The sequence below is a fragment of the Antechinus flavipes genome, chromosome 2, assembly GCF_016432865.1.
Source record: "Antechinus flavipes isolate AdamAnt ecotype Samford, QLD, Australia chromosome 2, AdamAnt_v2, whole genome shotgun sequence".
NCBI classification, from domain to species: Eukaryota; Metazoa; Chordata; class Mammalia; order Dasyuromorphia; family Dasyuridae; genus Antechinus; species Antechinus flavipes.
In genome coordinates this window covers 62,251,325-62,323,413 of record NC_067399.1, presented here as the reverse complement: position 1 = coordinate 62,323,413, position 72,089 = coordinate 62,251,325, and the positions used below count along the sequence as shown (strand labels likewise).

Sequence of the window (72,089 nt, the reverse complement as noted above, 5' to 3'; positions counted from 1 at the left end):
ATACTTTTATTTCGGTTCCCCCTCTCTGGCATCTATCTGGTGACCCATCCCCCACAGAGGGAATCTTGCTCTCGATCAGTAGTCATACAGAAACAGATTTAAAGTATCATCACCCCTAGGCATGCTTCATTCATTCATTCATTGATAACAGATCTAAAAAAAACCTTAAGGTCCAACCCAATAAATGAATCTCTACTGGTGAAATCTTAAATATCCGACAGGTTCCTGGGATATTGCGGGGGGAGGGTATTTTGGGGTTGGATGGAGGAGAAAATCTGCCTGGAGTTTCTCAAGTCATACCCCAACGGCAGCTGTTTATCACCACCCCCTTCCCTCCACCTGACAATGTGCCCCCCTCCTGGCGCCCCCAAACTAGGAAAGACACGCGCAGGCAGCCTCTTTGAGAAGCAGCTGAAAGTCCTCCTCCCCTTCTCGGGTCCCGTCCCATCATCTCCCCATCTCAGCCCTTGGCCCGGTAAGGTGGGAGGAGAGAGGAGGTGGGGCAGGATGCACGCGGGAGGCGGGTCCCCGAGGATCTCCACCCGCGGCCAAACTGCCGGAGGCTTTAAGCAGGGGCTCGGCGTCGGCTCCGCGCAGAGCGAGTGCGGGAGCCCGAGCTGTAACCGAGACAGGTGCGCAGCGGGAACGGCGGCGGCAGCGCTATGACCGGCCACCACGGCTGGGGCTACGGCCAGGAGGACGGTAGGAGGACAGACACGATACCCCCCCCCCCGCCCCGAAACGTAGGCCCCTGGACCCTTGGATGCTCCCCTCCGAAAGCCAGCGTGGAGCCCGGGCTCCGGCTTCCAGGCAGGACCCGGGACCTCCCACCTTCCGCGGGGATTGGAGCCCGGCTCAATTCCGAACGGAGACCCAGGAATCTCCGCCCCCGCTTGCCAAGCTCCTGCCCCAACGCCTCTTTCACCTTCTAGATAGCCGCTGGCTCCCTCCCCCAGACCAACTCCTTCCTACTCTGGTCTGGAGCCCCATGCCCTCCCTCTCAGCCTGGACCACCCAGACCTGCCATCTCCGATCTGCAACCCGCTGGCAGAGGGGAAACTGGTTCCCTTCGCCTCCATCCCTCTCCTTCCCCCCATCCAAATACGCTTCCTCAGCCCTGCTTTTTTGGCCCGGAGCCAGAATTCCTCGTTATCTCCTCAGTATGACCTTGCACAAGTCATTTTCCTTCTGAGATCCTAATTCCCTTGTTTTTAAAGTGAGGAGGTTGGGCTGGATAATCTCATAGCTCTAAATCACATTTTTGTGCTTGCATGATTCCAAACCCTATTTCCCAAGATGATCAGGACACAGTAAGTGGTGCAAAGTCTGAGCTACATCTTCCTCCTCTTCCTGCACCCAGCCTCAGTCCTACAGAGCACATTTCTTCCTTTCTTCCTCCCCGCCCCCCCAATTAATGCCTACCAGGACAGAATGGAGGTGGGGGGGGGCGTCTCCAGTCTGCAGAAGCCTTAACCTGAGGGAGTAAAAACTCATTGAAACACATGTTGACCTGGCAGCCTTCTGGAAAGGAGTTATGGGAGAGGAGGGGATCACACTTATTCTCGAAGGCAGGCCCCCAGTGTTCCAGAGAGTATACATCTGACTGGGTCCTTTTTTGGGAAGAGAAAAGATATTTTAGGGGTTCAGTAAGTAATTGGGGAAGAAAAAGCGGACAAAAAAAGAAGATGGAGAATGTGAGCCAGAGAGTAGGGATGGGTCATTTTTAACTAGAAAGGAACTTGTGGTGCCGGGATCATCAGTGGAAAGTATGTCAAGACTTCCACTTTAACTGGGCTTTTTGGGGATGTGGGTAGAGATGTGGTGATGGCCTTAAGTCTACTTGTGTCTGTAAAGAAAAATTGGTGGAAAACTTGTAGAGAAAAAGAAAGTTACGTGGAAAGGGTTAAAAAGACAGACACAAGGATGAGAGACGGACAAAAAAGAATTATAGTGAAAAGGATGAGAGAGAAACAGACAGACACAAGGAGCTAGACAAAAAGAAATACAGTGAGAAGGATAAGAGAGAGAGATGGACAAAAAAAGATAGGAGAAAGGATGAGGATGGGGGGAGATGAACAAAAAAGAACTATAGTGAAAAGGATGAAAGAGAGACAGACAGACATAAGGGGATGGATAAAAAAAATACAGTGAAAAGGATGAGAGAGGGAGGGAGGGAGAGACAAAGAATGACAGCAGTAAACATAGAGATGCAATGAAATAGAGATCAGCAATAGTAAAATCAAAAGGGAATGGGTACAGAGAGTTCATACCTAAGAACATGTTGAGTTCACCTGAGTGTGGGTATGTTCCCTCGCACTCAGGGAGGGGGTGTTGTGGCTGACATCGTTTCCCTGCCCATTCCCTCAGAGCAGCGCACACAGGCACTCATCCGAAGTCACCAGCCCCCACCACAGCGCAGGGGGTGGTCCCTAGCTCTGGAGTTGCCCCTTCAGGATGGGGAGCCTCATCGGAGGAGCTGCTTTCCTAGGAAAGGATTTACAGCAGGCCCCAAAAAAAGGGGATTTAAAAATAAACAGAGAGGCAGGAGCTGTGAGAATCTGAGTCATACACATCTGATCTGAAGCCTAGCACTTACCACAGCTTCCCAAGGAAAACTTAGTAAGTTAAAAGGGGCAAGGGGGGAGAACCCCACCAGCCACGGGTAAAATAGTCATGGAAGGATGGAATGGCTGGCAGACCCTCAGAGTCAGGGAGCCAGGAGGAAGAGAAGTGCCACTTCCTGTACAGGTGGGTTTGTGCCGGGGATGCTGGAGGGGTCTTGTTGGGGAGCCCTCTGTGTGAATTACATGTGTGGTTGGGTACAAATGCCTGGAGATGGGCATGAGGTAGGAAGGTGTGGATTTCTGGGAGTACATCCACCTACCTGGATGATCCGTGGTGCGAAAGTTTGCATTTGTCTTAGCATATGTCTGGTAGGTGTGTGTGTGTGTGTGTGTGTGTGTGTGTGTGTGTGTGTGTGTGCTGCAAGGCTTTAGGATGCTTAGCTATATGTTGCATCATAAGTTCCTTGTAAGAGGTGCTTGTAGCTTAAAGAGCTCTGGATTCTGTAGAGCTGATAGGAAGCTTAGCTCCAGCCTTTGTAAAATGGGAGATGTTGGGCAGAGCAAATGAAGCAGTGTTCTCCTTGTTACCAATACGCCTTATGTAAATGTGACTTTTTTGTGAATTTATGTGTACGAACAAGTGTACAGTGATAGTTGCTTGCCGAGTGACTGTGTTCTTGGGTGTTTATCAATGCTGAATATGAGAGTGTGCATCCAGGTGTTGTGGGTATACCTTCACTTGTATTTGAAGATCAAGGCATGTGCAGTCACTTTCTCAGGAGTGAAAATCAACCCAAGAGGAGGTGAGGATTTATTGGTGGAAGACAGGCAAACTTTCTGCCCTTCCTTATTTTAGATGGTGGGCCTCTAAACCCTGCTCAGATTATAGCAGACTTAGGGTATTGATGGGGAGATCATCCTGGACTGGACTTTTATCTCATTGAAGGAATCCCTCATGAGTACCAGATTTCCTATGACCTTGAAGGAATAGACATATTTCAGGTTCACTGTATGAGCACTTATTAAATGATTACCGTAGGTAAGATATCCTAGAGAAATCAAACCTACTGCTTAACCAAAACCTCATTATAATCAAAGCTTCCATTCTCTTAAAACTATTACTAGAGTTAATGTCTAAAAGTCCAGAAATCCAGGTTTAAATCCTGACTTTTATTAGGCTTATACCTGTATGATTGGGGATGAGTCACTTAACTTTGAACCAGTTTCTTCATCATAAAGGGATACCCATAGTTCCTCCATCTAGAATCCCATGGTTCTAATAAATGCCCAAGTGACCTCATCTTGGATCTTCCTTCTACCTTGAGAGGGACGAGATAAACCTAAAAGCTGGAGCAGGATAGAGAAAGAGAATCAAATGTCTTCAGAGGTCATATAGTGGGAAACTATAGAATCACAGAATACTGAACTGGATAAACTGGGGAGCTAGCTAATCCAGCCTCCTTATGATTGCTAAGCCATTTGGTATGGAGAATCCTTTCTTCTCCTGAAGATTTATAGGGAAAATAACTCTAGTTTCCCTCTGACATTCATTCTATTAGTTTGGTTAGTTAAGAAATTGTTGTGTGTATCCCTTTAATTCCCAAATAGCTGTAATGTAACTGTAAATTCTGGAGTTTTACATTTATCAAAACTATATATGTATTGTGTGTGACACACAGACACACACATGAAAATTGTATGTATATGTGTGAATGTATACATACACACACGTTTTTAAAGGGTCAGATATATAAAAAGTATTCACTCATTTAAAAATTGGGACAAGTAGATAGAACACCAGCCCTGAAGTCAGGAGGACCTGAGTTCAAATCTGGTCTTAACACTTCCTAGCTGTGTAACCCTGGGCAAGTCACTTAACCCCGAGTGCCTCAGCAAAAATAAATAAATAAATAAAAAACTTGGGACGGCATAATGAGAGAGAAAAGAATATTGGAGTTGGAGGACGTGGGTTCAAATTTTTTTTATAATTTAGTCAAGTCACTTTATTTCTCTCAGCCTCAGTTTCCTCATCTGTAAAATGAGGATCTTGGGATAGATCTGTTTTCTAAAGATCCTAGGAATCAGGTTTTGAGTGAGATCTAGTCTCTGAGTATCTTTACTTCTGATATCTTATCACTTAGATGTTTCTAAATAAGGATCACAGTATGTTAGAAACTTTAGAGGTGATCTCATCCAGCCTTTTCATTTGATAGAAGAAACTGTTAATGATAACAAAAACTAACATTTATATAGTACTTACTGTGCACCCAGCATTGCACTATATTCTTTACCATTATTAACTCATGTGATCTTCACAAAAAACACAGGGAGATGGATGCTGTTGTTATTTCCATTTTATAATTGAGGTAAACATGCCAAATGACTAAATATCTAAGTGAGATTTGAACTCTGGACTTCTGACTTTAGACATAGCATTCTATCTGTTGTGACAAACTGCTTCAACCAGGGAAGCTCAAAGTCATATTGTGTTAACAATAGAGTCAGGCTACAAGCCAGGCCTGCTGAATCCTAGTCTGGCAATGCTCACTAACTTCATGGATTATTAAAAGGGATATGGATATTTTCAGCTGTCCTGAATGGAGGAGTTGATTTCAGGGAGAACAACCTTGGTTCTATCCAAATTGTTCCACAATGCCCTTCTCAGCATTCAGCATTCATTCCACAAAACTTTAGTAAGTAAACAAAAAAGGTTGTAATAGGTACTGGGAGAAGTAGAAAGGTAAAGAATTTGTTTTAGCCCTTAAGAATTCCCAGCTTGGTACATGGATACATAATATATATGAGAGAATAGGAGTCTAAAAGAGAAGTTCAGAATTACTCTGAAGTCAGAGAAAGGAAAAGTAACTTCTCTAGATGAGAATTTTGGAAAACTTCCTGGAGGTAATCACATTTGAGCTGGCTCTTCAAGGATAGGTAGGGCATTAGTTGGTAGAGATGGAAGGAGAAGATATGGGGAACTCTGAGAGCAGATGTGGAGGTCTGATGCTTTTATTTGCTGCTATCCTGCTTGCACAGGTCCCTCTGAATGGCACAAGTTATACCCCATCGCCCAAGGGGACCGCCAGTCTCCCATCAACATTGTCTCCAGTCAAGCTGTCTATGACCCTACTTTAAAGCCCCTGGTCCTGGCCTATGAGTCCTGCATGTCGCTAAGCATCTCCAACAATGGACATTCTGTCATGGTGGAGTTTGATGATGAGGATGACAGGACAGGTGAGTAAACAGGATGGCACATGTGGGTCTCTCAATGTATAGGAGACTGTAGGGGAGGAGTTGGGAGTCAGAAACTCATCCTTCCCTCATCTCTTTCTTCCTCTATTTTTCATCTACACAGCTAGAGTGGCTCAGAAAAAAGAGTCAGGAAGTCTTGTGTTCAAATCCCACTCCAGACATTTACTAGCTGTGTGACATTAACCTCTCTGCCTCAGTTTCCTCATCTGTAAAACGTAGACAATGATAGCATCTACCTCTGTTGTGAGGATCAAATGAGAAAATAATTGTAAAGTGTTTAGCACAGTACTTGGCACATAATACATAAATGTGCTCTCTCTTTTGGAAAGGGACAGGTCAGATCCTGTTCTGTAGTTCAATTTGACTATCAAGTATCATGAGAAAACTCCTGAGGTTCTAGGAGTAGATGACCTGGGTTTTGGTCCCTGGTCTTGGCTGTGTGTGCACTAACAAGGCTCTCAACTATTTTATCCAAGCCAAGACTGAAACAGATAGTTTTAGATTTGAATGGGTCTTAAGACTAATTCTTTTTTTTTTTTAATAATAGCTTTTTATTTTCAAAATATATGCAAAGTTAGTTTTCAACATGCAAAACCTTGCAAAAAAAATCCAAATTTTTCTCCCTTCTTGTCCCCCTCTCCCTCCTGTAGACAGCAAATAATCCAATATATGTTAAACATGTGCAATTGAAGACTAATTCTTTCAGTTCTGTCCTTCCTATCTCTAAGCTTCCTCTGACCTCATTAGTACCTTTGAGCTGAGATTAGAGTTAATAGTGTGCAATGAAGATAAAGATAGTTATTTTGGGGTCTGTTGGCTAAAGAAACACAGACTCTTAGAACTGGAAGAATCTCACCCATTTTACAGATGAGGAAACGGAGAGAGCAGAAATGAATTTACTTAAGTCATCTGAATCCAAATAAAGTCCAGTATTCTATTATTCTATCCTTCCTCAAAGGATTTCTTCTTTAGAAGAAAATATATGAGAGGAAAATTTCACAGGAAGTTGAAAGATATAGAGGTAGGAAATATAACAGTAGATATAATTATATTATATAGTGCCTACTGTGTGCCAGGCATTGTGTTAAGTGCTCCATAGTTATTATCATATTTGATAATAACTCTGAGAGAAAGATGCCATGATTATTATTATTTTGTACATTTACATTTTACAATTGAGGAAACTGAGGCAATCAGGATTAAGTGACTTGCCCAGGATCACACAGCTAGTAAATATCTGAGGATGGATTTTAATTCCATCCTTACTGATTCTAGGCCCAGTGCTCTATTCCCTGTACCATTGTCAAATATTCCCAGTTCCCTTGGCTCACCCAAGGGATGATCTCATCACATCCACTCTTCCTTATACTGTCCTTGAAGCCCAAGCCATCTTTGCCCTCCTACCCTGACTTCTGACTGTGGAGATTGCCCTAGGAAAAGCTGCAGGAGGACCCTGTCATGGAATCATGACCCTTGGTGTTAGGCAGCTCGATTGGACCTATCGGATATGTTAGTATTTTTCCACTCTCACATACCCTGTTTGGAGTTTGGACACTTTAGAAGTGGATCATTGTCCACAACTGTGCTTGTAAATGTTTAACAGTCAGAGCTCTTAAAAAACAGTGCACGCTTTCAAGTTTAGTATACATTATTAATGTTCCCTCCATCAAGTTCTTAAGTCAAAAACAATCAACAAAATGCATCAAGCCCTCATTTGTTGCATCTGCCATTTCTGAGGTACTTCCATAGAAAATTTAACAATCAGCTCTCATGACTGGTTTGAATTGGCTCTGGTACAACTCCATGAATGCCCAACAAATAACCAACCTTCATATATATATATATATTCTGCTACAGTTCATACAACATATCAGAGAATCAGGAACTTGATTTTTAGGGTTCTTTGATAGTATCCTGCTGTAGTTCATATAACATACTAGAGAACCAGGAGCTTGATTTTTAGGGTTCTTTGATAGTTCCAGGAGGTTGATTTTTAGTTCTTTGATAGTATTCTTCTACAGTTCATACAACATACCAGAGAACCAGGAGCTTGATTTTTAGGATTCTTTGATAGTTCCGTGAGGTTAAATTCTATTTACTAGAATAGGTTAGAAGGCTGGCTACTTCTTTTTTCAAGTTGGAGCCTCAGATTTCATCCTCATCAGGAAACTATCTATGAGGAAACTCCCGTTAGCCCTGCAGACCAGGACCAGCTCTGATAATTTTAGTCTTATTTTAGAGAGCTGCTAGCTACCCATTAGCATCTTGCCAAGGTGCCCATTCCCATTTCTCCTGCTGATTCTACAAACGTTCTCTGGAATGAAGCCCTATAACAATCCCTACAGCTCAATTTTTATGGCAGTTTAAAACATGTTTCCCAGGCTGGGCCTAGAGCCCAAGTCGCCTCCTTGTCAGATGCTCCTTCCTGCGGGTCAGTCCATTTCAGCCATTGTAAATCAAAAGACCCTTGAGCTGAAAGCAATCCTAGAGCTCCCTATATTCCAAGGGCTCTTCACCTGGGGATCGGTGAGCTTATTTTATTTTATTTTTAAAACATTTTTGCTAACTGTATTTCAATATCATTTTCCCTTTGTATTCCTGTGTATTTTTCTTAATGCATTTATAAGGGGCCTATATATAGGCTTTCCTAGGTCTCCATAGGCTGCCAAAGTCGTCCATGGCACAAAGTAGGTTAAAAAGCCCTGATCTAGGCCAACCCCCTCATTTTTCTAGATCAGAGGCTGAGATAGGCCAAATGGCTTCCTCATGATCACAATAAATGGCTTGGCTGGGATTCAAAATGAGATTTTCTGGCCCCAAATCTAATGTTCTTTCTCTTCTATCACCCTGGCTCCCTACTAAGGTAGTAGGGCAAACATTTAAACCTGGTACTGCCTTGATGCCTTAGCAAAGACAGGATGGTGGTTGTTTTCCCTTCGCTCTCCAAGAGGCCCATGACGTCAGGGAGGCGATTTTGGGACATGCAAGTGAATTGGATTTAAGTGAGGGAGGGCTGGGCAAGGGCACTTTCCTCACTTTCCCCTCCAGAGCCACCTGGATCCAGCGGCCAGATAGAGATCAGGAGGACTGGAGATAGCTCTGGATGCAGAGATAAGGGAGTGGATAGAGGGAAAGGGAGCCTGGAAACTCGGGTTTGTTACCTTCCAAGAATCTAGCTGCAGGTATTTCTCCCATCTTAATCTTCCAAGCTGTCTATTCAACAGGAGCCACCAGTTCAGCTGCCTGACCTGAGGCCAACTTGACACTCAATCCAGTAATTAAAATTCTAACAGGTTCTAGTAACTTTCAGATAGTGTAAGACTCCCCTCAGCTAATAGCCTGAAGCTCCTGATCCCTTTCAGGGAGAAATTGGAGCCTGTTACTGGAGCTCACCTTGAAAGGGCTGGGTGCCTGGGGATGAGCCCTGAGCCCTAATTTGTGATTAAAAAGTGGCAAAACTAGAAAAAAGAGGCAACTTTGGGAGCTGGCTCTTCCTAGGATTTTCTGGGCAGGGCTCGAGAATTTAATCAAGCAAGCAGACTGATTTAAAGTGAGCATAAAATAAAAAGGGGTAGAAGTAAGAGGAGATTGGGGGTGCCACAAATTAGACTTCATTGTTCGAGGGCAAAACATAGACCTCACTCCATCTAACCTTGGGATTCACATTCCTTCTTTGTTACCTGTATGAATGAGGGCCAATCATTTCTGGACCCCAGTTTTTTCAACCCAAAAGAGGAGGTAGCCCTCCGTTATCCCCAAAGCAGGTTCTTAAGCTCATTTGTGCCATGGATGCAGAATGGTGAGGGCTGTGGACCCTTTCTCAGAATATCTGTTGTCTACATATATGATTGAAGAATAGTGTAAATTTCACTTAGCAGTTATAGAAAATAGAGATTTTTTTTTTCATCCAAGTTCACTTACCCTGTAAAATTTACCCACAGACCTTCTTTTGGGAATGGGGGGAGGGTGTCTGAAGATGCTAATTGAAGAACTCTTGTTTTAAAATTGTTGTTTTTCCTAGTTCTAAATCCTATGGTTTTATGACTTCCTAGTTTTGCCAAGGGTTATCCTTGGCCCCATCCATTGCAGTTGGAAGGAGACCAGGCTGGACAATGGACCCTTACCCTAGTTCAGAACATTGTAGGGGACAAGTGTCAGTGGAACTTGTCCTTATTTGTTCCCTACTAAGGAAATTAGACACACAAAAAATTCAGCCTGTCCTTGGGATGGAGTGAGGACTTGGTTGCTAATGCCCATTTTCCTTCAAATTCTGTGCTCTCCCTGGCCAGCTCTTGGGAGCATCTGGGGGCTGGCACAGGTCCCCTTACTTTGTGATCTGTTTTTAAAAGCAGTCACCTTCATGTTGCCCAACTGAGAGTGGGCATTTTTCAGCTCTTGCTGAGACTGGTTTCATGGTGGGGGCCTGCAGACAAAAATGGAGGCAGGAGAGGCTGCCCTGACTGTTGCTGATCTGAGTCGGAACTGGAAGCTGATATAGTGTCAGGATCCTTGACTCTGCACAAAACCGAAACCCTAAACACAATTACAGTAACCCTCAGAGCAGTTTATTTTGTCTGAAGAAGATTCAAAAGAATCACAATAACATAGCAAAGAGATAAGGTCAATATTTAGCAACACAACCAAAAGGATGTTTTTGTGAAAACGGTGAAATAGCCCAAGCACAACATGATTGTAATAGTTCATGTCCCTCTGACACTTTAATTTGTTTATAACAGCCTTGATAGATGGCTAATGATATGGCAATACCCAGATACAACCTGGAATGCATGTCTGTGTGGACACAGGTATACACACCCACACACACACACACACACCCCATAGCAGGATGCTATGTAATCCTGGACAAATCACTTAACCAATCGCTATCTGCCTCAGTTTCCTCATCTGGAAAATGGGGATAATAATATCACTTATCTGTCCCCTCTGATTGTTGTGAGGTTCAAATGAGGCAATATATTTAAAGTGCTAAATGTATGCCAGCTATTATAGCAGGACAAAGACAATAGAACAATAATATAACACAACCTAGCAACAAGACAATGCAGCAGTGCCTCTGTACATTAATTGGTCTGTGAGCAGAGCCAAAGTCTCTTGCTCCAAATATAGCTCCACTGTCTCATAGACAGGAATTTCCTTTGCTATCTCCAATTTCCCTTGCCCTTGCCATCGCTACTTCTGCCCTTGCCATCCCTTCTTCCCCACAGTTCTGGGCTCTCCCTAGAATAAAAAGATCCAAAGGTCCTAACAGACTCTTGAAAATGAGCATTGTGAGGACTGACACAACTATTCTCCCATCCTCCTTCTTGCTTGTGTCAGGGTTGGAAGGAAAGGAGGCTGGAAAGTAGAACAGTTATGGGAGAGGGTAGGAAGGAGTGGGATGATGGGATATTGTCTCAGATGAAGAAAAAGGGTAGAGAACTTGAAACCTAAAGTTGCTGAAAGTTCTAGCCTAGTGAGCCCCTCTGCTAATGAGCTTCAGGCTAGAACCTCCAGGATATACATCCTAGTTCTTTCTAGAGCCTGCACTAGTTAACCTTCCTCCTGGTTGTCTGGCTCATTTGGAGGAATGTCACCAGGGGGTTGAGGGGGAGGATCTAACAGAGGACAGAGCCCCCTTCTTCACCTTGGGATTTCCGACTTTGGCTCACCTCCAAAGCCAGCTAAAATTAGGGCAGTGTGTATTTTCCAAATGAAAAATTTCTCCCTGTTCCTTTCCTCCTTGTGATTTATCTTTGGGTCTGGCATAGGCTGCTGCTGGCCATGGTACCATCTCCCAGGGAGACTTTTGAGAGGAGACAGCATGTGGTGGAGAAAGGGAAATTTTATTTGTCCATTAGAAGATGTTAAGTTCTTCTGAATCACTTCTAAGCTTGGCCAAGTTTTTTTTCCCACCTCTCTGATCCTTATTTTCCTTTTTTTTTTTTTTTTTTTTTTTTTTTTTTTTTATAAAATAAAAGGTTTAGACTAGATTGTCCCCTATTTCTCTGATAGGGCTAAATCCATCTTGGGCTCTGTAGTGTATTGGTTTGTTTCTGAATCTGAAGGCAAATCACTTGGCCACTGAAGCCTCAGTTTCCCCAATTTTGGGAGCTAACTGAAAGGAGCCCCTTAAGCTAATCAATCACTTAACTAATCTGCTGTGGGGGAGGACAGATTTGGATACCTCCTGAGTGCTGGACTTTCACTAATCCCTTGGGAGCTAATTCCAAACCATTTACTAGTTCCTCTTCTAGTTAGGCTATACTTCAAACACTATATAAATGCTAATTATTATCTTTATCTGGCAAAATTCCTTCTAGTGCTAGATAAGAATCTGTGTATGAAAGGACCTTCTGAATTGGGACTTTCCTTGGGAAAAATGAGAGTTCTTGTTATCCCTCTGTCTCTCTCCATAGTGGTTCATGGGGGACCCCTGGATGGGCCCTACCGGCTGAAGCAGTTCCATTTTCACTGGGGGAAAAAACACAGCTTAGGTTCAGAACATACAGTGGATGGGAAGTCCTTCTCCAGTGAGGTAAGATCCCAGGGCTCTGCCCTCTTTATAGGGGGAACAAAGAACCCCTTTCTCTCCCACCATGTGCTGTCATTAAGGGGCCCAAAGAAGCTTTCTTCATCCTCTGCCTTCCATTTTACACTTTCAGTAATTTCACCTTTAGTAATGTAAATCCTTGGGTTCCAATTCTGCCACTAACTATGTGACTTGAGACCAGTCACTTTATTTCCCTGAATCTTGTTTTATACACTTGTGAAATGGAGACAATAATTCCTCTGTCTCGCAAGGATGCTTTGTACCATCAAAATTCTTTAGGAAAATGAGTTATTCTCTGGGCCTTCTCTTCTCCATTTACAAAGTGGAGATAATAATTCTTAAACTACCTGCCTCTCAAAGGAAATAGTGAGTGGATAGAGTGCCTGATCTTGAATTTAGAAGACCTGAATAAAAAATGCAGCCTCAGATTCTTATTAGCTATAAGGACTAGCTGACCTTGTTTGCCTCAGTTTTCTCATCGGTAAGATGAACTGAAGAAGGAAATGGCAAACTACTTTGTGAAAAAAATCTAAATGGGATCAAGAAAAGTTGGACATAACTGAAATGTCTGAACAACAGTCTAAAACTACTGTGAAGGATACTGCTTGGGCATGCTACAGAGGTAGCATTTGATTGTTATTTTTAGTAACAAAACCTGATTTCCTACAAAGTCAACGACCATCTGTGAGATCAACACCTTCAAGGATATGCTTTTGCTCCCTCAGATTGGAAGAGCTTATGGTTAAAATTTCAGTGTGAGCATTTATACCTCAAAAATCAGCACATGCAACATGACAGGATTTGATTTATTGTTGATTTCTGATTGTAAAGAGAGCAACGGGAGAAAATAATGCAAATTAAGCCTAAAACTAGATATGATGTGTAATATTTTTGGGGAACTGATTGTTAAACATTTACCAGCACACTTCTGCTTTAAGTGCAATTATTTTTTACCATATCGTGTTATTTTTCTAACTGAGAGCAAGTTGTAATAAAATAGAAGAAGAAGCTATTAGTCCAGAGTAAGGATATTCCAGGGGAAGGAAAGATTTGGATGGGTAGAAAGAAGAATAGGTAGAGAATGTCAACAAAGACAAATCCTGAAAACAGCTATCCCGGGTCAAATATCAAGGGGATCTGAATACTTGTAACTCACATTTTCTCTAATACCTTAAAGTTCATAAAACACATGACAGCTCCATGAGGCAAGGATTTATTATTCCCATTTTATAGATGAGGACATGGAGGCTAGAAAGATGAAATGACTTGACTGAATGACAAATATAGAGATCTATTTAGAAGAATTGCAAATTTTAACCTCTATCAGATTGCTTACTATCTTGGAGAGGGATAAGCAGGGAGACAGGGATAAAAATTTGGATCACAAGGTTTTGTAAAGATGAATGCTGAAAACTATCTTTGCATGTATTTGGAAAAATAAAATACCGTAAAAAGAATAAAGAAAGAACTTGGCCAAGGGCATATAACCAATAGGTGTTAGAGCCAGTATTCAAAGGCAGATCTGACTGCCAAATCTAGCCTTCTTTCTATTATATAGAATTGATTGGATTCAAGGAGCACCCCAGACAATTCTTAACCCCCAGCCATCCACTTTAAGTGCTAACTGAAATGCCTGGCTTAATATCTCTTGGTAGAAGGGCCAGAATAGGATGAGAAGGTAGGCCACAAATAAGCCTCCATAAGCCACTAAGTAGATGGACCGTGAACAGAGAAGCCACTGGATGTGACCAGAGTTAGCTTTGGTTTGGCTGTCCCTTTCCACAGCTCCATTTGGTCCACTGGAATGGAAAAAAATACAAGACTTTTGCAGAAGCAGCTGCAGCCCCAGATGGTCTGGCCGTGGTCGGCATCTTCCTGGAGGTGAGTGGATGTGCTGGAGGGAAGGAGGGAAGAGCTTGAAATGACTTCTAGGTTATAGAACTTTCCCCCAACCCCCAACCTGCTCCCTCTTCTCTCTTTGACTTGCCTGAACTTAGTGAAGATCTCAAGGATAAGCAGAGAACAATAATATTGTCCCTTATTTCTATAGCACGTTATGCTTCATGGGTTAGGGAGCTGATACCTGGAACTTTCTTCTGCGCCGGACATCATAGTGAAGACAGATCACTGGTTGAACAGTCAGAAAATCTAAACCTAAACCCCCCCATTCTCCAAATCTTGACCCCCCCCTCCTGTAATTTCTTTTTTTTTTTAATTTTAATTTTATTTTATTTAATAATAACTTTGTATTGACAGAATCCATGCCAGGGTAATTTTTTACACCCCCTCCTGTAATTTCCCAGAGACCTCGGGACAGCTGATCATTCCACAATATTGCTGTTGCTTTGTACATAGTACATTTCATTTTGCTTGAGTTCATGGAGGAGTTTCCCATAGAACAGTAATATAACATTGTAGTCACATACTACATTTTATTGTTATTCCCCAATTAATGCCCTTCCCCTTAGTTTCCATTTTTTGCCCTGAGAAGAGGACTGCTATAAATAATTTTGTACATATAAGTCCTTTTCTTTTTTTAAAAATTCTCTTTTGGGATTCATGCTTAGTAGCGGTGTTGTTAGGTCAAAGGACATGCATGATTTTAAAGCCCTTTGGACATAGCTCAGGACATAGCCAGTTTTCTCATCTCTAAGATGGCAATAGGATTGTAGCACTTGGATCTCTGTAGAGGAATCAGAGTCCAAACCCTTTATTTTATTGACTTTCAGTCAGGGGTGTGGTTAAGGGGGGGGAGAGTGACTTCCCCAAGTCACTTAAGAAGTCAGTAGGAGTGGTAGAATTTGAACTCAGCTCTTGATTTCAAAATCATAATGTTGTTTCCATTGTATATGGCCCTATGAATGATCATCTACCCAGATGCTGTACTGGGTTGAGGTTGGAAGAGATGTTCTTTAAATTTCCTTCCCATTCTAACATTTTAGGATTCAAGCTGTAGAAAAGGCTGAGGGGAGGGAGGAGGGTCAATTTCCCACCAAAAAGTCATTTAATGTCCCCTTTTCCTCCTCAGTAGGGTTGACTCAAACTTGTCCTTGTATCAGTAGATCCCAGGCACACTCAGGGATTAGGATAGAAGAGGACATGGATGGGTTGTGTCAACACCTTAAGGGCAAGAACTTTTGGAAAAGAGGCAGGTGTGTGTTATCCAGTGGGCTGTGTGTCTGAGATCAGAAATTAGTATGCCCAGAAGACATTCTTTTGTTATTTCTTTTTGTATTTTTTTCCAAGAAATATTGCTTGTTTTTGGTACATGCATAAGACAGATTGATGGAGTAGAATTTTCAAAGAGGCATTTTATTATACTAAATAAAATACTTTTTTTTTTTTTTTTTTTTTTTTTACAGTCAACACACAATATAAAAGCCTACCCTTGTAACAAAATACATCTAGTCAGGCAAATCAAATCCATACATTGGCCATGTCTGAAAAAATGAAGGATGATTTATCATCTATTTCTAGAAGACATTCTTAATACCATTTTATCCATTTTAAATTCCAGACTGGAGATGAGCACGCCAGCATGAACCGGTTGACTGATGCACTCTACATGGTCAGATTCAAAGTGAGTATTCTGTAGACTTTGGCTCTTTCTTCTGCATAAACATCCTTCCTCATTTCTGTTCTTTCTCCAAATCTGTGTTTCAGTTGCCAGTCTGCACCTGCTTTGATTATGAGTGTGTTTGGGTATATAACCCTTAGAGAAGAAAAGGATTGGGTGGGGAGCAAGAAGGGAGAAAAATAGCTACTTTCAACTGTCAGGGATTTGAAGGATTCAAGTAAAATGGATTAGATTGATTCTGATTGACCCCACAAGCTAAGGGGAACAGTGGATAGATCAGACCTGGAGTCAAGAAAACTGAGTTCAAATCCAGCCTCAGACATATAATCTTGAGAAAACTTCTGCCTGCTTCAGTTTCCTTTACTCTAACGTGGGGGTAGTAATAATATCACCTACCTCCCAAGGTTTTAGTAAGGGACTCACCTTGAGACATATAACTAGTAAGTATCTGAGGAAGAATTTGAATGCAGCTTTTCCTATGTCCAGGTAATTTGTTCAATTCACTGGACCACTTAAGTTAGATATTACATTTGTAGTCTCCAGATGTCTAAACTTTTACTTTACCACAGAAGTAAATTCCATGGTGTGATATAAGGGGATAAGAAAATCACAAATATCTCTGGTCTAACCTTAGATGGGGAATTTCTGTTTTCACCTTCCCCAAGTCCTAAACTCTGCTCCTGTAGGATTTTAAACCAGTCTCTGCTGACTCCTCTTTCCAGGGAACCAAAGCCCAGTTCAACAGCTTCAATCCCAAATGCCTCCTACCCAGGAACCTCCACTATTGGACTTACCCGGGGTCTCTGACCACACCACCCCTGAGTGAGAGTGTGACCTGGATAGTACTCAAGGAACCCATCACAATTTCAGAAAAACAGGTAAGACCTTTCTGAACCTGGGGGGACAGGAATGGGTGGGACAACCAAGGACAGGACAGGACCCTAAGGAGAGGTGAAAGTCAAGTGGAAAGGAAGAACTTTGAGGACAAGGACTATTTTATTTTTGTCTTTTATCCTCCAGATCTAGCACCATATCTTAGACATAGGTACTCAGATGTTTGTTGAAGTAAAGGGATAGTACCCCTCTTTTTTAGATGAGAAAAACCTATATTTAGGGAGTTTCAAGGCTGAAGTCACAGAGCTAGTCGAATCGATCAGTCTATCAACAACATTTATTAAGTACCTACTATGTGCTAACCAATGGAGATTAAAAAAAAGAGACAAACAAGGAGTTTACAATCTAATGGATTCCAGAATATAGATATTTGTTGCTGTTCATTCGTTTTGCAGTTATGTCCAACTCTTTGTGACCTCAATTGGGGTTTTTTTAGTAAAGATACTGGAATGGTTTGCCATTTCCTTCTCCAGACCATTTTACAAATAAGGAAATGGAAGCAAATAGGATTAAGCGACTTGCTCAGGGTCACACAGCCAGCAAGTTTCTGAGGTTGTATTTGAACACAGGAAGATAATGTGTCTTCCTGACTCCTTGTCTAGTACTCTACCCACCATACCACCTAGTGGCCCAGTGCAGATACAGACTTCTGAAAACAGGACCCTTTCCATTATATTGGTGATTCTCAAATGTTTTTTGTTCTAAAAACAAAAACAACAACAAAAAAAAGGAGTTTTACAAATACTTTTAGAAATTTTATTCGTCAAAGTGTCACAATAACTATAATAATAATTTTTGCCCCAAAGAACTCATGGTCTTGAATGGTCTTATCACTGTAGATAGAAATCAACTTATGACGTTCAACCATGTTCATGCTTGGTTGTCACAGAGGAAAAATATATTTGTAGCATAATTAGGCAATTGTTTACTGGTTACATTATGATCATAAACCCATAAGGGATACTCAGAGAACCACTGCCTTTCACCAAGAGTTAGCCCACTTGAAAACAACAGATTTGGAGATCATGAAGGGAAGACTAAAATGTGTGTTTTGGGGGGAGGGGAGGTAGTCTCTGCCCTTTGCTCCTTTTCTCCATAACATGCACAGTAGAGTGGACCTCTAAGCCTGCTTTCAGGGGTCTGGGATTAGAAAACTTTGAGAAGGTGTGGCAAGAAAATGGAATGGAAGGATGGGTAGTAACTTGGAGAACAAATTAGAATTTAGAGATCCATACTGAAGAAGTTGAGAAAGGAAAACAGAATGGAAGTTTTGCTAAGGAAACTTGCTGGGATTCCCATTCAGAAAGTAGGGAGCCAACAAAATAAATGTAAAATGGGGAAATTGCTGCCTTTGTATGGACAGAAAAGAATGCAGAAGTTAGAGAAGACCACAAGTCCAGTTCTGTCTCAGTCTTTTATATTTACTTATACCAGTGCTGGAACTCATCACCTACTTTGCAAACCTAAGCTGATAATGTTGGTTTGCCTTCCTACAGATGGAAAAATTCCGGAGCCTCCTTTTCACTGCAGAGGATGATGTGAAGGTCCACATGGTGAACAATTTCCGACCCCCTCAGCCATTGAAAGGAAGAGTAGTTCAGGCCTCTTTCCAGTCCTGAAAGGGCTCGTGCTGTCAGAGGCAATAGCAATGATGTCCAAAGTGCTTCCATATCAGCTAAGACCAAACCAGGTGTATGGCCCCTTGGTCACAGACTGACTAATCAGAGCCATTTGGGGGTTAGGGGACAGAGTAGAAGAAGAAATGGTCATTTTGGCTGCATTATAAGTTCCCTCTAGTCCATTTCTAATTTACTTTGGGAGTCTTTCTTACCAAAGGAATCACCTGATTTAATTGCTAAGAATCCCCCTGACCCCACCACTCTGCTATCCTATGGTCCTTCAATAGCTTTGATATTGGAATGACTGTTGGAGTTTGACCTGCCTGCCTCATTCTAGGTGGGCAGTTCCCTCTTTGTCCTATCTACAATGCAAACTCCTTTCCTTGGAAAAAATCATTTTGCTCTTCCCTTCCACCAGCCCTGGCCCCTTTTGAACCCTCTACTGTGACAGGGCCCTGTGCTTCAAGGCCATGGGCAGCTGTTGGCAAGACAAAAGCAATAATTATAGCAGGTGGGAGATTTCTTACCAGTGTTACTTACCTCAAATGCTGAAACTAAGCACTGGAAATGGAACTGTAGAAGGCTGTAGGCTATTTTTTATGTTTTGTTTTGATTTGTTTTTGTTTTGTTTTGTTTTTTGTCATTCCACTGCCAACCATTAAAAACATGGATGTGATGCTGCTTGTGTTTTTGTGTGTTGATCTCTTGTCTGTCCAATCTGTAAATTGTGACAGTAGAGATGAGCACAAGATCTGGGGGCTAATAAGAGAAGCTAGCACAAATTGTGTTATTTGTTTACTCACTCATTGATTCATCCACTTGCTCAGGCATTCATTCATTCATTCATTTCCTTGTCCATTTATTTGTTCATTCATTCATTCTGTCTTTCATTTTTGATTTGTTCCTTTCTTCCTTTACTTAACTCAGTACTTAAGCTATAGAGAAAGGAAAGATTTTATGGTACTAAGCATGATTTCTTCTCTGAATAAATAAGATGCATGGCCATAAACTCTAGAAGAAGATAATTTAATAAATTGGCCAGAATTTATCATTCGAAATAATAGTAACCCATATTTCTAGTTTATATAAAGTTTATTAAACTATTTCTAATAAATTTCAAGTTTATGAAGTGCTTTTCTTCACAATATATTTTGTGAGGTTGGTGCATTAGCTCGGGATGTGTGTGTGTGTGTGTGTGTGTGTCTGTGTGTGCAGGCTTGTGAAAATGTGAAAGAGTACAAAAGAAAGATCTAACTAATAGATATTTAATTGTTGGCTGTCCAAAAAAAAATTCACTTCATATTTTTACATTTAATCTGTACTATTAACATTTTCTTACCAATAAACCAATGAATTAAGCTATGATTTGAAAGATAGTGGATAGAAAGTAGGCATAAAGTGTCAGGAAGACATGGATTCAAGTTCTATCCCTAACAAACTGACTTTGATTCTGCATAAGTCTTTTAACTTGCTCTAGGCAAATCTTTAATAGAATTTAATGATTTTTATTGATTATCCCCATTTTAAAGATGGAACTGTATCTTGCTCATGGTGTTACAGATTAGTTTGGGGATCCAATTTTGCTTTTTTTTTTTTTAAAGGAGAGGGACTATCTACTAATGCCATTAGTCATGCCTGCTGGTATTTGGAACCAGGGACACCTGAGGTCAGATCCCACTTGTGACATTGCCTAGCTGCATGACCCTGAGCAAGTCATTTAAATTCTCCTGCCCTCAGTTTCTCGTCTGTGAAATGGAGGAGTTGGACTGGCTGGCAAGATTCCAGCTCTAAATCCCTGATCCATGTCAGAAACTATTTGGGAATTGTTTTCAAACCTAGTTTAGGGACATAAAAATGGAGGCAGTATAACAATCAATCATAAATAAATATTGAGCACCTGCACTGTGTGAAGCACTAGTAATACAAATAAGAAAAAGACAATTCTTGACCTCAAGGAGTTTAGGGAGAAGACAAGACCTAAAGGGGAGTTGAAAGGGGAATGGAGAGGAGCCCCTGTCCTCCACCTGCTCATGCCTAAGTACTTGATGTTCCTGGAGTGAAATGAAGAAAAACTGATTGGGGGAATTCATTCCTCTGCTCTCCAATCCCCCCTTAGAGGGAAGAGATAATTGAAAGTACCATGGAAGAATTGGATATCAAAGTTGAGTAAATCTACAAGAAGATGAGATTTCAAGTGGTAAGCTTGTCCTAAACAGGGTCTAATGCTCCTGAAGTTCCATGGTAAAATAAATAGCATCATACAAAGAATACTTGGATTGGGGTTGTAGCCCTAGCTTCCTTAGCTTGTTGCATGAGTCACTTTTTCTTTCTGAATCTTGTTTCCTTACCTAGAAAATGTGGATTAGGGTCTATTTGCAAATCCCTGAGGTATATAACAAGTCATTCTGAAGAGAAGTCATATAATATAAACATAAAGAGAAATTCAAGACCATTGGATTTTGATTTTTGGGATTTCTTTGAATACTTAAGAGGCTTAGAAATTTAGTTGCATTATTTTATAGTGTAAGAAAAATTAACTTCAAATGAAATTCCCTTAGAGCCATTGAGAGGTGTAACTAGTTTATTGCTAAATATGATGAGATACATACCTACTCGGTAAGAAAAATGTTAAGTGGGTTTAACTGTTGGTAGAGATGAGAGTTGGTCAATTTGGAATTTTGCTCACAAAGTCACCAATTGTATCAGCTCCTTTTGAAATAGCAAAAACCTGGAAAGTAAGGGTGTACTCATTTATCGGGGAATGATTGAACAAATTTTATTATGTGAATGTAATGGGATACAATTTGCAGTAAGAAATGAAAGAAAAAAAAGGAAACGATGAAAGAGATGGTTTCATAGATGATGAGAAGACTTGTATGAACTGATACAAAGTGAAGTAAGCAAAACCAAGAGAACAAATGTGTACAATAACAACCTTGTAAACACAAACAACACAGAAAGTCTTAACTTGATGAATGCAATGAGCAATCATCATTCTAAATGACTCAGGATTTAGAATACTACCTACACAATCTGGGGGTGGGATGGGATACGTTTGCCAGTGGGTGGGAATCTGTTGTGCTTGACTGTATATAAAAAACAAACAATGAGGTAAAATGGAAAGAATATTGGAGTCATCAGAGACTTACAGCATCCTGTCTCTGAACTCTGTTAGGCATGGGATTCTAGGCAAGTCACTTATGTGCCCTCTAGATCTATTTTCTCAACCATAAAATTGGAAAAATGGTATCTAGTAGCAACCATTTAAAGATAATGAATATAAAGTAATTGGTGACTCTTGATGGATTATAGAATTATTATTATTACTATGTGCCAGACTCTCTGCTCAGCCCTAGGAATTCAAAGATGGAATAAAGGCCAACCTCTGTCCTCAAAAGAACTCTAAAGAGTCTAAAAGAATTTACTACAATGCAATTCCAGAAGAGGACTTCTGAGCATTTTCTGAGCAGTAGCAGGGATTTGGGAATCAGTGTATAACTTCCCAACATAGTTACTTTAAGGGTACAAAATTAAATTGTATGCATAAGTTCTGGTCAGCTTAAGAAAAAAAAAATGAAGCATTTTATATTCATGGAATCCTAGAGTAGGGAGGAACCAGAGAGATCATAGAGGGCAATTCCAACCCAATGGATGAATCTTTTCTCCCTCATTCTGAATAAAGTAATCATCTACATTTAAATACCTACAATGATAAGGCATTCACAACTGAACGACATCACACTGAACAACAATGGAAAAAGTATTGTTTTTGGAGTCAGAAGATTCTGATACTTGCCAATTACATTATTTTATTTTTCTGAGTCTCTGTCTTCTCCATCTTATAGAAAATAATAACATTGCCAGGCTTATGATTTTGTTGTGAGGAAAGTGGGAAAAACCCAAATTATCTCCTAGGATTCTCTTAGACTCAATCTTAGAAATGGGGTGGGGGGAAATAGGATACTATAAGCTGCTGTCTATTATCACATGAGATCAGGTCCTCATTTTCCATACATTTCATTCCATACCATACAGGCATTGAGGTTATTTTTTTAAATTAATTATTATTATATATATATTTTTAATCACACATTGTTTTATGAGTCATGTTGGGAGAGAAAAATCAGAACAAATGGGAAAAACCATGGTAGAAGTTAAAAAAAAAAAAAAAAAAAAGAAGTGAACATATCATATGTTGATTTACATTTAGTCTCCTTAGTTCTTTTTCTGGATACAGATGGCATTTTCTGTCCAAAGTCCATTGGGGTTGTTTTAAATCACTGAACCATTGAGAAAAACCAAGTCTTTCAAGTGCAAGTTGATCATTGCACATTCTTGCTGTTATTGTGTACAATGTGTTCCTGTTTCTGCTTGTTTCACTCAGCATAAGTTTGTGTAAATTTTTCCAGGCCTTTCTAAAATCAGCTTATCATTTTTAATAGAACAATAATATTCCATTACCTACATATGTCACTAACTTTTTTAGCTATTCCCCAGTTGATGGGCATTTACTCATTTTCCAATTCTTTGCAACCACAAAAAAAGAACTGCTACAAACATTTTTGCACAAGTGGGTCCTTTTCCCTCCTTTATGATTTGCTTGGGATACAGATACAGTAATGGCATTGGTAGGTCAAAAGATATGCAGTTTTGTAGCCTATTGGGTATAGTTCCAGATTGTTCTCTAGAGTGGGTGGATCATTTCACAACACCAACAATGCATTAGAGTTCCAGTTTTCCCTGTTCCTCTCCAACATTTATCATTTTCCTATCATTTTAGCCAATCTGAGAAATGTGATATAGTGTGTCAGAGTCATTTTAATTTGCATTTCTCTAATCAATAGTGATTTAGAGCATTTTTTCATATGACTATAGATGTTTTTAATTTCATTATCTGAAAATTGTCTGTTCATATCCTTTGACCATTTATCAATTGAAGAATGATTTGTATTCTTATAAATGACACCATTTATGTATTTTAGAAATGAGACTGTTATCAGAAATATTGGTTGTAAAGATTTTCCCCCAGTTTTGTACTTCCCTTTTAATCTTGTTTCTGTTGGTTTTGTTTGTGCAAAAACTTTTTAGTTTAATGTAATCAGAGTTGTCCATTTTATCTTTCATAATGTTCTCTAGTTCTTCTGTGGTCATAAATTCTTCCCTTCTCCAAAGATCTGATAGAAGTATTGAAGTCATAAATTCCACCTTTAGCAATTAATGTTTTTGGTATAGAACTTTATTTTCCTTCAGACCTCAAATACTCTGAAAAATATTTCATTGTCATTTAAACAATGTTCATCATTTCCTTCACCAAGTGCAAGATTTAGATGGGGATAAGGATCATTGGGAATACTGGGGGGAGGGGATAATGAGGAAGTAGAAATAGGAATGAAGGTGACAAGCAACTTTAAGATAGAAAAGCTTGAATTTTTGGCCACAGAGCAAATGGCTTTATAGGTCTATAAACTCAACTTTGTGTTTGTTTAAAATGTGGAAATGGAATCCAGTCCATCTTCTTCAGGAAGTAGAGTGGGAAGAGTCAACTGGACTTCCTTCTAATCTTATGATTAGACCTTAAAGTCTTCATCAACAGGGTAAATCTCCCTTCTATCACAGTCATTTACAGATACAACCAAACCCTTATATCCCCCAATACACCTCTTTGTAAAAAAGGAAAAAAATCTAAATAAAAACAACAGGTATCAAACCAAGTCCAACAGTGAAAACCCATTCTACTTGAGCAGTCTGTTGACTCTGCCAAGAAAAGAGAGATTTCATTATCTGCTCTCTGAAACTAAAATGATTTTTTTTTCAGTGACTTAGTTTTACTTGCGCATTTTCTTTTGGTAATTGCTCTGAATATTGTTCTGTTGCTGTTTATTTTCCTTCTGATTACTTCTTAGACTGCTTTTTTTATGTTGTTTTAAATTCATCCTTCATGATTTCTTGCTATATGATTCCTTCTTCATGGGGCATTCGCCAATCACTATACAAGTTTATTAAATATTGTGTCAGGGCACTATGATCGATACTTGAGATACAAATGCCAACAATGAAAAAGTTATTGCCCTCAACACAAAACAGATACAAGGTAATTTGGAGAGGAAAGCTCTACCAATTGAGGGCATCAGGAAATGCTTCTTGTAGAAGTTCGATTTCAGTAAAGTCATTAAGGATACTAAGGATTCTTCAAAGCACGAGAAGGGGGTGCCTTCCAGATAGGGAGGAGCACCCATGCAAAAGCACAGAGGCAGAAGATTGAACTTCATATTTGAGAAACACTGAAAATAGTAGTATGACTAAACTGTAGAGTGAATGAATGGAAATATTTAATAAGGTTGGAAAGGTAGTTTGGGCACCAGTTTGTGAAGGATTTTAAAAAGTCAGATGCCAATCTTCAGCCATTCCCTGATCAATGGGCACCCATTTTGCTACCACACAAGTGTTATTTAGAATATTTTGGCATTTACTGGATCGTATTTCTGTCTTTGACTTCCTTGGGATACTTACACAGAAATAGGATGGTTTTCTTTTCTAGGTGCCTGAAATACATCACTGAGGATGTGACTTTTCTTTAGGAGAAAAAAAACAATGTTGAAACATCACTCTGAAGGGGTCCAAGGCTCTTTGGATGTATCAATCAGAATGGAACTGGTCTCTAACCTGTGGGTGGCTAAAACTGAACAAAGAGCCTAGAAATAGGAGCCAGTAATCAAAGAGAAGTTTAATTTCAAAGTGAGGAAAATGCTTGCAAGTAGAAGTCCTTCTGAAAAGGAAGGATTGTGACTTATGGCAGGAGTAGGGTTTTTAAGCATGAAAACCACAACACAGTCATTCTTAGGTTTTGAGTTAACAGTTCCCACACATGCAGGCATTTTGGGGGACAAAATGGGCATTCTCCAGCCCTGTGGAACAGTCTCCAAGTAATTAGAATCATTGAGCTTTGTGATTGTCTCACGCTTTAAGGATCATTGAGCCTTATGATTTTTTAGCAGAGTACACAACTAGAGTTAGCACTGTGGGAAGCAGTAACAAGCACAGGAACTATTAGAATGTCTGGAGATATGAGTCCAGCACTCTCTCATAAATATTAGTGATATAATAATAATAATAAATATTTGTAGAGTCAAAGTCTTTCTAAATATTATCTCATTTGATTCTCATAAAAATCATAGAAGGTAGGTGCTATTATTATTCTTGTTTTACAGAAGAGGACACTGAGGCAATCAAAGGTTTAAGTTACTTGACCAGGGTCACAAGACTAGTAAATGTGCAATGTAAGAATTTGAACTCAGGTCTTTCCAATGCAGGATACAAGATGGCTCTATATTATATCACCTTACTGATAAAGAATATTCATTTAATAGAACATTTCCTTCATTGTACAATGTCTGTTCAATGAGATATTACTAAAACTCACAATCTAAATTTAAAAAAAATTTAAGTGGAATCTTAAAAATATAACTTGGGTTAATTCCATGAACAAATGTATTGAGTGCCTATTTTGTGCTTGGCTCCATAAGATTTGGCTCTCATTCCTTGATTAAACAATTTGCTTTGATTCATTATTATTTTTAAATTTGTAGTTTAGTTTACTGCATTGTCAGCATGATAAATAAGCACTTCTGAAAATGGTTTTTTTGTTTTGTTTTGTTTTTTGTCTTTTTAATCCCACATGACTTTGGGAAGAACTTTCTCCTGTAGAGGCCATGGGGTCTGGTGGGGACAGTGCTCCATGTGAAATCAGAAGGCCTCAGTTCTAGTCTTGACTCTCCCACTTTCTTTATATAACGTTGTTAGTTACTCCTTCTATCTATAACATTTGGCCACTAGGTGACACACTAGATAGAGTCATCTTCCTGCGTTCAAATCCTGCCTCATACATTTACTGCTTGGGTAATTCTAGGCAAGTCACTTAACTATGTTTGCTTCAGTTTCCTCATCTATAAAATGAAGAGGAGAAGGAAATGGAAAAACTACTCCAGTATCTTTGCCAAGAAAATTCCAAATGGGAATACAAAGACACAACTGAAAAACAATAATAAGTTCTTTCTAAAATCTTTCTAAATCTTGTATGTTTCCAATTGGGCAATTAGGAGTCACTGAAGTATTTTGAGCAGAGCTTTGCGCGCGCACACACTCACACACACACACACACAATATGTATAAATGTCTATAGATACAGATATACATACACAGACACGCATATATACATACATGTAGACATTTTATTTGTTTAATCACTCAATTTTCTCATCCTCCCATGCCACACACAATTTAATAACATAAGAAAAATGAAATCCATCACAAAATGTATAGTTGATCAAAACAAATGTCCACATTGTTCAAGACCAAAAAAACTTAAAAGACTCATTCTTTAATCTGCATCCTTTACTTTTCTATCAGAACATAGGTGCTATATTCTATCCTTAGTCTCTAGAATTCTGGTTGTATCATTAGGCTGATACAATAGTTTTCCACCACATTTATATAACAAAACATATTCATCTATTCTCCTATTGATGTGGGTATGGTCCCTTTAAGAATTGATTTATTCCTGATTCCTAGCTCCTCCTAGGTGATGTATTATCAATCCAGGACCTTTTGATTCACAAATCCTGGTCCCTTTGAATTCCAGTAGAAGATCCAGCCCGTCCCAGCCCCACCCGGATCTTAGCCAATTTGGGATTCCACCCACAGGCCCCTCCCCCTAAATCTCTCATTATGAAAGAGCCAAGCTGGGACCCTCTCTTTGCAGAGGTTCCAAACATACTAGCCTTACCCCTGGCATCTCAGGCCCCTCTGTCCACTGGAACTCTGTGTCCGGTGCCCCTCTTATCTCTACCTTCACCTATTTCCTTAACTATACTTTAACCTTACTTCCAAATCCCATAATAAACCTCTTATTAATCTAACTTTTCGGGCTAATAAATTCCTTTATTGGGAACCCTTGCACTGCCACTAGACCTCATTTAACTCAGTATCATTGCACCAAATCCAAAGGGGTTGCAGGGGAACTCTATTTGACTCCCTGTACCCCAAACCTGCCATTAGACCTCAACAAAACCCTAATTTCATTTAGGTACCCCATATCTAGATCTCATCACTATTATAGGCATCTTCTTGGAGTCCCATTTTTACCACCTCAAAATGAGTATAAATACTTTTGTATATCCTTAGAATTTGTTTTGCTTAGATATTTTCCCTTAATCTATTCTCCCTTCTCCCATTTCCCTCTTATTATTACGTGTTTGTGTGTGTGTATGTGTGTATTCTTTATTTTGACTGGTTCAGTTGAAAGTGAGATTTGAGTGTCAGCTCTCCTCAATTACCTTCTTCTTCTTTGTATGGATATTTACTTGTGTCACCTGATTATGTGAGATAATTTCCCCTAACCTTCTTTTCTCTTCCTCCCTAGCACATTCCTCTTACTCTGTCTTTCAACTTTTTTTTAATTTAAAAAAATTAATAATGGCTTTTTATTTTTCCAAAATACATGCAAAGATAGTTTTCAACATTCATCCTTGCAAAACCTTGTGCAACTTTTTTTCCTCTCTTCCTTACTACCTTTCCCTTCTCCTAGATAGCAAGTAATCCAATACAGGTTAAACACATGTAATTCCTTGAAACAGATTTCCACATTGATCATGCTGCACAAGAAAAATTAGAACAAAAGGGGAAAAAATGAGAAAGAAAAACACAAGCAAGAAACAACAACAAAAAGAACAGTGAAAATACTATGTTGTGCTCCACATTCAGTCCCCATGGTCTTCTCCCTGGACACAGATACTTTTTCCATCACAAGTCTATTGGAATTGGCCTGAAATACCTCATTATTGAAAAGAGCCAAGTCCATCACAGTTGATCATCACATAATTTTGTTGTTGCTGTGTACAATGTTCTCTTGGTTCTATTCTACTTACTGTAGAAATGTACTACTTAGATGATTTCACATATATTAGATTGCTCATTATCTCTGAGGGAGGAAGGGGAAGAAAGAAGAAAGAAAGAATTTGGAACTCAAAACTTAAAAAAAACAACAACCAACAAACCCAAATGTTATAATTTGTTTTAACATATAATTGGGGAAGAAATAAAACATTAATTTTTAAAAAATAAAGTATCTTCAGATTCTGGCACTCTATGGTCCAGTGATCCTTCAAAGATCTTCCTATAGACTGTTGTCTTACTTTCTTCTTCAGGTAAGGTCCTCCTCATTTTAAGTGATGGGGTTTTTCAGGCAGCAGGACTATGTCCAGAAGTTGGTAAACTCTTGAAAGTAGACAGTTCCCCAAGATCCATTTGTGCTTTGTATCACATGTTCTGATGCTAATGCCAGGCTGTTCCAAGATCTGCCCTTTGACCTGGATCTGTGAAGCATTAATTCCATTATTTTCAGCTTAAAGTGATACAAACTGTTCTTTGATGAAGTTTCAATACCAGCTGCCAATCTGCCAGCTATACTCAGGCTATATGGGTAAGGAGTAAGAATATAGGGCTTGATTAGGGAATGGGGAATAGTAGAGTCCCCCCTCTAGGAGGGTAGGAATAGGAGAGTAGACTCTACTATTCCTAATGGTGAGACTCTTCCACATGGCTAAAAAACTGAATGGCCAGAAGAACTCCAATATACAAGAGTAATTGTAAATATTATGCCATTTGTAGAATGCCCAGGTTGTAAGAAATTATACATATATCCATTTAGTTCCACATAGCTATTTTCAAGGTAATAAGGAAAATAACAAATAGCCATTTGAAGGGAAATAGTAATCACCATTCCTCCTCTCCCATTCTATGTTGCTTTAAGATTTCTAAAGTACTTTCCTCACAATGATCTTGTGAAATGGATAGTGTAAGGGTTATCACCCTTATTTTATACATGTGAAAACTCAGCCTCAGAGAGGTTCAATAATTTCCCTAAGGTTACACAACTAGTAAATGCCAGAGCTCTGATCTTGAGATTCCATCTCCTATGCTCTTCCCACTAAACTGATTCAAGAAGATACTCCATTTCCTGATTCCAGGAATTTTCTCTGATTATCCCTGTCTCTGGAGTGCTTTCCCTCCCTATCTCTGCCTTCTGATTTTCTTGACTTTCTTCCTGCTAAAATCTCATTCTCTACAGGAACCCTTGTTCTGATGTCTTTCCTCTATTGATTATTACCTATTTATCTGATCTGGAGTTTGTGCAAGTTGCTTCATGTTGTCATCCCCATTAAATTGTGAGCTCCTCAAAGGCAAGAGCTGTCTCTGCCTTTCTTTGGCTAGTAGTTATTATAATGCTTCACACATAGTAGACCGTTATTTGTTGTTTATTTATTAACTGATTGAATCAGACTATGCTAGTATCTATTACAATATCTGCATTTTCAGAGCTAATGGGGGCATCATGCATCCTGGTCCAGTAGGAGCCCCAGGATACACAAGCTTCCTTGTGTGGAAGAGGAAAGAAAGAGAAGTTAGGAACAGTATTATCTAATGTCCTTCATCTCTTGTCATTGGTTGACTGAGATATCAATTAATGCCAGGCTGTTGGATGAAAACTTATCAGCCAATTAAAACATAGCTGATAAACAGCTCAACTAGTCAATGATGTTAGTATAAAGAGGAAGCATGCCTTATTTCCTTCCCCTCTACACCTTTTCTGTGCCCACTTCTCTTCCTTTTATTTAAGCGCAGACGATAGTAGAAAAAAGAAAACCAACTTTCCTATTAAACTGGATGATTATTCCTCCAGCCTTCCTGGATTTGTGTCCTCTATGGACATTTGAGAAGATTCTGGATTCAGTGGCAAGAGTCTATTTGGAAAAAGACGAAAAAGTAGCACCTCATTTAAAAGAGAAGAGAAAATCGGGCCTAGCAAAGTAATCTCCAGTGAGAAGCATAACCATAAAGAATAATTACCTTATGAACATTAAATTACAAACATCAAACATTAAATGCCTGTTTCCTACAAAGCATGTTGCCAAAAGCTGACTGTAGGTACAAACCTTAAATTAGGCAGAGATTGTCTATAAGCAACCCACAATCTAGTAGGAAGACACAAGCAAATCTACTAAAATGATAAATTTTTTTAAAAGAAATTGAACTTTATTAATGTTGATGCCAGAAACAAACAAAAGTATTGGTATTGTCATATTACAAATAGAGATACAAGAGATCACCCTTCATGTTCTCAGAGGAGGATTATAGCCTCTGTAAGAAACAAAATAAGTGATAAAATTCTCATCAAAGACAGACTGCAGATCCCAGCCTCCAGACCTTAAACTGGAATAAAAAGTAATGGTGATAATAAATGTAAAATGATCTGAGCTCAAAATTTTTATTCTGTCAATCATTAACTTTGGGTGTGATCTTGTATAATTCATTTGATTTCTCTGAATCTCAATTCATCATCTATAAAATGAACAGGTTGAACTAAGTAACATACAAACATAATTTCCAGCTCCAAATTCCAATCTATGAATGAAGATTTTGAATTAAAAACTTTGCCTTTGCTCTTGAGATGGCAGGAGAGGAGCACCATATCCCCTGTCTCTTCCTATACTCCACCAGAACAATGCTAATTCATCTTCAAAAAGCGCTCATGTACATTTGTCTAAAAGTCCTATAGTATCACATCCTTTTGTGTAGGAAAAAAACATGCACATCACTCAGTGGACTACAACCATAGAAATCACTTCCCAGTCTGAAACCATCATCTAATAGTTTTTCTGTGTTTGAGTATTTATAGGCCATTAGGAAATGCTTGGAAAAGTTCTCAGGGGACATTTAACTCAATTCCTACCTAAAGTATGAATAAAACCCAGGCTAGTTACCATTCAAAGCCCTCCAGGGGCACAGAACTCTCCAATCCTTGACACAATTCATTCCATTATTGAATAGTTCCAGTTCCTAGACTGAAAACCAGGTCAGCTTCCCTACAACTTGTTTTCAACGATCAACTAAGTCTGAATACAAAAATTCTGATTCCCTTTTCACATGGTGAGTTATGAAAACTACATGAAGACAGTGATCAGTAAATTTTTTCACTATCCATCTCAACAGCTGCATTTCCTTTAACATTTCTGTGAAGTTAGGTGGAATAATAATGATGGTAAATAGTAGCTAACATTTAGATAGCCCTCACTATGTGTCAGGCCCCTCCTGGATCACTGTCTTGTCATGGCAGAGGGACTTGTGTTGCTGAATGAAACTATGATCTATTCCATACAAGATTACCCAAGACAGACAGGTCATAATGGAGAGTTCTGAGAAAAGGTCATCCACTGAAGAAGGAAATGGTAATCACTCCAGTATCTCTTCCAAGAAACCACACGGACAACATTAACATGATTAATGATATGACACTGGAAAACGAATCCCTCAGATTGGAAGATGTTCAACATGCCACTGGGGAAGAGTGGAGAAAAAATAAAAGTAACTCCAGAAAGAATGAAGTGACTGGGTCAAATCCCAAAGGAAGCTTAGCTATAGATGTGTCTGGTAATGAAAGGAAAATTTGATGCTGTGAAGATCAATATTGCATAGGAACCTGGAATGTAAAAATTATGAACTAAGATCAATGGATGTTCTCAAATAGGGGATAGAAAAATTTAATGTAAACATGTTGGGTGCCAGTGAATTTAAATAGGCAGGAATGGGTGAATTTAACTCAAATGATCACCATATATATTACTGTGGGCAAGAATCTCTTAGAAGAAATGGAGTAGCTCACAAGACAATAAAAGGGTGAGAAAAACAATATTAGGGATAATCTCAAAAATGACAATAATATCTATTCAAATACAATCAAATTCCAATCTTAAACAAATCAATTGTTCCATGTCAACATCACAATAATTACAAGTCTATGCTCTAACCATTGGTGCCAGAGGCCAAAGTCAATCAGTTTTTATGAAGACTTAAAATATTTTCTAGAAATAACATTCTCCTCTCACAATGTCATATTCATTACTGTTATTTAGTCATTTCAGTCATGTCTGACTCTTCATCTGAGGGTGAAAATACTGGAGGGATTTGCCTTTTTTTTTTCACTTCATTTTCTAAGTGAAAAACTGAGGCCAACAAGAGTAAATGCTTAGTGTTATATAGATTATAAGTATCAGAGGCTGAATTTGAACTCTGGAAGATGAGGATTCCTGACTCAAACCTAGTGCTCTATTCACTGCATCACTTCACTGCCCCCAACATTCATCATAGGAGATTGGAATGCTAGGGTAAGAAATCAAAAGATAATTGGAATAATAGGCAAATTTGACCTTGGAAAACAAAATGAAATAGGGCAGAGATTTATAGTTTTGTCAAAATAACTGGTCATAGCAAACGTTCTTTCAACAACAAAAGGCAACACCATCACCAGATTTTCAATGTTGAAATCAGATAGATTATATACTTTGCAGGGAAAGGTGAAGAAGCTCTATATAATCTGTTAAAACAAGTCATAGAGTTGGTTGTGGATTAAATCATGAGTTGCTTATTGCAAAATTCAAACTTAAATTAAAGAAGAAAACCATGAAATCATATAGGTATGACCTAAATAATATCCCTTATGATTTAAGGGATTAGATCTGGTATAGTACCTCATGAACTATATATAGAGGTTCATAATATTGTACAAGAGTCAGCAGCAGCAACTCACAAAGAAGTTTTTTTTAAAAAAAGAGCAAAAAAGCAAATGACTGTCTTATGAGACTTTACAAATAGCTGAGGAAAGAAGGAAAGCAAAAGATAATGGATAAAGGCAAAGATCTACCCAACAGAATGCAAACTTTCAGAAAGTAGCAAAGAGAAATAAGGTTTCCTTAAATAATCAATGCAAAAAAAAAAAAAAAGAAGAAGAAGAAGAAAACAATAGAATGGGAAAAATAAGAGCTATCTTCAAGGAAATTAGAGATATCAGGAGAACTGGATTTAATAGTAGAAAAGATTAAGAAGAATTGACAAGAATTCACAGAAGAAATATACAAGAAAAATCTTAACATCTTGGAGAATGAAGTCAAGTGAATCTTAGAAAGCATTGCTAACAATAAGACTAGTGGAGGTATTGGGATTCCAGCTGAGCTATTTAAAATCTAAAAGATGATGCTGTTAAAATGCTGCACTCAAGCATAATTGAAAAACTCAACGATGCCCACCAGGTTGGGTAAAATCAATTTATGTACCAAATCTAAAGAAGGGAAATACCAAGGAATGTTCAAAATACTTAATTACACTCATTTGACATGCCAGCAAGCTTAAGATTCAGCAATATGTTAACCAAGAAGAACAGACTGGTTTTCAAAGAGGTAGAAGAACTAGAGACCAAATTGCCAAAATTTGATGGATTATGGAGAAAGCAAAGGAGTTCTAGAGAAAACTATTCACTTTTATTTCATTGACTACATTGAATCTTTTGTGTGGATCACAACAAAATGTGGCAAGTTCTCAAAAAGATAGGAGTACCAGATCATCTTGTCTCCTGAGGAACCTGTCTGCAGGTCAAGAAGCAAGTTAGAACTGGACATGGAACAAATGATTTGTTTAAGATTGGAAAAAAGAGTATAATGAGGTTGTATGTTGTCATTTTATTTATTCAATTTATAAGCAAAGTACATCATGTGAAATGCCAGGCTAGATGACTCAAAAGCTAGAATTAAGGTTGCTGGGAGAAATATCAACAATGCAGAAGGTATCACTTTGATGACAGAAAGTGAAAAAGAATTAAGAAGCTTCCTGATGAGGATGAAAAAAGAGAGTATAAAAACTAGCTCGAAGCTTAACATAAAAAAACCCTAATATGTGCTGTGACTGATCCTATCACTTCCCAGCAAATAGAAGAAGAAAAAATGGAAGCAATGTCAGATTTTATCTTGAGTTCAAAGATCACTGCAGATAGCAACTGTGGTCATGAAATTCCTTAGACGGAAAGCTATGGCAAATCTAGACAGCACAAAAAACAGAGATATCACCTCGCTGACAAAGGTCTGTATAGTCAAAGTTGAGGGTTTTTTTTCCATGTTGTAAATGCGTGGCGATGAGAGTAGAATTATAAGGAAAACTGAGCACCAAAGCATCTATGTTTTCTAATTGTGGTGCTGGAGAAAATTTTTGGGAGTACCTTGGACAATAAGAAGATTAAAGAAATTAATTCAGATTATTCACTGAAAGGTCAAATATTGAAGTTGAAGTTCAATACTTTGGCTTCATAATAAGTTGGGACTCATTGGAAAAGACCCTGATGTTGGGAAAGATTGAAGGCAAAAAGAGAAATGGATGTCAGAGGATGAGATGGATAGTGTCCTGGAAACTACAAATAACGAGTTTTGATAAAGTGATAGAAGGGCCTGGACTGCTAGGGTCCGTGGGGTCACAAAGAATTGGAAATAACAGAACAATAAATGTGTCAGTCCCTGTCCTAAATACTTTACAACTGTTTATCTTCTTTGATCTTCAGAACAAGCCTTGAAGATAGGTGCTATTATTATCCCCATTTTACAGATAGGAAACTGAGGCAAAGAGAAGTTAAATGACTTACCCAGGATCACACAGCTAATAAATATCTAAGGATGAATTTGAACTCAGGTCTTCCTTCAGATCTGTTGCTCTATCTACCAAGCCACCTAGATACATCAGTCTACAGAGGGTTGAACTTGGAATCAATATAGACTTGAGTTCAAATCCTCCCACACTGGTTGACCTCTGTGACCCACTTTTGACTTCTCTCAGCCCCAGTTTCTTCATCTATAAAATGATTATAATAATAGCACCTGCCTTCCTAGGTTGTTGTGAGAATTAAATGAGGTAATATATACAAAGTGTTTTGTTAACCATATATTGTAATATAAATACTAGCTACTGTTATTTATCACTATCATTGTTATTGTATGATACAGTTTCCAATCCTTTTACTCTCCTGGCTGTTCTTCTCTGGACATTCCAGTTTATTAGTGGTCCGCATAAAATATGGTCTCTATAACTATAGAACCAATCCAATTGAATGCAACGAGTTATTTATTGAGCACCTGCTGTATGTACTGTGGTAGGTTCTGGAGATACCAAGATCAAATAAAAAGGATTTCTTCTCTAAAGAGGCTTGCATTCTCTTGGGGAAGGGGGAAAAGATATGGATGCAAATGAACATATACTGGGTAATTAGCAGAAGAGTGAGAAGAGTAAGTAGGAGGATCAGGAAAGGTTCCCCATAGAAAGTGGTTTCCCATTTGTCAGCCTTGAAGGAAGGGAGGAGTTTGAAGAGATGGACTGAGGAGGAAATTCATTCTAGTCTTGGGAGAGAAAGCCTGTGCAAAAAGGCATCTTTTGTAAAAGATGAAGGGCAGAGGTTAGGTCAATTTGATTGGAATATGCCTGAAAGTGTAGGTTGAAGCCAGACTGTGGAGTGTAAAACCCAAGCTGAAACGTTTATATTTTAGTTACACAGATCAACCTTAGAATCAAGAAGATCTGAGTTCAAATCCATTCCCAGATAAACCTGGGCAAGTTATTTAATCTGTTTGCCTTTTGACAAATGTTGATGATACTAGCACCTACCTCACAGAATTATTGTTAGGTTTAAATTAAATAGCATAAAGAGCATTTTGCAAATTGTAAAATGCTTTACAAATACTTATTATTATCTGAGGGACAGGTGGGATCCCCTAAAGGATTTTGGTCAGGGGAAGGACATAATTAGACTTGTGCTTTGGGTAGATAATGTTGGTAGTTGGGTGAAGAATGGATTGGAAAGGGATGAGGCTGGAAGCTGAGTGCAATCAGGACTCTTGCAACAATCCATGTAGGGTTTACCGTAAGATAGTGATTATGTGAGAGAAAAGAAGAGGTCAGAGATAAGAGATATGGAGGGAGAATTAAGTACTCTTGAAAACTGACAATTGGTCATCTAGTACGGCTCTTTTCTTATAAGTCAGAAAACTGAAGCCCAAGGAAGGGAATTGACCTTCCAGTCTCACAGTGAGTTAATGGAAGAATTGGGATAAAAATGCAGCTTTTGCTTCATCCAATCCCAAATATCTTTCCTCCCCATGGAGACCTTGGCAGGGATGGTATCTGATGATCTCATATCTGAATGAAAAGACAAAATGAGCTGGAATGAAAATTACTATGGAGCTGGTGAGGTTCCATGCCCTGGCATACAAGCACAGAAAGCTATTTGTTTGCTTTCTGGCATTTCTTCTAAATAGAGAGTCCATATCCCATAAAATCAGGCCAGAAAGACTTTCATCCACAATTGTGATCAGTGAAGGCCTTAAAGATCGCTGAGGCTTACCAGTGGTGGTATAAGGAAAAGTACATTGTATTTGTACCCAAGAGATCTGGGCTCTAGTCTTAGTTTTGCCAGCTACTAGCTATATAATCTTAGGCTAATCAATCACTTTCCTCTCTCTGGGCTATTTTTCTCAGCTGTGTATTTAAAGTGGCTTAAAGCAGTCTGGGTTTGTAGCTGGCCACATATCCATAATAAAGACCAGAATGTTGAAATAAACTAAAACTCTACGTGGGAGCAGTAGGAGTCTCAGGGACCCAGGGTTTGTATCTCTTCCCCACTGATTTCTTGAGCAAATGAAATGGAGGAGTGAATAAGAAGAAAAAAGCCTATGGGTGCTTTTGTTACATATCTCCTAAGATTTTATTATGCATGGATGGCAGACAAAAAGACAAAAAGGTTTTGAGTTTTCTTGTACAATGATAGGAGCTGCTAAGTGGAGCAACGAATAGATTACCTGGAAAATAGAAGGCATGAATTCAAATTCAGCCTCAGATATGGAACCCTCTTTTGCCTCAGTTTCCTCTTTTGTAAAATGATCTGAAGAAGGAAAAGGTTCACCACTTCAGTATTTTTGCCAAGAAAACCCCAAATGGAAACATGAAGAATTGAGGCCACAAAGAGACAGACATGACTGAACAAAAACAAGTAGTGATATTGTTGGAGAGAAAGACACCCCAACAAGATTAGGGTCTCCCTGGTTGGTGCTGTAGGTTTGGAGATAAAATTCACACAGTTTGTCTCTAAGTTAAGGGGTAAAGATTTATTATGCTGCTTGACAGTGGGCCAAAGCTGCAAAGAAGTTTTTAGCAGAATCAGAATCAAGAAGATAACTTTATAGAAAAGAGAAACAAAGATTAGGTTGATATGCTAATATTATGGTTTAAAGGTACAATTACGTTCTACATTGAGTAGGTACATTGAGTTCTATAGCTTACTGACTAACAGAATTAGTATTAAATTACTGTTATAGGCCAGCATTATTTGTAGTGCTCTCAAGGCTGGCTAGCCTTAGGGTTTCTCAGGAATTGCTACTTTCTCACACCTCATCGTTTCCCAGTCAAACAATCCAAACCCAATTCTTTTGGGGCTCCGTCTGGAGCTGCTTTACGCTGATAAGGGATACAGAGCTGGCCTGCCTAGCTGAGTCCAGATTGAAGAGGAGAGACTTGAGGATGGTGACAGCAGCATCCAGGGGGTGTTAAGTTTTAGGATTAGGTAGCCAGTGGTATTCAGATTGGGAAGTTCATGGTCTGGAGTCTCAAAGATAAAAAGTTCACTAGTACTACTATTCCCTAGTACTTGTGGTACTTGGGGACCCATGGCTAACTTCTCCAATTATCTTGGAGAAAGTGGAGGATAAAACCAATAACAAAAAGAAAGCTAGCATGTGGCAGATCTGTCTAATTGTTTGATCATTGAACATAAGTTTACCAAGGGATTGGAGGATGTTCTTTCCCAAGTGAGTAGCTTGGAATAAACCAAAAAGAAGTTTCCACTGACTTGCCTTTGGGATTGGAAGCTGGCCTGAGCTTGTTTGAAATCAACCAGGAGCAAAAAAGCATCCCCTTTCTTTCTTTTTTTTTTTTTAATTGGGGTTTTTTTGTTTTCAAAACATATGCAAGGATAATTTTTCAACATTGATCTTTGAAAAGTCTTGAGTTCTAATTTTCCCCTCCTTCCTCCCATCCCTTCCCCTAGAAGGGGATGTATGTTAAACATGATAAAAATATATGTTAACTTCAATACAGGCATACAGATTTATATAACTATCTTGCTGCCCAAAAAAAATCAGATCAAAAAGGGAAAAGAATGAGAAAGAAAATAAAATTCAAGCTAACCACAGCAAAAAGAGTGAAAATGCCATGTTGTGATTCACCCTCAGTTCCCACAGTCCTCTCTCTGTATCCCCTTTCTTTAGCAAGTTCCTGGGCTAATGTAGGAGTTGGGGAATTAAGAGTGCCATCAGGAGCATCAGGGCAGCAGTGAGGGCTGCTGAATCTGCAAGCTTGTTTCCCTTAGCCTGAAGTAAATCCCCCTTCTGTTGTCCTTTGTAAAACACAACAAAACCTCTCTAGGTCCATGGACAGCTTGTTGAATTCATAGAAATTTCCCCTGCATACTTAATGGGGGAATGTTTGGTTGTCAAAAATTCCCTTTCTTTCCATATAGCCCCATGAGCATGTAAGGCATGAAAGTCATATTTGGAGTCAATATAGATGTTCATTCTCATGAGGGCAGAGTTCAGTTCTCTGGGCAGAGGTCCCAGAGAGGAGTGGTTTGGCCTCCAAGGTGTTATTGAGGCTCATCACAGAGTCACCTGCCTTCCTTTCTCGTTTAAATTAGGCAGTGCTAATGTAATGCTGGAGAAACTGAGGCAAGATAGAGATTAGAGAATTTTAAATAATTTATTTGAAAGGAAGAGATTATGCTGGGGGCATGCTGCCCCCAGGGCTGATGTCCAAAGCATCCAGCAACCAATGTGAGTTCTCAATGACATATCTATGCAGGTAGCTCAGCTACAGGGGTAGACTGAGGCAGGGGCAGAGTCAGAGGACTGAAAGCAGGAATGGGACTATCAATCCGGTTCTGACAGGGTTGGAGGAGGAACAGGACATTCTGATAAATTGGGATTACAGAATGGGGAGAGGTACCCAACATTCCAATGATATCTAAGATAGAAGGTCTTTCTCCTTATCTGGATCATCATGATTAAGAGGGAGGGGTAGTATTGCAGGATTGAGCAGGACAATTAGGAACTGAAGCAGAACAATTCAGGGATACTGAGGCAGGACACTTTAGGGAAACTGAGGCAGGACAATAAAAGGGAACTGTGGCTCAATATTAACACTAGAGCAGAAGTCAGTTTAGCTTTCTTTAAGGCAGATTCTGGGAGTGACAAGATCATCTGCTTTCTCTCCTCTGTGAGTGAACTGGAAGGTGGGATTTAATTCAGGGCCCAAATATTGACTGATAGGCAATGTGGCCCTTAGACAAAGAAACTTTTTAGTCTCAAGAACCTAGAAAGTTATGCAGTGATATACAAAAGAAAGTACCTTTAAGATCTAAAGGACAGAGAGACTGACAAGGAAGTAAAAGCTTGTGTTTAAAATTTTTTTTTCAATCAGGGTTGCATTCCCTCTCGACATCTGGCTTCATTGTATACTCGCACTTGTAAGGGAACACACTGCAATCCCAGAGATGCACTAAAGTTGGGGTGACATGAGTAGCCTGCTCAGGGATTCCCAGGTCTCAGACAGAGGAATATTTATCCTCCCAGATTTCAGATGGAATATGGGAGGGCCTTGAGTGAAGCACAAAAAGGGTACCTAGAGGACTGAGAAGAGAAAGTTGGGTGCCCAATTTCGTCATTAAGTCATGTCCCAATAAAGGGGCTGAAATGATAAGAAAGGAATGTTTGAATAACAGGACATCAATTGACAAAGCAGAGAGAAGGTCTCAAAACAGTTCCCTAAATTCCCATCCCCTCAAGAGGGGAGGAGCTAGAGTACCAGGGCAGGACACAAAAAAAGAGGCTCACCCAAAGTCAAAGAGAAATTCATTGATTTACCTGCCATATCCAAAGTTATCCTGGGTTCAGCCATTATAATGGAATAAGGGGGAGACTGGCCAAACCCCAGGCACCATTGCTCCTGGTTCTGAGGAGACCAGAGGACAGGACATTGGGAAGAGATAGCTCAACCCCACTGCAGGCAACCTCTCTTTCTGTTTCCTGTGTCCCTCCTGGCGGCCTTTAGGGCATGGGTCTAAGGGTTTCTTCCAAGGACAATGTGAGACCAAAGATCTTGGCCGGGGTATCTGAGGCATGAATCTATATGGTCCCCAGATATGGCAGCTACTAAAATTTGAACCTGTTTTCTGATCTCCTTGGCTATGCAATCTCTCTCATCTGCCACAGTTAGTACCTTACTATTGAAGACTCCAAAAGCTATTTTCAACAACTATATTTGGGGAGTTTGAGGACCCATGGCTAACTTCTGCAGCTTCCTTTGAATGTCTGGGGCAGACTGACTAATTAATAAAATACATTTGAAGGACAATGATCCCTTCTGAAGAAGTAGGTCTTACTTCTACAATACAATAGTGTAGTAGCTCTACAAGGTGCCCCTGAAAGAGGGCAGGATTTTTCTCAGCTCCTTGGATAACTTCTTTAAGTTTTTCATAATTAACCTACTTAATTCCTTTCTTCATACCTCCATATTAGAAAATGATTCATTTTCTCTTATCTCTACTTTCTTTCTGATAATTCCCCTCAGAGTTTAAGACTGCAACAGCAATAGTCCCTGTGAGATATCTTTCAGAGGAGGACTTAGCTATATCACCCCCAAACTTCTGGACTACATCCCAGATTCTCTTTTTCTCCTCTATGGTATAGCAAGAGGAGATAATGTTGTTACCATCTCCCCAAATAAGATCAGAGTGAAGGGAGATGGCTTTAAAGTCCTTAATTTATTTAGTGGGGTCCTCACCATAAGGGCCAAGTTTTTCCTTAATTTGGGAAAAGTCTGACACTGAAAAAGTTTTTCCTGACTATTCCACCCTGAGAGACTGCTAACAACAACAATAAAAAGAAAGTTACTTCTTTCAAAGGGCAGAGTTTAGAAGGGGTGGCTGAATCAGGATCCTGCTCCTAGTATAGGAGGGACTGAGGAGCAGAGGCTGGGAGGTTTCAAACTCTAGGTTTAGAGGAGATGGTTCAGAGGAGGAGTTCTGAGGTGAAGTGCTGGAAATAGGATCCAGATCTTGATAAGGGGGTGGTCCCAGAATGGACTCTTGGGCTTCTGCTCTCAATTGCCCGCCAGTAGACTTAGGAATAGAGGTGAACTGTCCTATCTTTGCAACAAGGTTTAGAATTCCTAGACTTATAGTGCCTTGCCTCTGCTGGCATCCCAAGGAAGGTAAAAAAAGTGGCAAAGTTTCCTTAATCAAGAAGAAACTTTGCTAATTAATGCCAATCAATTTCAAGTCAGGCATATCTGACAAGGAAAATTTGCAGAGTATGAAGCTCAGATGACAGAGGCAAGCTTTCCTAGGAGCTTTGGGTATCCCTTGGCTATAAAATCAGGGTAAAAAAGGGCTTACCTTAATAAGGAGGGCATAAAATTTGGGTGGTGGGATTCCACAGTTGGACACCAAAAATGTTGAGGAGAAAGATACCCCACAAGATTATGGTCCCCTGGCAGATGTTGTGGATTTGGTGAAAGAATTCACATACACTCAGTTTGTGTCTAAGTTAAGGGGCAAAGATTTACTGTTTGACAGTGGGCCAAAGCTCAAAAATTTTTATCAAAGCTTCAGAATCAAGAAGATAATTTTATAGGGAAGAGAAACAAAGATTAGGTTGATATGCTAATATTGTGGTTTAGAGCTACAATTGCTGAAAGGTAGGTATGGGTAGTTCCCGTTGTTGAGTTCTACAGAATCAGGATTAAATCACTATCATTGGCCAGCATTGTTTGTGGCATTCCCAAGGCAGATTAGCCTTAGAGTTTCTCAGGAATTGCTATTTTCTCCCCCTTCATCAGCATAACTAACATTTATAAAGCATTTTCTCCATATGTCCATATCTCCATATGTCCCTTCCAATTCTAAATCCTAAGAAGCTACTTATTTAGGTAATGAGAAAAATAAAGGGACCAGACACTGAATCAGATAAGCTTTGCTCTCTGAAGGTGAAACTGTTTGCTTATAGCCACTAACTTCCTCTTTCTTATCCAATAGAAATAAAATGGGATCCTTGGAAATTGCAATGTGTAATGTAAATGTTGGAATGAGGTGGTAACAACACATTAACCATCATCCTTTTCATCATCAACCAGTATTTGCTCAACCTCTTCTGTGATGAGGCAGAAGGGTCAAAGATGCTGCCAACACAACACTCTGGAAGTACAGCCAAAACCGGATTAAAATGTAATTGGGAAATATTTAACAAAACTAGTTAAAAATACAACAAAATTCGAATGATGTTACATTTTAAATAAAGTCAATATATGCCTGCAGGGATCCTTGTGATGAAATTAGAGTAACAATTCCTGCTTCTAAATACAAGGCACAAGACACAAGATGAATTCTCAAGGGTGTTCTCTTTGCCAAAAGGTGCATTTATTTAAGAGAGGGGATTACAGACAAAATGAAGAGGTAAAAGTGACACTAGTAAATATGAAATAAATTTGGGAGAGCAATAGAATTAGCAAGGAAAGGAGTTTGGAAGGAGCCATTAAAGGAATATGCCAAGAGATATGATTATGCCTTTGACAGTAGGCTAAAGCCTTATTTAGCAGACTAACCAGAATTAGCTATAGTAAGGAGAAAGATGCTATTAAAGGGAAGAGAGGAAAAGAATAGCTCTTTTTTTGTAGACTTGGTCCTGAAAAGGACTTAGCAAAAATTGTCATCATAAGCATATCTTTTACAGGGCAAATATAACCTTGGAGGTTTCTCAGGGGAGAGGGGAAATGATAAAGAAGAGTTGGAGAGATAAAAGATGTATATTGATATTGAGACTTCCTTAAAGATATTCTGGCAAAACTTGGTTCCCATAAGAACTTAACAAAACAGTCTGAAAGTTAAGATGCTAATCAAGGCAGTCTGAGTACATCATAGTTGCTTTAACTGTGATAAGTTAACTGCTAATCAAGGCAGTCTGGGAAACTAAGTTCCCAAGATGAGCGTTTTAGCATTTCCTGAAAAGAATAAGCTGATCTCAAGATTCAAAGCACTTAGGTTTGACCTTGTGGTCTCAGTTGTGACTTGAGTTTGACACCATGGGTATGGGGCACAAGGTGAAACCCAGGGTGATTTTCATTTCCATCTTTAAAACCACAAATGAATGCGATGCCCAGTATTGTGCCAGTGCAAGTATTGCACAAAGTCACTAAGGCAGTGTCAGCTCATTACCTGGGCAGAGAATCCAGGTTCATGAAGCTCTGACACCAATTCACAAATACCCAAACTGAAGTTTACCTTTCAATCAGGTTGCTTTCCCAACACCTGCCACTGGCAGAAAGGCAGTTTAGATAGAATGATGGGGGAGGGAGATGGATGGGATGGGGCTGTGGGTGGAGGGAGAAGAGCAGTGAAAGATAATTTGATAACGTGGGGAATTTGGAAGAAGGCAGCCCTGAGCTGGGTGCCAACATACAAGGCTTTGGATGGTCACAGGGCAGTACGAGGGCACTGGTGTGAAGGGGCAGAAGAGGGACTATCAGAAACTGGTGAAAAACAGAAATAGGGCTTATAAGGTATGGTAGAATGGTCTAAGTTAAATCTTACTACAGAACTGGGGTTGTGCACAGGGAAGAGAGTTATTTTAGTGGCTTAGTGGCAATCTCAGGATCTAGTTCCTGCTCTGTTACTGATTAGGTATCTTAAGCTCAGTCAAGTAACAACCTTGTAAAAATGATAGGAAGGAAGATCTCAAATAAATGATTTCTAAGGTCCCTTCTAGCTCAAAGTCGGTTGCTTTGAAAGCTTCCCCAATTGAGGGCAGGGTTCAATTGTAATCTTCTGACTTTCTTCTGGCTATAATTCAGATTGTGGGTCCAGAGCTGTCCATACCTGGCAGGGTGTATAAAATAGGGCAGAGAGCAGGCAACATCTATTCTAGGAGCAGAGGTCACTTATCCCTTCTTGGAATCCAACAACTCTTCATGTATCTTCTCTGTTCCTTATCACACATCGACAGATATTATAATTATCCATGTAGTTCTCTTTATTTCTTCTGCTGATAGTAAATTCATTAAGCAGGGATTGAATATTGCAACTCCCACAGTGCCAAGTGAATCAAACCAACAAGCATTTATTGAGGTCTTACTCTGTGTTTATGTGTGTGTAGATATTTACATGTATGGGTACATATACACATTTATATATACATATATAAATACACACATATTATTCACAGAGAGATTATATCTATACATAATCTTATTTGAACTCTACTGTGTGTCCTTGGGCAACCTCTCTGGGTCTGTTTCCTTATTTGTAAAATGATCTGGAGAAGGAAATGGTTAACCACTCCACTATCTTTGCCAAGAAAATCTCAAAAAGGGGTCATGAAGAATTGGACACAGCTGAAACAACTGAACAACAAAATATAAATGTGTGGTGGTGGTAGTGGTGGTGGTGGTGGTGGTGGTAATAGTAATAAAGTGTTTTCAAAACTTTAAATGCTTTTTATAGCTTCAAAAATACTGGCTATAATTATTTTAAAAAAAACAAACATGGACCCTGCTCTCAAAGAGCTCACATTCTAATGGGGAAAACAAAATATAAATAACTAGGTACATAGGAGATATGCCCAGAGTAGGTGGGAGGTCATTCCAGAAGGAAAGATACTGGTAGCTAGGGAGAACTGGAAAAGGCCCTCAGAAAAGATGGTATTCAAGCTTAGTCTAGAAAGCAAGGAGGCTAGGGGTAGAAGGAAGGAGACCAGCCAAAACAAAGAGTCTGGAGATAGGGCTAAGAATGATAAGATCAGTGAAGTAGGATTGAAAAGTTGAGTGGAGTGTAGGAAAGTGTCATGCTGGAAAGGTAAGAATCATTCAAGATTCTGAGAGAAAGAATTATTAATAATTAATGATTTGGGGAGATCCAAAATATCTCCTTTTTATATAATCCTGATTTTATAAGTTCAGTTTCTGAAAATTGAGCTTTCTCCTCTATCCAGCATTGTGTTTAGGTAGAGAGAAATTCTTTGAAGGGATGGCCCAAGGCTGGAGCTAACTCAAATCTAAATGATTTAATCAAAGTTCAGGTCCTGCCACTCATTGTAATATTCATTCTCTAATTAACTGATAAACAAAGTTGATTACCCTCCTTTTGAATACTCCTCTTCCAAAGCATATGTTACATGAGCCCATGATTGTCTTTGGTCTAAGAAAAACAGCCAATGACCATCCTTTTTATTAAAATGCTGGCGTTATTAACAAAATTATTAAATTACCCAGAAATTATGTTTCTTAAACTTCTCAAAATGCTACATCTCCCTTTCTCTGAAGGAGGAAATCTGTTCTCTGTCTAGCTACATTTGTCATTTCAAATTATGACATTTATTCCTGGGGATGACATTTTTACCAGTGAGTGGACAGATAAAGACACATCCACCCACTTCCTTATTATATAGGCACTAATGTGCTTCCCTAGTTTTGAAAGAATTGCCCATAAAACAAGTCTTTATAAGCAATAATAAAATACTCATGGCTTCCTGGTGGCTTTTCATTTTCATAAGCAGAAAAAGGAAATAGATTTTAAGATCATGCTATTTTATTAAGAGAGCCAAGCTTTATGATTCCTCACTTTTAAAACTGCTGAGTAAGGTAACAATTCCAACCTCTGGTATTTCCTAGTTGTATAACCATGAACAATTTCCACATCTTTAAAATGGGAATAATAACACTTGCAATCATTACTTCACAGTACTGTTGTGAGGAAACCCTTAAGTACTATAGAAATATTAGTAATTATTTTAATATAGGCATTGTATTGTAGTCAGAAGAACATCATACTTGGAGTCAGAAAATGAGTTCAAATCTTGCCTTGCTTTGTCTAACTGGTGCTATGATGTGAATCAAAGAACACAGGGGTCAGACCTCTCTCTTAGCCATTAGAAACAATTTATAGCAGTCTATTAGTCATATTGCTTTAGACTTCTGGACCAGTCATACAATTTATCTGCATTTAGCCTATCAGGGCTGGCCCTAGACAAAACTGGGAATCAGTTGGAATTTCTGTTTACATAATTTGTTCTCTCATCAATCATTTCTCAAATGCTTACTGTGTGCCAGGCACTATGCTAAGTGCTGGAAACACACAAAAAAAGGCAAAAGATAGTTTTCTTAACTGTTTTCCTTTCTCAGGGCCCCTTTTTTTGGCCTTTCTTCAGCACTTGTCCTGGCACATAGAAGGCACTCACTAATTGTTTGTTGACATGACCAACCATACTTTTCAGAGCCCTCACGATAAACCTACTGCCCATTTCCTGAAAGAAAGGAAATGGACTTGGATTGTAGACTGAAACATCTCTTTTCAGTCATGGTAAATGTTAGAATTTAAAACAAATTGGCCATACTTTTGAAAGAGATGTTTTGTTTTTCTTTGCTATTGGGGAAGAAAGGGGGTAAGAAGAAAAAGGGAGAAAAGATCTTTGTGAAAATTAAATTAAAATTTTAAGACAGAAAATGCTTATTGATTTTCCATAGATTCCATTTTCTATTTTGCTCGGACTATGATGAGGTTAAGGTTTTGGGGCTCCCTTTTCAGGGAACCAAATGATGAAGTCTAGATTTAGGGAACCAAAATGAGATTAGGGTTTTTGGTGGTCAGGGAGTTAAATGATAAGGTCTAGTGGCAGGTTCGGGGTTTAGGGAACCAAATGGAGAGGTTTGGCTCCCCTACACCCTTTGGGATTCGATGCAAAGGTAGGGAGTTTTGGAGAACCCCATTCTGGTGGCACAGAGATTCTCTATAAAGGAATTTACAACCCGGAAAAGCTAGATTGATAAAAGAGGTTTATTATTGGCATTGGAAGTCAGCCTTTATTATGCAAGAGTAGAAAGGCTGAATTCCTTAGAGGCAAAGTCTGACAAAGAAGTAAAGTTACTAGTAGAAAGATCCCGACAGAGGGGCATATATCTTGTTAGGGAAATAAGTGAGGATAAAGAGAGGGTGTCACTGGAAGAGAATATTATTCCAGTGGGCAGAGGCTTCCATGGCACAGCATGACATGTTTAGACCCTCTGCAAAGAAATGAGTTTAGAATTGGCTCTTTTATAATAGGAGTTTCTGGGTTTCAGCTTGGGTTGAATTTGAATAGAATTGAATGAGTCTCTTCAATAGGATTAGCTCAGGACTGAACCAATCTCACCTAGAAACAGAATGAAGATGTTTATCTTGTTTCCTCTGTCCCACAGGGTTCAAGGAGAATCTCACCTTCAAAGAGTTTTAGAGTTTTGGGGTCCTTTCTTCAATACTATTTAATTTTTTGTCTTTTCCATCCTATTCTCCAAATCTGATTTCATAAAGACATGTCATTTATATTGAATTGCAAGTAGGGAGAGTACAGGACAGGAAACAGGATATTTTGTTTCTAGTCTGTTTTTCCACTATATCATTCTGTGATCTAGGTTAGTCATTTTCTTTTTCATAGTTCCCTATCTGCTGGATTACCCTTGGCAAGTCTTTGAGCTCAGTTTCTTTCCCTACAAAATGAATGGGCTGAATTGGATAATCATTCAGACTTCTTCCAACTCAAATTTTATAATCTTATAGCTTTGTCGCTCATTGTAACATGGAAGATTTGGTTATTGTTAAAGGAACTTTGGCTAGATTTAGAGCTGTAAACAGAACTTAGATGCCAGCTAGTTCAACACTCTCATTTTTATAGAGGAACATAAAACACAAGGTCACATATTATAAGTGACCAAGACTAGATCCAAACCCAGATTTGACTTCTAATCCAGTGCTCTTTCCTCAATATCTCAAGGTCAGGCATCAATAAATAGGTAAGAGAGGTATTTTGTGAGTACCTAAAAGCCACTCCCTTACCTAGTATTATAATCATTGTTGGCTAGAATGCCTAAGAGTCTTCTCATTTTTCAGGGAAGTATCTTACCCCTTGCACTGAGATAAATAGAAGGTATGAGAGACAGAGTTTCTGAGTAATTAATAATCAAATCATTCATTAAACTAGCAAATAAGAAATAAATTGGTGATCAGATATCTCTCTCCTAACCAAAGTTAAAACTTTGGAAATGGTTAAATATCATTGGAAAAGGTGCCCCTCATGGGTGAAAATTGATTAATTGATTGATGATTAGTCTTTAGTTCTTCCTGCTGAGAATGTGACTTGATCATGAGACTCAAGTACCTCCAGCTATCTGGTCAAAGGATTCCATCTATATCCAGACCACTCAAGTTGAACAGTGGGGGAGATGGGAAGATTTCAAGGGTTGAGCCTAATGCTTTGAGGGCTGGAATTCATCTAGATTAGATTTCAATGTCAATCCCAATTTGGTAATTATTTATAATAGAAAAATAATCATTTCTCTCAATACCTTTTCCACATCCTCATAGAATTTAAAACCAGAAAGGTCCTTAGACACCCTTCTAGTCTTACCTTTTCATTTTAAAATGAGGAAAAATACTAGAGTACTAGAGAATAGAAATCACTTGCTCAAATTCACATAGCTAGTAATTAGCAAAGACAGAACTCATATTCTCATTCCTTATATAAGATTCTTTCCACAAGTTCAAGGTTGGTCAGATGCTAAACACTCTTCCCCAGTGAAGAAGTGATAAAGCAGGTCAGGGTCCCAGTAGAACCATTCAGGAATGGGAACTTTATGGAACAACCCAATATGTTTTTGTTGTTGTTATTGTTTGTTTGTTTTCAGAGAACCTTGGCACCCTGCTACTTCCCCAGAAGCCATAAGTATCACAGGGGATTGACTGATGATCTTGGAGTCAGGAAGATCAGAGTTCAAATCACAGAGTTGTTGTAAGGATCAAATAGGAAATATATATATGTATATATATATATAAAGTGCATGATACTACACCTGACACAGTAGATGCTTAATAAATACTTATTCTCTCCCCTTCTTCTAATGTGACTTTCAAGTTGGTAAGAGCCTGTTTGTGGCTATTATTTATTTTAAACTTCTGTTCAGGAATTCCTGTTTTATGCAGAATCTCTCCTAATCAGTCAGAGCATTATGTAACAATTAAGATAAAACACACATATAGTATGCAGCAAGCAGTCAATCAATAAACATTTACTAAGTGTCCTATTATGTATCAGACACCAAGCTAAGAGTGGGGCGGGGAGGGAGGGGGGAGGATATATAAAGATGCAAAAGACAGTCCCTAAGCTCAAGGACTGACAAACGACAAAGTGTTTAGACTAAGTGTTACTGCCCTATTTCTAAAGACTACTATCTTATACTTCCTGAGGTTGAAGACCTCCTCCCTCAGCATTTTATCTTTGCTATTTCTGACATAATAGGAAAGAAACTCAAGTAGTTTTACCATCTCTCAGTCACCTTTCCTGTCTCTAGAGGATATCTGTTACTCTGAGGTGGTAGAGAATCTCACAGCAGCTTTTAGCCACAATGAATTCTAATGAGTGGGAATTCTCTCTCTCTCTCTCTCTCTCTCTCTCTCTCTCTCTCTCTCTCTCTCTCTCTGACGCTCTCTTTCTTTATCTGACTGTCTATCTCTATACATATACAATATACAATCATATACAATAGATCAAAGCTTCTTAAACTATGTGTCATTAATGGGGGGAACCCTGAAACAGTCCTCTGACTTTGGGGGGGAAGCCATGGGAGAATTGAGAAACTCTCTTCTGGGAGAGGCCCTCCTCAGGGAATCAAGATAAAGTGGCTTCATTCTGTTATCTTGGTGGGTTATACTCTCTATTGAGCTGAAAATTAGTCCAGGAACACTCCTACTTAGCTGGAATTTACGTGGTCTTATTCTACTGGAAATCTAGGCTGCGGCCAGTAATTTCATAAAATTGAAACTTCAGTCTCAAATTTCCTATAAGAGAACATAATTTTAAACTCATAATTTGTAGCCAGGATTTCTCTGCTAAGACCTTTATTTCTCTGTCAGGACCTCGCCACTGAGGAAGTCAAGTCTCCTAGCAAAGTTGACTTCTGCAGTGCCAGTAAAACTTCCTTTTGCCAGTCAAACTTTTCAGGTTCGTGAATTCTTTCATGTTGAACCTGTGGTGGTCAGAAGGGGATTCTCATACCTCAAATCTCTGCACTGTTACTCACCACATCATTGTGATCCCATATGGGGTCAGGACTGAATGTGGCGGCCATAAAATTATGATTTATTTTCAGTATATGTTTGACTTTATACCCAGGGTCATGTAAAAATTTCTCCAGTGAAGAAGGGTCACAAGTGGAAAAGGTTTAAAAAGCCCTGCAACAGATGACAAGATACCTTGATAGATTCCTATGTTGTTCAGCTGTGCCATCCCACAAACTTTCCCAATATCAGTCTTTTCCAATGAGTCCCATCTTCTTGTTATGTGACTGAAATATTTCAGCTTCACTATTTGAATTGCCTTTGAATAGTTTGAATTAATCCTTTTAAGTATTGACTGATTGCTATACAGGGGATTCTCAAAAGGCTTCTTCAGCACCACAATTAGAAAGTGTTGATTCTGTGCTCAGCTTTCTTTATAATCCAGCTCTCACTGCCATACATTGGGAATGGAAATACTATAACTTTGATAATATGTATCTTTGTCAGTTGGATGATGTCTTTGGCTTTTAGTATACTATCCAGATTTGCCATAGCTTTCCTTCCAAGGAGCAAGCATCTCTTAATTTTATAATTGCAGTTGCTATCTGCAGTGATCTTTGAGTTCAAGAATAAAAAAATCTGATACTGCTTCCATTTCTCCCCTCTCTTTGCTAGGAAGTAATGGGACCAGTTACCAAGATTTTAGGTTGGGTTTATTTTTTTTTTTAATATTAAGTTTCAAGCCAGTTTTTATATTTTCCTCTTTCACCCAAGTTTCTTGATTTTTTTTCATTTTTCATTTTTACTTTCTGTTCTTTCTATTCCTCTCATCTGTAAATATAAGACTGCTAATTATTCTCCAGATAACCTTAATTCTAGCTTTTGATTCATCCAGACTGATAGTTCACCATGATGTACTCTGCTAACAAATTGGATAAACATGGTGACAAAATGCCTCACCTCCTGGCATGAACCCCCAAATCTCTACGACCCCTGCCAGCTCGAAGCAGTTAAGAGGAGATCGGCGCCCCTTTTCCCACATGCCTTTGGAGGTGACTGCTTGAGGGGGGGATGAAGAGGGGACTCCTGAACTTGGAAATTCCTGGAAGGAGAAAATCTTCAATTCTGTCTCAAGAGACTTTGCCCTATTTCTTTTTCCTTAAATGAATTTAAGTTCCAACTGCTTGAGGGGGGAATGATGCGGGAAAGCTTGCTTTCTAGATTCCCACCCTCTCCTAGTTAATAATGTAAATTGCTCTTTAACTCGCACATCCTGGTCCTTTTGAATTCCAATAGAAGATCTGGCCTGTTCCCAGCCCCACCCGGATATGAGCCAACTTTGGGGCTACACCTGAAAACCCCTCGAGCTAAGTCTCCTATTATAAAAAGGCCATGCTGGGAACCCCTCTTTGCAGAGATTCCAAACATGGCTACCATGTGAGGACCCTCTGTCCACTGGACCCTCTGTCCAGTGCCCTCCTTATCTCTACCTTCGCCTATACTTTAACTTTGCTTATCTAATAATAAACCTCTTTTATCAATCTAGCTCTCTGGGCCAATAAATGCTTTTATTGGGAACTCGCGCCGCTACTAGACCACCTTGCGCCGAATCTGTACCCCAAACCTGCCACTAGACCTTAACCCTAATTTCATTTAGGTACCCCAAAGCTAGACCTCAACACCAGTAAAACTTCCTTTTGCCAGTCAAACTTTTCAGGTTCGTGAATTCTTTCATGTTGAACCTGTGGTGGTCAGAAGGGGATTCTCATACCCCAACTCTCTGCACTGTTACTCACCACATCATTGTGATCCCATATGGGGTCAGGACTGAATGTGGCGGCCATAAAATTATGATTTATTTTCAGTATATGTTTGACTTTATACCCAGGGTCATGTAAAAATTTCTCCAGTGAAGAAGGGTCACAAGTGGAAAAGGTTTAAAAAGCCCTGCAACAGATGACAAGATACCTTGATAGATTCCTATGTTGTTCAGCTGTGCCATCCCACAAACTTTCCCAATATCAGTCTTTTCCAATGAGTCCCATCTTCTTGTTATGTGACTGAAATATTTCAGCTTCACTATTTGAATTGCCTTTGAATAGTTTGAATTAATCCTTTTAAGTATTGACTGATTGCTATACAAGGGATTCTCAAAAGGCTTCTTCAGCACCACAATTAGAAAGTGTTGATTCTGTAGTGCTCAGCTTTCTTTATAATCCAGCTCTCACTGCCATACATTGGGAATGGAAATACTATAACTTTGATAATATGTATCTTTGTCAGTTGGATGATGTCTTTGGCTTTTAGTATGCTATCCAGATTTGCCATAGCTTTCCTTCCAAGGAGCAAGCATCTCTTAATTTTATAATTGCAGTTGCTATCTGCAGTGATCTTTGAGTTCAAGAATAAAAAAATCTGATACTGCTTCCATTTCTCCCCTCTCTTTGCTAGGAAGTAATGGGACCAGTTACCAAGATTTTAGGTTGGGTTTATTATTTTTTTTAATAATAAGTTTCAAGCCAGTTTTTATATTTTCCTCTTTCACCCAAGTTTCTTGATTTTTTTTCATTTTTCATTTTTACTTTCTGTTCTTTCTATTCCTCTCATCTGTAAATATAAGACTGCTGATTATTCTCCAGACAACCTTAATTCTAGCTTTTGATTCATCCAGACTGATAGTTCACCATGATGTACTCTGCTAACAAATTGGATAAACATGGTGACAAAATACAGAATCATTGTACTCCTTTTCTGATCTTAAACTAATCACTTGCTTAATCATAACTCAAGTACAATTCCTAGTTTATCTACTATCTTGGTCAAGTTAATTAAACTTTGAAAAATGATTGAATTGGACTAGGTACTTTCCAAAGTCCCTTTGATATTCTATCAACTTTCATTGATAAATCTCAATAGCTTTTCTCAAACAAGTTTTATACCTTTCTGTTCTTAAGAAATTCACCACTAGGTGGTCATATTTCTGACAATGAGTCTCTCCAAAGTTAGCCATAGTTCTTGGACAAACAACAGTTTCATAATAAGGGCTCATATTCAAAACTTTTATAGTCTGCTGTACCCTGCCAAAGCTTGTGCTCCATTGGCATAGCTTTCAAGAACCCCAGGGTTGATCTCTCATTGCCAGGATGAGCATTTCAGCGAGACTTTAGCAGAGAAAACATATTTTCATTTGCTTCAGTTTCAGAGGGTTATATACTATCCATAAATTTTGGTAGTAGACTCTTATTTTAGACACTATTTTAGAGTGTGAAGCAGACTAGCCATTAAATGTAACAATTTAGGTTTTATTTGTTATTATGTTATTATTGGAAGACTTGAGCCTAAATTGCAGAGTGCAATATTAGAATAAACATCTTTGACCAACAACAAACACATTGAGTAGTTTCATATGGGATGGAATTGCCAGATTTTTTGGTTGGGGTAAAAAACCAGACAAATTAGAACTATTTTAAATAGATAGGATCCTTTTTTCATATTTGAGTGTCTCTAATGCAAAAGTTAAATGAATAAATTGAAAGTAGAATCCTATTATGCATCTCTGTTCTCACAAGGCTAGCATACAAGAAATGCTGTTGAAATGAATTGATTGGCATTTTTAGGATATAAAGTTCATGTTATCTGGATCTGTGTGCTCTTCTTTTAGGAAAGGAAAGAAATAAGCATTTATTAGACACTTATTATATGCCAGGTAAAATGTTAAGCAATTTACAAACATGATTTCATTTGATCCTCACAAAAACCCTGGAAGGAAGCTACTATTATTACCTCCATTCCATAGTTTTGTTGGGTTTTTTTTTGGGGGGGAAGGTAGGTTTATTTGGAAGAGGTTACAGATAAAATGTAGGGATACAATAGGCACCAGGAATAGTAAACATGAAATAGAATGGTGTGGTGATCTTCTTCTTTTAAAATAAGTAGAATAGTTCTCTCTGGGGGAGAAGGAAGGTTTCTCAGGGGAAGTTTTCTTGGAGGCAGCATTAGTATCAGTTCAGATCAATAATTACCCCAAATGCAGCCAGCTGGTAAAAATACAAACGTTTATTTTCTCCTTCCAAATTAGCCCGGTTAGTTGAGGCCTATCTTTCTGCTTGGTTCCAAGAGCTCTTGCAGATTGTCCTTTGCTTCTGCCTCTGCTCTCTTCAGCCTCCAGCCAGCACAAAGATGGAACAAATCTCTTGTCTCCTTCACTTGGGGCTCGGCTAGCTTTCTAGTGAATCTTTCAGACCAGCTTGGTCTCAGTGGGGGAAGTGGAGGAGCCCAGCCACCACAGTGGTGTGAGATGAAGATGAATCTGATTGTGCCTCTGAGAGAGCCTTTTCAGTCTTCCGCTGAACTCTCTACTTGTAGCTTCTTTCTCTGAAAACTCTCCTTCTGCCACCAGCCAGCCAAGGGGAAAATATTCTCTCTTGCCTCGGAGAGAGGGCTTCTGGCGTAATTCCACTGAAATCTGACCGAGAGCCTCTATTTCTTTTATACAAGAGGGAGGAATTGTGTGATAAGAGAGAAAGGGATTATGGGTTTTCTCCCATAGGGCTCTCTGGCCTTCAAGGGAGGTGTGAATTCACAAAGTTACAAAGTTTACTTTGTGAAACTCCCATACTTGTTAACTCCAATGAGTAAAGGTGTGAACACAAGCGTTGTATTAATTAGTTCTACTTAGTACCTTGTTTCAGGTTCTGGCCCAAAACATCTTCTTGTAAGATCAGATCAATAATCTATCAATTCTAATGAGTTAGCAGTTTGTAAAGATTCCAACAGAATGGGATTAGCATATAAAAGTTCCTAACTGGGACACTAATACATTGTTGGTGGAGTTGTGGACTGATTCAACCATTCTGGAGAGTAATTTGGAACTATGTCCAAAGGGCTATCAAACTATGCATACCCTTTGATCCAGCAGTGTTTCTATTGGGCTTGTATCTCAAAAAGATCTTAAAGGAGGGAAAGGGACCCACATGTGCAAAAATGTTTGTGGCAGCCCTTTTTGTAGTGACAAAAAAACTGGAAACTAAGTGGATGCCCATTAGTTGGAGAATGGCTGAACAAGTATATGAATATTATGAAATAACAATATGAATGTTATGAAATATTATTGTTTTATAAGAAATGATCAGCAGGATGATTTCAGAGAGTCCTGGAGAGACTTATATGATCTGATGTTAAGTGAAATGAGCAGAATCAGGAGATCATTATACACAGCAATAGCAAGATTATATGATGATCAATTCTGATGGACATAACTTTTGTCAGTGAGGTGATTCACTCCAGTTCTAATGGTCTTGTGATGAAGAAAGCTAACTGCACCCAGAGAGAGGACATTGGGAACTGAATGTGGACCACAACATAGTATTTTCACTCTTTTTGTTGTTGTTTGTTTGCATTTTGTTTTCTTTCTCATTTTTTTTCTTTTTTGATCTGATTTTTCCTGTGTAGCATGATATTTGTGGAAATATGTATATTTACACATTGTTTACACACATTTACATGTTTAACACATATTGGATCACTTGTGGACTTGGGGAGGGATGAGGAGAAGAAAGGGGAAAAAATAGAACACAGGATTTGTAGGGAGAATGGTGAATACAGAAAATTATCTATGTATATATTTTGAAAATAAAAAGTTTTAATTAAAAAAAAAAAAGACAAGTTCCTTAGTGGAACTCACAAATACCCAGTAGAAAATGAATACCCCATGAGGTTGGGGAAGGGTAATGAAAAAGATACAATGAAGTAGAGTGCTGTGGCAGACTGATCCCAAGGAGGACAGTAAAAATGGCATAGGCTATTGGTAGATTTACTGGGAAAATTTAGCCCCAGGGATTTGACATAACTTGGATTTCTGATTGAATTACTTCCACAGAGTGAATCATAGGACTGAATTGATTATCAGAATCTTCTCCCTATCTGCCCCAGGGAATAATTTTCAATTATTTTCAATACTTTCAAGTAATTTCAATACTTCAGTCTTTCTCTGCCCAGGAAACCCACCATTCAGGACCTCATCATTCCCCACTCTTTTAATTTGTTAAAGAAATCTTTTGAAATGTGAATTGGGGAGGGTCCCTCAATAGAAGACCCCCATTCTATAGTTAAGAAAACTGAGGGAAACAGAGTTTACAATGCCTTGCCCAGGTTCATATAAGTTAAATTTCCAAGGCTGAATTTGAATGTAATTTTTCCTGGGTTTCTAATGCAATACAATAGAGACCCCTTTAAAACATCTGGTTTTTTTAGGAGTGAAAACATATCTGAAATATATATAATATATCCATTATCACTTCTTAGCTGTCAAAACTTTTTTAAAAAAAGATATTTATGTCTTTCAGTCTTCCTGCACATATCAAAGTTTCCTAAAATCATTTTAATTTTGGCGTGAAACCTGCTGATTTGAAATTGGAAAGAATGGCTTTAAAAGTTCTGACTCATTGGTAAAGATTCCTGAAAGTGGTCAAAGTGTGTGGTTGTGTGTAATTGAGTAAAGACTCAATCTGTAGGACAACCTGAGGGTTAATCACATCCCACCGGAGTTGCGGCATCCTTCAGTCTCAGCAAGTTAGTCCAATTCGTACTTAATTCCAACAGCTTTGTACCTTGCCTGTGGATAAGTCTTACTTTTCTTGGACTGGAAATGACCCAATTAAAGTCATTTTGTCCTCCTTTGCAACCTCAGTTAAGACTGAGCTTGAGTAAGTAAAATGTGAGTCCTCTTAAAAAGATTTCAAAGAAAGGACTTGCTATCACTTAGAACCTTGAGCATTAAAGCTGAACGGGACCTTAGAATACAGAATGTTGGAACATAGAAGCATAAAATATCAGATTTGGAAGAGACTTTAGAATATAGGATTAGGGAGTATTTGGAGCTAGAAAGGGTTTCAGAGAATGTTTACTCGTACCTCTTCTAACTAACAGATCTAAGTCATTTTTAGGGGGTTTCAAAAACATCAGGTTTGTAAATGGCTAAAGCAACAGGTCTTTGTTATGGTGACTCTAACTCTTAGTATAATGTTTTACAAATTTTTAATAAGTGTATTCATTTTGACTCACATTAGAAAAAGCCTAAAGAAAGACTTGGGGGTTAGAACTTAAAGCAGGAACAACAAGGGAAGGATAAAACCAGAACAGTTTGTTGTCACAGTAGTGTTCCAACATTCACAGGTTAGGACTCAAGAAGGATTTAATTGTGATGGAAAATTATTGGAGACTCCCTTGTTGGGAAATAGTCCTCTCATATACCTGTTTCTTTCTTCTACCACAGGAGTTGTTTCAAATGTGCCCAACTCTTCAGGACCTCATTTTGAAGTTTCTTTGGTAGAGATATTGGAGTGGTTTGCTACTTCCTTCTCTAGTTCATTTTATAGATAAGGAATTGAGGCAAACAGGATTAGTGACTTGTTCAGGATCACATGTGTATTTTGAACTCATGAAGATGAGTCTTTCTGATTCTTAGCTTAGTGCTCTATCCTTTGCATCACTTAGCTGCCTGAGATAGTATTAGAGTTATTGGGGTCTGAAATTATTTCACCATCCAAACAGATTTGGGGTCAACCAGGCCCCTTTGCACAACAAAGAATATAGGAAGTGTTCAGATAAATCTATTTTTTATAAGACTGTTCTTCTATTTTTGACCTCTGCTTCTATCTAACCTTCAGGTCAATTCAATAGGCAGGTTGACTTCTGAGAGTCATTATTATACTTTCACTGAAGGTATTTGAGGTCATTCAGAAAACAGCCTGCAGTCTTCCCTTGTTTGTGGGTTTCTGATTCATCATCATGCCTCTAAAATAGCTTGGGCTTCTAATTTAGTGATTTTACTAAAATAGAAGTGTTCAGTCCATTGCACTAAACCAAGATAAAAACAGGATCAGGGAGGCTGGGGCACAAATTGGGTCCCTGAGAGGAATGAAGGCAGAAAATCAGGTACTTAATTTTACCCTCCAGTTTGTTATGATTTCTCTAGAGGCTTTGACTTTTGTTCACAGACTTTTTAAGGGTGGATAGCAACAACCATCCTAATACAAAATCTCTCTGAACCTTCCTGAGGCATTGCAGCAATTCCCTTCATAAAATCTATAGCCTAGAGACCTAGAAACATAGGTCTCAACCCAGGAGTGTATTGATAAGTTTAACAATCAGCTTTCTGGTGGGGAAAAAATGTGTGCCCAGGACACACTTTTAACTTCAATCTGAATGATTAACATTTCCCCATCACTTTGAAACAATCAGCAGAACAATAAATCAAGCCCTGCTTTGCCAATTTATTTTTACATTATTAATTTTTACATTATTAATAAATAATAAGTTTACAAACTTAATAGTTTTTTTTATTTTCAAAATACATGCAAAAATAGTTTTCAACATTCACCTTTGCAAAACCTTGTGTTCCATATTTTTCTCCCTTCCTTCCCCCCTCTCCAGATAGCAGCAATCCAATATTGGTTAAACACATAGATTGCTCATTTTTAAAGTCTAAATGCTTATACTTAAATCAGTTTGGACTGGTTCTAGCACATCCCTGCTTCAATCCCCCCTTTTCTCCTTTTAAAAAGAGAACAAAGCATAGATAGGACACCAGGTATTGAAGATAGGGACAAAAGGAAAAGGAAGAGGAGGATGGAGAGGGAAAGAATAGAGGAAACAAAAGAGGGACGGAGGAAGAGACAGAGACAGAGCTGCTCAGATTATGATGTGGCTTCAGATATCCTTGAATCACCAAATGCAAAGATTTGGATCCAAATCCATTCATAAGAGATGGAAAGGGTCTTTAGTGGAGTATTCTAGGGAGCTGTCCTTGACTTTATGTTGTTTAACATTTTTTTCATTTACATTCACATGGTATAAACATTCTGAATGTTTTGAAGGGTTTTGAAGCAAGAATTAGACTTCCTTGGTCTGACCCTCAGAAACCAGAACTAAGAACAACTGGTAGAGCTTGCAAAAAGAATATAAATTAGGTTTGATGGAAGGAAAGTTTTTGTAATACTTAGAATCATTCTAAGTAAGAATGAACTGTTTTGGGAGATAATGTAGCATCAAATCAAAGAGAATTTAATTCTTGCTGTTGCATATTGACTCAGAAGATAACTTAACATTATCTATGTTGGACTGGTTTTTATTTTTTAAAAACATTCCCAATTCCATTTTAATTGTTTCAGGTTATACTTGGGAGTTTCAAGGGTTGAGAGTTTGATACTTCCATTGTAGTAAGCTTTTCTTCACTTGAAGTTTGTAAATAAAGGTTGAATGACTCTCTGGTTAGGTATATAATAGAGGTAATATGAATTGGCTTCTGAGGTCTTTGCTACTGCTAAAATTCTGTAGTGACCTTCCCAAAGAGCCTATTCCAATTCTATATAGCTCTGTCAGTATTTTTTATTTTCTCTGAAACTTCTGCCCTAAAGCAAAGGAGAACAAATCTAATTCATCTTCCACATGAAAGTCCTCCAATATGTGAAGGCAATGCTGATGTTTGATTTTCCCATTCTTCCCTCTCTAGGTTAAACAAACACAAAGGAAGTGATTTGTTGAAAGTCATATGACTAGTTAGCTGATTTGTATCCAGGTCCTTTCACTCCAAATCTTGATATCTCTTCTATTCTATGTCTCAAGTTCCTTAGGAGCAACCATTCAAGAGGATGAAGCTATGGTAGTAAGAAAGTTTAACAATGCTCATTGTTAAGGGGAGAAAAGGAGGCTCAGAGAACTTGGGAATGGTCTAGTTCAGAGAAAGATGGATAGAAGAGCTGGGGTTTCTGCTTTTGCTCTATTTTAACTGATCTGCCTTCATAAGAAGGGGGGATTCAGAAGTAATTCACCAATGCTATTGTTCAACAAACAATTTAAAGCAGGCAAAGAATTTAAAACTAGATTAGGGGGAATTAGTTAGATAAGATATTTCCTGTGTTTGAGAACTTCTAATTTAATAAGATAAGACACAAATATATTATTAACTACTTGATAACTGCAACTGCCCCATATAACCAACTGTTTTGGAAAGGAAATTGAAAGTAGTAGACTATAGGGCAGGTGGATAGTACAGTGAATAGAGTAGTTGGCTTGAAGTCAGAAAGACTTAGCTCCCAGGGTTCGAATTAGGCCTCAGACACTTTGCTAGCTCTGTGACTCCAGACAAGTCACTTAACTCTGTTTGCCTCAGTTTCCACATCTGTAAAATAAGCTGGAAAGAAAATGGCAAACTACTGTAGTACCTCTGCCAAGAAAACACCAAATTGGGTCATTGAAGAACCTGAAATGACTTAACAATAGGGGAGGAAAAGTGAAGGTAATGATCTGATTTAGGGAGGTTGGGGGTATATGAGTGTAGCTTGGCAAGGATTCTGCTTGGCAGTCATTGGCAGTCAGGTAGACAAAAGTGCTTACTATATGCTCGAAGGGCAGCTAGGTAGTGCAGTGTATAGAGTCATGGAGACCTGAGTTCAAATCTAGCTTCAGACGTTCACTAGCGTTTGTGATCCTGAGCAAGTCGATTAACTATATGCCTCAGTTCCTTCTCTGTAAAATAAGCTGGAGAAGGAAATGGCAAATCACTCCAAGAAAACCTCAAAAAGATCATTTAGAATTGGACGTTACTGAAACGATTGAACAATATGTACTCTTAGGCACAATATTAAATGATGCTGATAAAAATATAAAGAAAACAGAAAGACAATCAAAGAGTTTACACTCTACCCAGGGAAGACAATAACCAAAAAAGGAGTTGAAAATTGAGGAAAGGAAAAGTTACCCTACTCAAGGGTACTTCCTCTAAGAAGATCCTATAAGGCTGTGATGATTGGAAGAAGAGATTTGCAAGTGTAAACTCTGAGATTTTTTTTAGTCAGTCAGTAAAGAAGCATTTATTGAGTGCTGATTTACTCTGAGAGTAAAGTAGGCTTGTTCTAAACCCCTGGGTCATGTTGATCTCCTTTGTGATGAGGAGTGCAAGATAAAAAGGATGATGGCTATATTTAGCGTTTCTCTCTTGCCAGTCTGATTTCCATGGGATACAGAAACATAAAATATCAAGTTTGAGCACAAGGTTGCAGGCTGGGGATGCTACAATCTGTTTACCCCAAATTAGCAAGAGCCAAAAGCTGCTAATGAATCTCGTTCACAATCTGACAAGGGATTGAGGAAAGAAAACAGAAGCTCCTTCCCCAGGATTCTTTGTGAACTCTTGCTATGTGTTATTGGGAAATGTTTCCATCAGCCAGGAAGTTTGGAGAGGGAACCAAGTAGGAATGACAAAGATTAAAGGAAGATAATTATCAATGGCTATCTATATTCTCGTGAGATTTAAAAATCCACATTCCTCCATTAAATTTCCTTTGGATGAACAAATTATGCTGAATTTCTTTTTTAATTTATTCTATGTGCTGTTCGGTTCTGCACACATATATTGCATCTAGGATATATTGTAATCTATTTAACATGTAAAGGACTGCTTGCCATCAGGGGAGGGGGTGGAGGGAGGGAGGGGAAAAATCGGAACAGAAGTGAATGCAAGGGATAATGCTGTAAAAAATTGCCCTGGCATGGGTTCTGTCAATAAAAAGTTATTTAAAAAAAATAAATAAAAATTTATTCTATGTGCAATAAAGCTACTGTGATGTATAATTAGGTATCTATAATTGTGAAAGCCTTAAAAAAAGATACTTTGGGTATCAACTCAAGCTCTAAAGTAATTTCATTTTATCCCCTAGATTGAAAGCAAGAGATTGCATCAAGTCTCTGTACGGGGCAGCACTACAGAGGCCTGGACAATTGAGAAGCTGGTTGAGACTTTAAATACGAGGCTATTTACATAGCAGAAAGGAATAGCTCTAAAAGATACCCAAGATACTTACAGTTTACTGATTAGATCTTTTTCATCAATCACTCTGGCTCTCATTGATTGGCCAACAATAGGTCCCCAGCTAAGTATGGGCTCTGATTGATTTTGATCAAAAGTAGCTAGTAATTCAATAGTAATTGACCAGAAACTCTAAGGGTCTTCCCTTCCATGATTGATTTTTTTTTTTTTAATTAAGTACCAGGAGGTACTTGTACCAGGAGGGCTACTTCATATTGTTCTTTGAACTTTCACATCCCTTGACTCAATTTTCACCTATGTGAAAGCACATAGAAGTTAATGTCCCAAGTCAATAACATATGTGTATACATCATATCTGTGTTATCATAGTAAAAACAAAACAAAACAAAATAAAATAAAAACCTATAAGATGTTAGGAAACATAGGGGGAAGTTGTGAAGAGGAGGTAAGTTTTGGTTTGGTTCATAGAGAACTTGACATTGTTGTTTGTCCTTCTTTCTCATCAGGGAGGGGGTGCCATGACGAGCAAATGAGTTGCATTTAAGTGAGAGAAGGTTGTGCAAGGTCACCTGCCTCACTTTCTCCTTCAGAGCCATCTGGGTCCCCTGGCAGGAAACAAATCCAGACGGCTGGAGATGGTCCTGAGTGCAGTGAGAAATCTTAATCTTTTTAAAGCTAAGTTCTTTAACAGATGTCAGTTTGGTAGCATGGACACTCATTTGGTGGTTACAGCTGGATAAGAATTAAGGCAAAAAATGGCCTCTTTTACTTAGTTAAAAAAAAAAAATCAATCATGGAAGGGAAGACCCTTAGAGTTTCTGGTCAATTACTATTGAATTACTAGCTACTTTTGATCAAAATCAATCAGAGCCCATACTTAGCTGGGGACCTATTGTTGGCCAATCAATGAGAGCCAGAGTGATTGATGAAAAAGATCTAATCAGTAAACGGTAAGTATCTTGGGTATCTTGGAAGATTTTGGTGATCAAAAAAAGGAAAAAAAATCATATTTTTTGGGCAGAGCACCCACAGGTAAAGTATGATATCCGTTTTTAATATGTCTGAAATAGATTGGATTACTTGCCATGTAGGAAAGGGAGTGGGAGGAAGGGAGAGAAAATATGGACCACAGGGTTTTGCAGAGGTCAGTGTTGAAAAATTATCCATGCACGTTTTGAAAATAAAAAGCTTTGAACAAAAAAGTTTTCTCCTAGCTCTAACTTTGCACGTCCAGATGTTCTACAGTCTAAGGTCATTGCTACAGTTAACATTTTATGTCCCACAATCTCTGCGGTCACTTTCAGCTCTAATACTCTGTGGTCTAAGGTCACTGCCGGCCCTGATTGGGCCCCGCCAACACTCCATCGGAAGATCGGGGTCACCGTGAGGTCACTGCCACCTCTAACGTGGTGCCCCTCCCCCTCCCCCGGTTGATCACTGTGGGCTCTGACGTACTCGGACGTTCTTTTTCATTTCTAAGCCCCCTCCCAGCTCAACCCAAACCTTCTCCATCCCAGGAATCATCCAGGGGCTTGGGCGGGGATGGGTTATTGGCCGCGCCCCCGCCCCGCCCCCGCCGGGTGGGGCGGGGTGAAAGAGTAAGGCGAGGGGGACGAAGGCTCCGGCCACCCTTAGTGGCCCTTCCCATTGGGCCACGCCCCTAGCTATCAGCGACGGGGCCGCTCCCGTTCGACCAATCTGAGGCGTGAAAGGCTGGAGGTGGGCGGGGCCTCCCGCCTTCTTTTCCCTGCCCCGAGCCGGCTATAGGGAGGTATTCGGAGCGGTAGGTGCTGAGGGTAACCTGGAGGCCCGCTTGGTGGCGCGCTCTTGGACGCTCAGTGACTGCGGCTCCAGACACGGCAGCACGAGTTCAGGTAAGGCGGGCGCGGTGGGGGGAAGCGGGAGGCAGGGGCCGGGCGCGCCGGGAGGGCCATTGGTGGGGCGCCACCGCAGCTCCGGGACCCGGGGCTCCCTCCCGGGCTGTCGCCGTGGGGACTGCAGCTGCAGCGGAGCCCGGGCAGCGCGCGCCGGGCGGAGGGCGGGTCCCCCGGTCCCCAGAGGCTCGGGACCCCCTTACGGAGCTTCGGGCCCTCTGCGGTGGGGCGCTGGGGGGCCGCTGCTATTCTACAGCCGGGGAAACTGAGGCCTTTGGGGGGTCGGTCCGGCCCAGGCCGGGCACTGGGAGCATGGACATCCCCATTTCCATCCTCCCCGCCTTCTGCACCTTATCCAAGTCTTCCCTGAGCTCACTTGAACCCCTGACCCCACGATCTACGAGTTCCTTTGCCTCTGGCTGAATGCCAGGGAGGAACCTAATCCTACCCTGCTCACCTTGGCTTGTAAGTAACCTTGAAGAAGGACCTGGAGGCCTGGGTCCTCTCCCCGGCAGCCCCGGGACCCAGAGCCTTGCCACCTGGCTCCAGGCTCCGCACTGGACCAACCTCAGGCCTGGGGATCCTGACTCCTTGGCCCAGACCCCGGGTGGGGGTGGGGCAGTTAGGGAGCGCTGCCCTTTGTTCTTTGCACCTGGCCCGTGCTGGCCAGGGGTAATGCGCTGCCCTGCCTTTCAGGGCCCGAGGAACTGGCCTTTCGGGGGGGTCTCCTGGAAACCTGCCCACCCCAGCCTTGGGGGTCCCGGAATAAGTAAACTTGGTAGGGGCTTGTTGGCGTTAGGACCCTGGTTTTCGCTTTCTGAGCGAGGCGCTGATCCATTCTACAGAATTATCGGGCAATGAGTGCATTGGACTTCGGAGCATGGGGCAGTTGAAAATCTCACTTGTCTTTTCCTGCCATATCTATATGTCGTAGAGGCATTAGGATTTAATATGGGGATTCACTTCATGGGCTCTTGGACTGGAGGGGTGGTCCATCTTCAACCCTTTCATTTTTGTTGAGTTGTTTCAGGCTTGCCTGCCCCATTGGGGATTTTCCTTGGCAGGGATACTAGGATGGTTTGCCATTTCCTTTCCCAGCTCATGTGACAGTTAAGGAAACTGAGGCAAACAAGGTAAAGTGGCTTGCCCAGAGTCTCACTCACAGCTAGTGACTATCCTGGCTCCAGATATCGCTGTTTCTTCACTGCCTCCTACCTGGACCTGACTTAAATGATTTGCCCAGGATTGCACTGGCCGGCAGTTGTCAAACTGTTAAGAAGTCTGCTTTTGTGATTCCACATCCAAAACCATTCTGTTTTAAATTTTAAGAATTAAAAATTTTTAATCTTAAGGACAGTGAAATAGTTTCAATATGTTCATGGTTCAAGAATGAAGCCTTTTTAAAACTCTTTTTTTTTTTTAGGTTTAAAAACGCTTGAAGGAATAGCTCCATCCAGTTTAATTTCATAATGTCTAATACCTGTTGGATTTTAAATTCGGCCAGAAACAGCATTGCTACCTTACAAGGAAAAAGACATTTGTATTCGAGATATATCCACAACAGGAATAAGTGGAAAGTTTTTTCCTCAGGACTGTTTAAATCACCAGCAATACATTATGGACCACACAATAATGGCTTTTTTGTACAAAAAGCTTTCAGGCACACATCCACCGAAGAAGACTTTAATTTGCAGCTCACACCTGCTCAGATAAGTGAAATCTTGAGAGCTGGTGAATCATCACATAAAATTCTCCCATATGCGAGCAAATTTCCTAATCCAGTCTTAAAGTTTGAAAGTAACCAGTTGGCTGCCAACGCTCCAGTAGAAGATCGTCGGAGTATGGCATCTTGCCTTCAAACTAAAGGAATGATGTTTGGTGTCTTTGATGGGCATGGGGGCCATGCATGTGCTCATGCAATAAGCGAAAGGCTCTTCTATTACGTGGCAGTGTCCTTGATGTCTCATGAAACCCTGGAAATGATGGAGAATGCCATGGAGTGTATGAAACCGCTCCTGCCCATTCTGCACTGGTACAAGCACCCAGGTGACAGTATTTACAGGGAAGTTACTTCCATGCACTTTGACCACCTCCGGGTCTACTGGCAAGAACTGCTTGACCTCCGAATGGAAATGGGGCTCAGCATCAAGGAAGCTTTAGCTTATTCTTTTCAGAGACTGGATTCTGACATCTCTCTGGAAATCCAAGCTCCCTTGGAGGATGAAATGTTAAGAAATCTCTCCTTACAGGTTGCGTTTTCTGGTGCAACAGCATGTATGGCTCATGTTGATGGGATTCACTTGCATGTGGCTAATACTGGGGACTGTCGTGCTATACTTGGGGTACAGGAGGAAAATGGAGCATGGTCTTGTCTGCCCCTTACTCGAGACCATAATGCCTGGAACAAATCTGAGCTCTTAAGGCTAAGGAAAGAACACCCAGAATCTGAGGAGAGGACTGTGATCATGGATGACAGACTATTGGGTGTTCTCATGCCTTCTCGAGCATTCGGCGACGTCCAGTTAAAATGGAGTAAAGAATTGCAGCAGAGTATCCTTCAGAGGGGTTTTGATACTGAGGCTTTAAATATTTATCGGTTTACGCCTCCTAACTATCACACACCGCCTTATTTGACTGCAGAACCAGAAATCACTTATCACAAATTGAGACGCCAGGATAAATTCCTTGTTTTAGCTTCTGATGGACTGTGGGACATGCTGCGGAATGAGGATGTGATTAGGCTTGTGGTGGAGCACCTTCAAGAGGCCAGTAGGCCTGAACTGACTAGGAAACCAGCTAATTTGGGCCTAATGCAAAGCCTATTACTTCAAAGAAAAGCTAAAGGCATCCATGCCCCTGACCAAAATGCAGCCACTCACCTTATAAGGCATGCCATTGGATGCAATGAATATGGGGAGATGGACCAGGAGAGGCTTGCTGCCATGTTGACTTTGCCCGAAGATTTAGCACGGATGTATAGGGATGATATCACAGTTACAGTGGTTTATTTTAATTCTGATTCAGTTGAGATGTTTCATAAGGGAAGTGAATGAGCTCCTTCCTATCCCTCTTCCCATTGCATTTAAATGCTAGGATATAAACTTTTTTTATTTAAATTGTCATACTTGAACTGTTAGAAATGGAAAGTGATACAAAGAGTTTGCTAACTTCTAATATAGGCTAAAATTGAACATACAAGTTAAAGACAGTGTTCTAGATTGTATCTGTTTTCATAAGCACGAAAGAACCTCAATTTGAGGTCAGAACATAGCTTAGTTTAGCAAGTAGCTGTGTTTTTGTATTTTGAGTATTTGAACTGAGGAAATTGAGACCCTGAATAATGCTTGGGGCTTGAGTTGTGTAAAAAACTTGGGTCACTATGTAGTATTTTCACATTACTGTTTAACTCACTTTGCTTAAATGAATTATTACAGGATCAATTTAGGCTATTTCTATACTTGTGAACTTGATAATTCTCAAAGTCATGATTCACTGTTAGATTTAATGCGCTATGAAGGAAATTAATATTACTGAGCAGTTTGTAAAGCATAGTTATAAGACCCTTGTTCAGTATTATATTTATTTTGTTAATATTTGTGAATACATTTTGTAATGACATGTTCTATTTATTTTTTAGACTCTAGAAAATTGTATAGAAACTTGCATAGATCTCTGCATGTATCTAATCTCACTTTTGCTAAGGTTTTCATGTCAAAGGCACTTTTGACAATAAAGGTACCTTTTATTTGTAGAACCTTTTATTCACCCCCTCACTTCTCCAAGAGTAGAGAATAATTGTGCAAGTGAATTCTAGCTTCTGGCAGAGACTTTAGTAGGCATAATTTCTCTTGTTTTAACTTAAAAGACATAATACTCCATGAAGCATTCTCTTCCTGCTTTCAGCTATCAGGGTTAGTCTGTTTACCTCTGTTACTTTGACCATGCCTTCTTTTTTTGTTGTTGCTGGGAAAATGATGTGAAGGGAAGAATTCTACATTTTTTTCTTGCTTTCTGAAGCAAGCAAGCAAGCAAGCACTTGAAGGAGGAAATGGAGTGTTGGGTAAATCAGGACTTGCTTTTCAGTTTTATGAAAAGGAGCAGGTTTTCTTAAGAGTTTCTAAATTGGGAGTCTCCTTTATGGAAATCCTAGCTCATTCATCTGTTCAGATGTATGGAATTTATGAAACCTAAAGGAGTTATTAATCTCTAAATCCCTTGGGAATCCTAGGTCATCAGAAGTGGGAGAACCGAGACAAGATCTTTCATGAATTGGACCTTGTATGACAGAATTGCAAAAGAGGTACTGAAAGATCAAATGACTTGTTCAAAGTCATATGGCTAAAAAATGTCAGTTTAAAAGCCCAGGTCTTTTCAATCTCCACTACAGCCCTGGGCATGCTGCTTCTAATTCCATAGTGATTCTTACTTCAAGTCAAATCCCACAAATTTTTAGCTCCCAAATAAACAATAACCTGAGGCTGAGGAGTTAGGAAGTGACTAGCTTTAAGTCTGTTTTAAGTTGGTAGCTTAACTCTGCCTAGGACACTAGTCCTGGGGAGTGATGGTTTGGACTAGGGACAAAATAGTCAACCTAGTCTGCTCACTTGGAGATAGTCTTCAGCTGGATACTTGTTCTTAGAGGCTGGCTGTTAACTTGGCCTATACTATCTCAATATTATCTAATGCTGAGTGAAAATTAAAAGGCAGTTGAAATGAAGTTTTATATACTTTAAATTAGTGTTTCACTCATGTTCTACTAGGATTTCACGGTGATTTAACTAGTCATTTCTTTTTATGCTCTCCCTATTCCCCATCATGAAACTTCCTAGCAAGGGATGTTCATTGTAACTTATGGGACCTAAGGAGTGTAAATGAGTTAGGACAAACTCTAAAATTTTGAGAAACCAGAAACCAAAGACTTGAAATAATTTGTTACCTTCATCCTTCTGTCAGAGATAAATTCCCTACAAATTGTTGATGTTCTATGTCTTGGGCATTAGTTTCCCATCCACTTTGGGTCTCTAAAGTGGCTTGTGGCTTTTCCAAATGGTATTTGTCAGATAATTGCAACCCTTGGCCACTTAATCTATACTGGAAGATTTCGCATTTATGTGGCCTATTTTAGTTTTAACATAGATTTGGTGCTATAAGTATCCTGTCTAATATATTTATCCAGAATAACTAGTAATTAGTAACTGTCATTTATTCACTTAGGCAAATAAAATTTGATCCCTGATAAAACCTTGATAGCCTTAAAATATCAATTAGTGTGGCTTGCCTTAATTTACTTTCTTCAAGACAAGAGTCAAGGACCTTTATTTCTGGAAGTTTCTGACTTCTCTGGTTTGACAAGAAAATAGGAATTTTCCTGTTGAAACAATTGAGAGTGCTGCTAATACTAATTTAATTCATAGAACTACCCTTTTAGTTTGCTATTTTTAGAAGTTGGGGAGAGGGTCTTTAAAAAATTATTAAAATTAGTCTTAGAGATTGAGGCATACTTGACTTGAGCTTAGCTCTTGGAATTATAAATAAACACAGTAAGCAATTTATTGAATAATGTGATGTCGATCAATATCCATAAGAATCCAGACTATTGCAATCATGCACTTTGCAAGCAGATACTGAAGATCCTTTCTTCTGCCTCTGGTACATTTTCTTAATGTTGCAATCTTGGATCTGGAAGGACCGACAAAGAGGTGGCTTGCAGCCATTGTGGTGGTCTTTTGTCCAACTTGCCAAATGTCTGTAGATGTCAAGCAAAAGATTTTTGTTCTAGTACAATAGAACCTTTGGGTTAAAAATTGGAATCGTGTCTCTTAGAAAACTTGAGCCTGATCAAAATGCACTCAGCTGATTTACCTTCTCTGGTATGTATTTGTGTTGAAACTAGAGGACTGGGAAGTTAGTAAAGTTCTTAAGAGAGGATTCTATAGCATATTGGACCATGTTTCTCAAGCTTGTTTTTAGATCTTTCAAGATCTTGTATTTTCAGTAGTGGTAAAGTAGGATTCAAATGGTGTTGAAAGTTTGTTTTAATTTGATACAGAATTTGCAAGTATAATTTGGTGCTTAATATGTTCCTAAAACTGCACATGTAAAACTCAGGTAGTGTTTACAACAATCCATTGTTTTATTACAAATAATTTTATTCATTGGTTACTGATAATGATAGCAAAAAACTTGGTCAGGGATGATGGTTCTAATTTAAAGTTCCAACTAATATAGCCAATTAAGTTACTTAGCTCTCCAAACAAAGCTTTGTGATACTGCTAACCTGTGTATAGAAGCACATAATGAATAAGCACATTCTAAATTAGGGAATTTTTTTTCCCAAAATTTGATAGATTTAAATGTGATCTAGATGTAGATATAAAATTTTGACTTATTAGTAAACATTAAATAAATTCTTTCATGACATAGATAAAAGTTTAGAACAATTTTTCTGAATATGATGAAAAATTGAAAACTAGTTGAAATCTAGACGGTTCCATTAATGTGAATGTAGTAATAGCACTCACTTTGCTGATAATTTCTAAACACAGGACAGACAGTACAGCATTTCCTTAACTAATTTTTTATAAGTCCAGATAATTACCAATATTTGAGTCACAATAACTCAGTTAAAAATCCTTGGAAACATTGGTTTAGGGGAAAACAGTAGCTGTTACAGATCTCTTATTAATTGGGAGAGAAATGTCCTCATCACTGTGAATGTGAAATGTGATTTGACCAGATACTGGCTAATGAAGCACTTTCTAATAGACTACATATCTTTTGTCTCCAAATTCCTCAGGCATCTACTAGTTTAACTTGCCTTGGAGAAAAACAGTTGTCTTATTTTGTTAAGAATTTACTGTATGGGGGAAATGATTAACAATGCTCTGAATTCTGAAATTTGTATTTGCTATATACAAATGTTCATATGATACTGATTTTTTTTTCTAACTTGCAGATATTTAAATGAGCAACTTGTAAATAAAGTGGCAAAACTAATCTTGGGCACTTGCATTTTTTTTTTTTGAATAATTGTCTTTATTAGGACTTAGGTTAATAGTTTAGGCCACCTTTCATTTCACTATCTTTATTTGACCATGGAAATTAAGCCCCGGAAATTAACAGGCTATTCAAAGTCTATCCTTTAAGAGAAGTTGCATGGATACTGTCTAGAAGAACAAAAAGTTCCTATTTTGTTTTCTTTCCTTTCTTTAATGTTCAATTTAGTCTTCTGAAATGGGAAAGCAGTTGGATACAAGAGGGATTTATTTAAGGAAGAAATAAATTCTCTTAATTGAATGTGAAGCTTAGTGGGAACCCACTCAAGTATTTTGACTAAGGTTTTACTGCATTTTATTCAGAAATCTCTTGGAAGCCATATGATTATAGTAATGGCATAGGGACCTGGGACTCAAGGAAGGCCTCCTTATTCTATTTTTCTAGTCCTCATAACTAAAAGTTGATAAATTTTGAGTTTCTTTGAAAATAACTAATCACTGTATATGCATACATTTAAGATCTATACATCCATTTAAAAGATCCATAAGAAATCCATTTAAAGATCCATATCACCGATTTAAAGATTTGTATCTGTGTGGGTCCTCTCATATTGATCATTGCTTCCCCATACCTTAATAAGTTATTGTGACCAAAAAATTATCTTAGTTGCCAGTACTCTTGGTGAACAAACTATGCTCTATGCTCTTTTAAAGTCAACTGATGGAGATTGTCCCTGAGCCTCTACTCCAAGTCTCCAGCTTTATAAATTCAGCTATTACTGTATGAAAATTGACAAAACATTTAGATACTTGCTGACTGATCTTTCAGAAAACTCAAGGGCATCATCAATCCTGAACTTTTATCTCCACTCTTGTATTATCTTTCCCCCTGA

At 39.1% G+C, this 72,089-nt stretch overlaps 2 protein-coding genes and 1 long non-coding RNA gene across 5 annotated transcripts; 2 read left to right on the top strand and 1 right to left on the bottom strand.

The window, feature by feature from the left end:
• The first annotated feature begins 399 nt into the window (after positions 1 to 399).
• Positions 400 to 19,132, top strand: CA7 (carbonic anhydrase 7). 3 transcript variants are annotated; one of them, XM_051975073.1, is made up of 7 exons: positions 400 to 475; positions 5,601 to 5,798; positions 12,233 to 12,351; positions 14,152 to 14,247; positions 15,884 to 15,946; positions 16,666 to 16,821; positions 18,334 to 19,132. In XM_051975073.1, the coding sequence occupies exons 2-7, from the start codon at positions 5,729 to 5,731 to the stop codon at positions 18,454 to 18,456; spliced, it is 627 nt and encodes a 208-aa protein (XP_051831033.1). In that variant the 5' UTR covers positions 400 to 475; positions 5,601 to 5,728; the 3' UTR covers positions 18,457 to 19,132. The 3 variants fall into 3 exon arrangements, with proteins under 3 accessions (XP_051831033.1, XP_051831032.1, XP_051831031.1); XM_051975072.1 differs by lacking the exon at positions 400 to 475 and adding an exon at positions 554 to 702; XM_051975071.1 differs by lacking the exon at positions 400 to 475 and adding an exon at positions 760 to 2,748.
• Positions 19,133 to 28,515: 9,383 nt separating this feature from the next.
• On the bottom strand, positions 28,516 to 64,741 carry LOC127547940 (uncharacterized). Its single transcript, XR_007950294.1, has 2 exons — positions 64,659 to 64,741; positions 28,516 to 28,826 (listed from the first exon to the last, which is right to left on the bottom strand). It is a non-coding gene; the product is annotated as an uncharacterized LOC127547940 (long non-coding RNA).
• PDP2 (pyruvate dehydrogenase phosphatase catalytic subunit 2) lies at positions 64,079 to 71,197 on the top strand. The gene is made up of 2 exons (XM_051975070.1): positions 64,079 to 64,201; positions 65,625 to 71,197. The coding sequence occupies exon 2, from the start codon at positions 65,671 to 65,673 to the stop codon at positions 67,252 to 67,254; it is 1,584 nt and encodes a 527-aa protein (XP_051831030.1). The 5' UTR covers positions 64,079 to 64,201; positions 65,625 to 65,670; the 3' UTR covers positions 67,255 to 71,197.
• Positions 71,198 to 72,089: the final 892 nt, after the last annotated feature.

Excerpts from the sequence above, each read along its gene's own strand:
- CA7 (XM_051975071.1), top strand. The coding sequence starts at position 2,682 with ATGGAATGGCTGGCAGACCCTCAGAGTCAGGGAGCCAGGAGGAAGAGA. Across the intron at positions 15,947-16,665 it reads TCTACATGGTCAGATTCAAA|GGAACCAAAGCCCAGTTCAA; the intron begins GTGAGTATTCTG and ends TCCTCTTTCCAG. Across the intron at positions 16,822-18,333 it reads TCACAATTTCAGAAAAACAG|ATGGAAAAATTCCGGAGCCT; the intron begins GTAAGACCTTTC and ends GCCTTCCTACAG.
- PDP2 (XM_051975070.1), top strand. The coding sequence starts at position 65,671 with ATGTCTAATACCTGTTGGATTTTAAATTCGGCCAGAAACAGCATTGCT.